The 58,648-nt window shown below is 54.1% G+C and overlaps 6 protein-coding genes across 11 annotated transcripts; 3 read left to right on the top strand and 3 right to left on the bottom strand.

The window, feature by feature from the left end:
- The first annotated feature begins 2,961 nt into the window (after nucleotides 1–2,961).
- Nucleotides 2,962–9,103, top strand: LRFN3 (leucine rich repeat and fibronectin type III domain containing 3). Its single transcript, XM_032841871.1, has 3 exons — nucleotides 2,962–3,647; nucleotides 4,992–6,422; nucleotides 8,475–9,103. Exons 2-3 carry the CDS (start codon nucleotides 5,008–5,010, stop codon nucleotides 8,938–8,940), a joined length of 1,881 nt encoding a protein of 626 aa, XP_032697762.1. The 5' UTR covers nucleotides 2,962–3,647; nucleotides 4,992–5,007; the 3' UTR covers nucleotides 8,941–9,103.
- A 6,747-nt stretch (nucleotides 9,104–15,850) lies between these two features.
- LOC116857591 lies at nucleotides 15,851–17,371 on the bottom strand. The gene is made up of 3 exons (XM_032841834.1): nucleotides 17,339–17,371; nucleotides 16,845–17,186; nucleotides 15,851–16,718 (listed from the first exon to the last, which is right to left on the bottom strand). The coding sequence occupies exons 1-3, from the start codon at nucleotides 17,369–17,371 to the stop codon at nucleotides 16,428–16,430; spliced, it is 666 nt and encodes a 221-aa protein (XP_032697725.1). The 3' UTR covers nucleotides 15,851–16,427.
- LOC116857578 (IgGFc-binding protein-like) lies at nucleotides 17,062–43,668 on the top strand. The gene is made up of 15 exons (XM_032841818.1): nucleotides 17,062–17,388; nucleotides 20,206–21,086; nucleotides 23,243–23,798; nucleotides 24,436–25,031; nucleotides 27,221–27,809; nucleotides 28,364–28,914; nucleotides 29,815–30,334; nucleotides 31,616–31,815; nucleotides 31,952–32,093; nucleotides 32,218–32,909; nucleotides 34,044–34,572; nucleotides 35,068–35,660; nucleotides 39,329–39,724; nucleotides 43,094–43,383; nucleotides 43,513–43,668. The coding sequence occupies exons 1-15, from the start codon at nucleotides 17,370–17,372 to the stop codon at nucleotides 43,556–43,558; spliced, it is 6,600 nt and encodes a 2,199-aa protein (XP_032697709.1). The 5' UTR covers nucleotides 17,062–17,369; the 3' UTR covers nucleotides 43,559–43,668.
- A 320-nt stretch (nucleotides 43,669–43,988) lies between these two features.
- Nucleotides 43,989–44,870, top strand: SDHAF1 (succinate dehydrogenase complex assembly factor 1). The gene has a single exon (XM_032841977.1). It carries the CDS (start codon nucleotides 44,092–44,094, stop codon nucleotides 44,446–44,448), a length of 357 nt encoding a protein of 118 aa, XP_032697868.1. The 5' UTR covers nucleotides 43,989–44,091; the 3' UTR covers nucleotides 44,449–44,870.
- A 4,045-nt stretch (nucleotides 44,871–48,915) lies between these two features.
- Nucleotides 48,916–53,294, bottom strand: SYNE4 (spectrin repeat containing nuclear envelope family member 4). Of its 3 annotated transcripts, none has more exons than XM_032841794.1 (9): nucleotides 52,894–53,294; nucleotides 52,668–52,801; nucleotides 52,328–52,478; nucleotides 51,737–51,880; nucleotides 51,344–51,523; nucleotides 51,008–51,256; nucleotides 50,010–50,123; nucleotides 49,231–49,286; nucleotides 48,916–49,138 (listed from the first exon to the last, which is right to left on the bottom strand). In XM_032841794.1, exons 2-9 carry the CDS (start codon nucleotides 52,790–52,792, stop codon nucleotides 48,961–48,963), a joined length of 1,197 nt encoding a protein of 398 aa, XP_032697685.1. In that variant the 5' UTR covers nucleotides 52,793–52,801; nucleotides 52,894–53,294; the 3' UTR covers nucleotides 48,916–48,960. The 3 variants fall into 3 exon arrangements, with proteins under 3 accessions (XP_032697685.1, XP_032697684.1, XP_032697681.1); XM_032841793.1 differs by having other exon boundaries at nucleotides 51,329–51,523; XM_032841790.1 differs by having other exon boundaries at nucleotides 51,008–51,880.
- A 5-nt stretch (nucleotides 53,295–53,299) lies between these two features.
- Nucleotides 53,300–58,422, bottom strand: ALKBH6 (alkB homolog 6). 4 transcript variants are annotated; one of them, XM_032841797.1, is made up of 7 exons: nucleotides 58,355–58,422; nucleotides 57,510–57,588; nucleotides 57,125–57,193; nucleotides 55,563–55,623; nucleotides 55,069–55,220; nucleotides 54,754–54,870; nucleotides 53,300–53,680 (listed from the first exon to the last, which is right to left on the bottom strand). In XM_032841797.1, exons 2-7 carry the CDS (start codon nucleotides 57,576–57,578, stop codon nucleotides 53,417–53,419), a joined length of 732 nt encoding a protein of 243 aa, XP_032697688.1. In that variant the 5' UTR covers nucleotides 57,579–57,588; nucleotides 58,355–58,422; the 3' UTR covers nucleotides 53,300–53,416. The 4 variants fall into 4 exon arrangements, with proteins under 4 accessions (XP_032697688.1, XP_032697686.1, XP_032697687.1 ...); XM_032841795.1 differs by having other exon boundaries at nucleotides 58,330–58,398; XM_032841796.1 differs by lacking the exon at nucleotides 58,355–58,422 and adding an exon at nucleotides 57,705–58,226.
- Nucleotides 58,423–58,648: the final 226 nt, after the last annotated feature.

Consider the following 58,648-nt stretch of genomic DNA (forward strand, 5'->3'; position numbering starts at 1 on the left):
CTGTAGAGCCCTGACCACTCTGGCCTGCGGTTTGCCATCAAAGCCCTTAATTATTTTCCCCTGTGTGTCTCCTATCACACCTCTCTGGCCACTGTGGTCTGGGCCTCTGTCATTACAGCCCCAATCTGTGCAGCCCAAGTTTCTCCCAGCCTAGCCGTGATCACTCTGGGCTGTCTGGAGGAGTGTCTTTTTCGCTTTTGAAATTTGACTCAGTGAAAGCAAGACCTGACACTGCCTTGGTCACACATCTGGTGCAGTGTCATTTAGCACAAAACCATAGCCAGATACCTACAGCAAATGTCGAACTAGCATCTTTACCTCTGCCCCTCTCTGCTTCCGGGCCCCGCTTTACGTCTCTAAGTATATTGGTTTCTCTGGCACACACTTAGAATGCTAAATCCCCTCAATCCACCAGTTTTCAGCACAGCTGTAGTGGACAGTTCCCTGCAAGCAAGCAGATGGCCCTGGTTTAGCCCAGTCGTTTTCAAAGTGTGTCCAGGGATCCCCAGACCCACAGCATTGGCATCCCTTGGGAACTTGTTAGAAATGCAAATGTTTGGGCCTCACCTAGAAGTACTGGATCAGAAACTCTGGAACTGGGGCCTGGAGATCTATTGTTAAGGTGATCCCAACACAACAAAAGTGTGAGGACAACTGGTTTAGTTCATGCAGGGTATCCCTCTCTGCTTTTCTGCCTCAGATCTCAGATGGCTCTCAGTGCCACTCCCTCCCACCGAAGAGATGACCATCACCCAAAGGCATAAGGACTAGGGTATAAATGCAGGAGCAGGGCGAAGACACTTGGCAGTGGCGGGTGGGGGGGAGGAAGGGGAGGAACCATAATTCTGATGTGTTCTACAAGGTTCCTTAATGTTACCTAGCTGAACTGAGCCCCCGTTGCCCAGAGGGGTAATCTGCTTTTTGTCCAAACTGTCTATTAAATTTCTTCCTCCCCTCCTTCATTCCTTCCCAATCCCTTGCCCATTTCCTGGGGTCACCCCCAAATCAGTCAGTTCCACTGAATTCTAATCCCAATATGCTCTTAGACTGTCTCCAGGTATTTCTGTCTGTCTCCCCACCTCCAACACGTCTGTAGTGTCTCTGAGACTTCTGTATCCTTTTTCTGAGTGTCTGAGTAACTGGTGTCCACTATGCTGGACGGGAGCTCTGATGAACTTTGCTAATGATGGGAAAGGCGGGCCCTAGAGCTGAGTTAATTTTAGCTGCAGTTTTTCGATACACATGAGTTTTTCGATACACATGAGCCAAAAGTCTGTTCTGAAACCTTCAGCAGAGCTAGGGATGCAAGGCAATGTGCATACATGTCCCTATCCCCAACAAGGGGCTTTACTCCTCTACTTGGGGTGGGGGGTGGCATTCCTGAGGGTGGTATGTGACCATTCAGGTTCCCCCAGGGTTAGGGCCATGACCAAAGGCCAAGACTATGTTCCCTTCAGAGCAGGGGTTCCAAAGATCAGGTCCCCCATGTTGTTATCACTAAGAGTGATAAGTAAGAAACTCCTTTTTCAGGGCAGGCTTGCAGACTACCACTCACATCCCTCTTCCTGCGATACCATGTGCCAGAAGACCTGTGGAACCCTCCCCCCAACTTTCAGTACCCTCTCACAATGGTCAGGACAGGCAGGCCCCACTCCTGGTGAGTCATTTGTTAGTATAATTCTAGGAGAGTCCTATAAGGAGCAGTGAACCTGAGTCAGGGAGAGGGGAAGGCAGTGGACACACTTCTCTGGGTCAACCTGTCTAGCCCCCTGCCTCTGTCCCATTTCCTATCTTGTCCATTCTTCATGGGATATCTATCCAGTGCGTCTTGAGGTCTAACTATAATTCCAGAGGGCACAGGGTCTGGAAGCCAAGTTTTCCCCTTGCAGCCAGGGCAAGGAGGCTTGGAGGAAGGAGCAGAGTCTCCTCTCTGGTCTGAAAGATCAGGCTTGTTGCTGGGCAGGGTCCAAGTAAGGAAACCCCGCCTAGGGAAGGACATCCCAGGGAGGTGGTGCAGGAGACAGGCTTGGGGGCCTGAGGCTCTGGGATGGAAGGCCATATTCAAAGCTGTGAATAAGAACTGGAAACACACCCTGTTCAGTCTCTGCACCCCCACCCCCCAGCCCACCCGTGTCTCTGTCTCTTTGACTTTTTCTGTGTCTCTGTCTTTGTCTGTCTCTGTCTTGTCCTTGTCTATTTCTCTCCGGCTCTCCCACTGTCTCTGTGTATTTCCATCCTTGAATACGTGTGTCTATCTCTCCGTCTCTCTGCCTCTCTCATTCTACTCCTGTCTCTGGATCTAAACCTGCCCATCTTTTGTCTCTCTCTCAATCTGTGTGTCTCTTTGTCTCAGTCTCTGGATCTCTCTCTCTGGGTCCCTCCGTATCCAAGGATTTTTTTTTTTTTCCTCGCTCCCAAGCAACGCCAGGGCGACTCCATGCGAGATGGGGCCCGGACGCGCGCCTTTGAGAGATGGGGGCTGCCTACACCTTTAAGCACGGGCACGCGCGGAGCCTGCGCCTTTAAGCTCGGGCGCGCGCGAGGCCCTGGGTTCCCGGCGAGGAGGCCGCGGGAGCGCCTGGACCCGGCCCGCCTGCCCGGCCCCCGCCCGGCCCCCGCCCCGGCCCCGGCGGGGGAGGGGTCTCTGAGCGCGGCCCCTCCCCCCTGCGCCCCAACCTGCGCTGCGGTGTCTCCACCCCGCGTGTCCCCGTCTGTCCGTCCGTCCTCGCCCAGGCCTCGCCCCACCCCGGCCCCAGGGGCTGCCTTGCCACCACCCCCCCCACCGCATTCGCTTCCCTCCCTCCGGGCCAGTCCCCGCCGTGGCCAGGGAAGCAAGCTGGGACGAAGCCGCCCCAAACCCAGGGCCAGCACCCCGACATCAGTGGCCTGCACCCCGAGATTGGATCCAGAGATCTGGAAACCTGAGCCTGAGACCTTGATCTGGGGCTGGGACCCCAAGACCAGACTTGGAACCCCAAGACTTGGAATATGAACCTCCAAATTTGGAAACTGAACCTCAAGATTTCTCATCTAAAGCCCCAAATCTGGAACTGAACTCTGAATGCTGTGCCTGGGACCTTGAAGTCTGGGACCAGATTCCCATATCTATACTCTGGAACCCCCTATTTGGGACCCAAACCCTGAGATTTAGGCCTCAAATTCCAAGATCTGAACCCTGGCATTCCAAGGGGCCTAACTAAGCCTGTGCTAGAGCCTGAAGTCCTTGCTGCAAACCCGAATGCTGAAATTGAGGGCTAGAGACCTCCAAATCTTGATTTGGCACCCCAGTTCTGAACCCGGCACCCCAGTATCGGATCCCAGGACTGGGCTTGAGACTCATACCTAAACTCTCCGTTTGGCTGTTTAGCATCCCAAAACCAGAGCTAGGAGCCACTGGCTCTGACCAACCCGAACTGGAGCCTGGGTCTCTAAAATTGGTCCCTAGAGGCCATATATTTAGAGATCTAGGACCCCAAATATCAAGGTCTAGAGACTCCATGGCCACAGATCAGGGCTGAGACACAACACAGTCCCTCTACAGAGGCCTTGGGAACAGAGAAGGCATGACCAGTTCCCCCCACCAGAGCCCTGACTCCTGACCCCTTGGAGCCTGAGGACTCTGCTCCCTGGGGTGGCTTCCAGCTCAGGTAAGGCTACTGGGGTGGAGGGGGGGAGTTGGGCAGGGCTTGCTGGTGGGGAGGGACTTGGGAGGAACTTTGTGGCTGAGGGTAGAGGGAAGTGAGGACTAAGTCCCCCTGGGCACCCTTGGGGTTTCCCCAAGAAACAGATATCTCATCCCCCCTCCTCCAAGGGTTTGCCCCCATCTCCTGCTGGGCCTCATATATTCTCTGGATATTGATTTGACCAGCACTGGCCCTCTCTGACCTCCTTTTCCCCAGTTTATGGCACCTCCAGGTCTCTGATCTCGCACTCTGTTCTCCAATTTCTTCCCACCATCTGTCTCATCTGACCATCTTCAGATGCCTGTCCTGGCCAGCGCTCCTCTCACTGACCACCCCTGTTCCCCACTCCTCACTGTTCATCTTCAACACTTCCATCCACCGCTGCTGTCTCAGGCCACCTCTGTCTGCTTCTTCACTCACTGACCACCTTTGGCATCTCTGTCCACCATGCCTCTGTCTAATCATCTTTCACCTGCTCTTGTGCTCTTGCCCATCCCTGACTCTGAGCCTTGGCCTGTCTCTGACCATCCTTTGCCATTGCTCTCGCCCTCTTCCCACCGCCTGTCCCAACAGCCACTCTGCGACCCTTACTGACCACCTCTCCTCTCTCTGTCTCTCTAGAGCACTGGAGTTCTTTCATCATCTCTAGTATCTCTGTCTGCCTTTCCTCTCTCTGATGACCTCTCCTCGCACCCACCATCCTACCAGCTATCCTCATCTCCAGCTGTCTCTGCCATGTCTGCCCATTCCTCCTCTATCTGACTGCCTCTCTGGCTCTTGACCATTTCTGACCATCTTTTTGACCATGTCTCTTAGATCTGAGCACCCTGACCGTGTCCCCTCCTTTGTCCACCTCTGCTCTTCTTGGCCATCTCTAACCACCTCCCTTCTCTGGTCATGTTTGACTACTTCTAGTCATTCCCACCACCTTGACCGCCTCTTCTCTCTGGCTGTCTTTGACCATGTCTTTGACCACATTTCAAGCCCTCTGGCTTCCCTTCTATCCACTCTGATCAACCCTCTCATTCTCTGTCTCTGACCATCTCTAATTACCTCCCCTTCCTCTGACTGTCTTTGTTCGTGTCTGCTCCCTCTGACCGTCCATGACATGTCCCTCTGAGTCTTTGACCATCTCCTTTGGCTTTTGATGGGTCTGACCACTCCTGCTCCTCTGCCTAACCCTCTTTGACCCAACTGTTTGGTTTCCAGCCCACTGTGACCTTCTCTAGGGTCTTGAACCACCCCAATGGCCTCTGGCACCCCTCTTCTGGCCTCAGTCTGCCCTAATGCCTCCCTTCTCCCCTGTAGGCCACCCCTGCCCGCAATGGCCGTCCTCCCACTGCTCCTCTGCCTGCTGCCGCTGGCCCCTGCCTCGTCTCCATCGCAGCCAGCCACACCCAGCCCGTGTCCTCGCCGCTGCCGCTGCCAGACGCAGTCCTTGCCCCTCAGTGTGCTGTGCCCGGGGGCAGGCCTTCTGTTCGTGCCCCCCTCGCTGGACCGCCGGGCCGCCGAGCTGCGCCTGGCGGACAACTTCATCGCGGCCGTGCGCCGCCGTGACCTGGCCAACATGACCGGCCTGCTGCATCTGAGCTTGTCGCGGAACACCATCCGCCACGTGGCCGTGGGTGCCTTCTCGGACCTGCGTGCCCTGCGGGCCCTGCACCTGGACGGAAACCGGCTGACCTCGCTGGGCGAGGGTCAGCTGCGTGGCCTGGTCAATTTGCGCCATCTCATCCTCAGCAACAACCAGCTGGCGGCCCTGGCGGCCGGTGCCCTAGATGACTGCGCCGAGACGCTCGAGGACCTTGACCTCTCCTACAACAACCTGGAGCAGCTGCCCTGGGAGGCCTTGGGTCGTCTGGGCAACGTCAACACGTTAGGCCTCGACCACAACCTGCTGGCGTCTGTGCCCGCCGGCGCCTTCTCCCGCCTGCACAAGCTGGCACGGCTAGACATGACCTCCAATCGCCTGACCACCATCCCACCTGACCCGCTCTTCTCCCGCCTGCCGCTGCTCGCCAGGCCCCGCGGCTCCCCCGCCTCCGCCCTGGTGCTGGCCTTTGGTGGAAACCCGCTGCACTGCAACTGTGAGCTGGTGTGGCTGCGGCGCCTGGCCCGGGAGGACGACCTGGAGGCCTGCGCCTCCCCGCCTGCGCTGGGTGGCCGCTACTTCTGGGCTGTGGGTGAGGAGGAATTCGTGTGTGAGCCCCCCGTGGTGACTCACCGCTCGCCACCCTTGGCGGTGCCTGCGGGCCGACCAGCTGCTCTGCGCTGCCGGGCGGTGGGGGACCCCGAGCCCCACGTGCGCTGGGTGTCACCCCAGGGCCGGCTGGTAGGCAACTCGAGCCGTGCCCGTGCCTTTCCTAATGGGACATTGGAGCTACTGGTCACCGAGCCGGGCGACGGGGGTACTTTCACTTGCATTGCGGCTAATGCAGCCGGCGAGGCCACCGCTGCTGTCGAGCTGACCGTGGGTCCCCCACCACCTCCCCAGCTAGCCAACAGCACCAGCTGTGACCCCCCGCGGGACGGGGATCCTGATGCCCTCACCCCGCCCTCTGCCGCCTCTGCCTCTGCCAAGGCAGCTGACCCTGGGCCCCCTACCGACCGCGGGGTCCAGGTGACTGAGCATGGGGCCACAGCCGCTCTTGTCCAGTGGCCAGACCAGCGGCCCATCCCAGGCATCCGCATGTACCAGATCCAGTACAACAGCTCAGCCGACGACATCCTCGTCTACAGGTGCACAGCTTGGCAGTGGGCAGCGTGGGTGGCAGAAGGAGGTGGGGGGGAGGGTTGGAGATACATCTGTTGACACCCCAGGCTGCAGCTGAGAAATGAGGCTGAAATGATTACAAAGGAAATCAGCGAAGTAAAAGAAATCAGGCAGAGAAGGTAAAAGAAATCTGGCATAAAAAGAAACAAGGCAGATAAAAAGATAAAAAGAAACAAGGCAGCAAATGTCAATGGTAACAGATACAAAAAAGAAATCAGGCAGCAAGAGTAAAAAGTAATCAGGCCAGAAGAATAGAAAGTTAATTGTGGAGAGGGGGACAAGGTTGGAGAGGTACAAACAAATAGAATAAAAAGGTAAAGAGGAACTGGGTGTTTCTAGAGGACAGGACTAGATAAAAGCCAAGTTGTAAGAAGAAAAGGAGATCAAATGAGAAAGTACAGAGTTCATGTGGAAAACAAAATGAGGGAGGCGGCAGAACAGAAATCAGGGTTTGGGTCTGTGCAGTATGAACTGCTCCAGATGTTAGAGTTCCAATACGGTGACATCTTCATTTTTTATTTTCTAAATCAAATTCAACCTAGTTCATGCTCCACCTGGTAGGTGAAAGGGCACATTCAATTTGCCCAGCATTGGGGACTCCCTTCTCCATGGGATTGTGGCAAGCAATAGAAGAAACTTGGGGGCTTATGCGTAGCTGGATCAGGACATCTCCTGCCCTGGAGCTGGAGAGCATTTGGAACATCTGCTGTGGCCGGCCCCATGTGGTCAGGAGTGGTTGCTCTAACCCAGTTGCTGGCACTTCTCACCCTTCTACCCTTGCATGGCTGGCTGTGGGTGGTTCCCTCTTCTCACTGCCAGGCTGGGCAAAGGGTGCGGTCCCTGAGGCCTGGCTGCAAAGAGCCAGCCTCCCAGTGCCTGGGGTGTGCATGTTATAAACCCAGCACCTGGGTCCCCTTTCCTTCCCCAGGGGCCCACATCTCAAGAGGTCGTCATCTGATTTCCTTTACAGCCCTGGACATCTAGAGAGCTTATTCTGTTCCCTCTCTTGGATGGCCTTACTGCCTGGAGGGTGGGGGAGTCGGCTCCATGGAGAGCCCACACCTAGAAATCCCACAAATCCTGTCCACCTTGCCTGGCAGGGGGTGAGACAAATGCTCTCTTAGATAGTCACCCTCTCAGAGACAATCACCTGTAACTCCCTCATTAAAGCAGTTTAGGAATAAGACAGATTGTAAAACAAGTTAAATCCCCAACAGGGTGCTCTGCCGCCAAAGGAAGGAAAGTGGAACTGGGTGCTAGGGATGAAAGGAAATGGGAAAGGTAAGGATAAAAACCAGGCAACAGAGATAAAAAGGGAATTGAGAGCCAGAGCTGGAAGAAATAAGGCAACAGGGAGAAAAAGAAAGCTGTGATGGCTGAAGTACGTCAGTTTCATGAGAACAGAGACCGCTCACTGAAAGCAGGGTATACATACAATAATGATAAGAAGGCAGTGGGGCTAGGGGACATTCATTGGCAGGTTAGAAGGCGGGCATCAGCAGTGTGCAGGAATCAGGCGGTTAGATGAGAGAATTCTAGCTGGATGCTGGAGCAACGTGGGGCAGCTTGAAAAGGGAAATCAGGCCCCACATGGAGGCGAGGCTGACCAGGGGAATTTGGGGAAACCTGGAAAGTTGAGCAAGGGTCTAGAGGGAGACAGAGAGCTGGGATTGGAGGGAAAGTTGCACGGTAGGGAAGCTGGGCAGGGAGGCTGCCCTGAACCCACAGAGCAGAGGAGCAGTGGGCAGCGTCCCCAGAGAGAATCTGGGCACTGTGGCTAGAGGGAGATTAAACGGGGATTTGAGCGGCAAGCGCCAGGAACCTAAGAGGACCCGTGGGTTATCAGTCAGGAGGCTGACTGGGTATTAGACTGAAGGGAATTTGAGTCGTGATGGGAAGGAACTTGGGCTAACAGGGGCTGGAGGGAATGGGCCGGATAGGAGGGGTTGCGACACAGTGCAGGGCGGGTGCTGGGCAGCCAGAGCAGAGACCTGACCCCCACCTGCCTGTCCCTCCAGGATGATTCCCGCCGACAGCCGCTCCTTCTTGTTATCGGACCTGGCGTCGGGCCGCACCTACGATCTGTGCGTGCTGGCGGTGTACGAGGACGGCGCCACGGGGTTGACCGCCACGCGGCCTGTGGGCTGCGCCCGCTTCTCCACTGAGCCCGCGCTGCGGCCTTGCGGGTCCCCGCACGCACCCTTCCTGGGCGGCACCATGATCATCGCCCTAGGTGGAGTCATCGTGGCCTCGGTACTGGTCTTCATCTTCGTGCTGCTTATGCGCTACAAGGTGCACGGCGGCCAGCCCCCCGGCAAGGCCAAGGCGCCTGCACCCGTCAGCAGCGTTTGTTCGCAGACCAACGGCGCCCTGGGCCCCACACCGGCCCCGCCCGCCCCTGAACCCACAGCGCCCAGGGCCCACACCGTGGTCCAGCTGGACTGTGAGCCCTGGAGGCCCAGCCACGAACCCACGGGACCCTAGCCTCACGCCCACCTCTACGGCCCTTCTGGCCCCAAGGGTGGGAGGAGCCAGGCACCCTGTGGGACCTGGCCTCAGACTCACCAAATTGCTCACGGTTTTTAAAACTCTGATGGGGAGGGTGTCGGGGGCACCGGGGCACAACAAGAAAGTCCTATTTTTCTAAGCTGGGGCCTAGGCCCTTGCCCTTGTCTCTGTCTGTGGGGGCTGGCGGGGGGAATCATGCAGGGGTCTGGAGTTGGGAATGCCTCCTCTGGGGAGAGACCCCCCCCAACCCCGTTCTGTCTGAGGTTCCTGAATGAGGCTGAGGATGGCCATTCATTCACTTGACAGAATTCCATGAGCGTACCCCCTGGGCGTGCCCTCTCCTGGGTGACACTGCCATGAACCAGGTGGCCCCAAGCCCTGCTCAGACAGTGACAGTTCAGAGTGAGCAGAAATGTGGTGATGAGGGAGACCTAAGAGATTGCGGGAGCCCAGGAAAGGTGCCTGGCTCAACCTAGGGTGTGGTGAGGGAGGCTTCCTGGAGGAAAGACGGGATCTGAGCATGACATCAGAAGGAGATAATTGGGCAAGGAGCAAAGGGAAAGCTGTTCCAGGCAGAGGGCCCAGCACAAGCAAGGACTGAGTAAATGCCAGACACTGGGGAGTACTGTGGTAGAGGTAAGGCAGGAGGGGTGAGCAGGGTACAGGACCTCCAGGCTGAGGAATTCAGACCCTGGCCTGATGGTACTGGGGAGCCATAGAGGATTCTATGCAGGGGAGGGGGGGCAGGGTCAGGAATGGGCTTTAGGACGCTCTTTCTAGCAGTCATGAAGAGGTGGACCAGAGGGCAAGACTGAAGCTGGGGGTGTGGGGGAAGCCAAGGCAGGGACCCAAGTGGGTAAGGACAAGACTGGACAGGGGTAGGGCTAGGGGAAAGGAGTAAGGGGTAAGTGAGAGAGGAAGCTGAATGGACAAGTTATGGAGCTGAAGGACTGTGGGGAGGAAAGTGTACAAGGTGAGGCCCAGGTCTCTGGCCAAGGAAGGGAGCTACCTGATATAGAACCAGGAAGAAGGTACAGATTTGGGGAATATGCTGAGGCCAGTGGGGGACGGGTGAATGTGGGGGGCCCAGAAGACATCCACAGGGTGGCGGCCAGGAGGCCTCAGGGCCCTGGTCTGAGGTTGGAGCTGGGGACCGAAAAGAAGGCTATGTTAGCAGAGATGGGGAATGAGGCCACTGAGGTGATGAGACAGCCTCTGGGACTTTCCATATTTAAGGGACAGGCAAAGAGAAACCTGGCAAAGACTACTAAATAGGAAAAGTAAATGGAGGGACAGAGTGACGCAAACCAGACAAGTCAGACCCAAGTGACTATTGTGTTTAGTTATGTCAGGCCATGGTGACCTCAGTAGAATGGTGTTAGGGGATTGGTAGGGCAGGGGCCAGATTCTGCTGATTTGAGAGTAGGAAGTCAGAAAGTATAGTTAGGGAATGTAGTCCCTGTGGTTCTGTGGACCTAGAGCCTGGATCATCTGGACCTGTCAGCCCTGTGTCTCTGCAAGGCTGGTTCTCACTCTGTCTTGGACTGCCTTAGGCTCCCTCAGACACCAGACCTAGAGGTTTGGAAGACCAAACCCTGGGTCTTGGTAACACTGCACCTCATTGGAGATCCAGGAATGGGATAGGCAATAAGAGGAACAGGCCCTAGTCCTCCTTTGGAGGTGGGTCCAGAGGCAGAGAAAATAGGGGTAGGGGAGATGGACTTAAGTCCTGCAAGTGTTCTCTGGAATGATGCTGGTGTGAGGGGCATGGTGAAGAGGGCCCAAGACTGGACTGGCCATTCTCAAGACCTGGTGCACATGACCTTGTCCTCATGGGATAACATCCTAGATTCTGTAATGGTTTTCTTGGTGGGTGTAGGCTTTGAAAAACAAGCTTCCACCAGCCATGGGAACAATCTGAGTCCCAGGGACCTGGTCTGACTCCCGAGTCCTCCAGAAGCATAATGAGGTCCTTCTCGTTTGTGGCCCTTGGTGGCTGAGGTCAGGTGAAGCCATCAGGGTGAGTGAGGTGTGATGGCCAAGGGGGTTTGGGAGTGGGAAGATTTGAGATCTAGTGCCAACCGCAAAATACCAGTTGCTGCCACGAGGGGGAGCCAGAGGGCACCATGCCTCAACCCTCACTTTTAAATTTGAACAATTTATTGTGTGCCTACTTGTGCAGCATGCTGGGAATTCAAGACTGAGCAAACACAGGCACAGGGCATGCCCTCACATATCTCACCATTTGGTGGGGAAACAAATGTTAAATAATCACACAGGCCAGTGTAAATCATCTGTGGTGACTGTGGCTGGGGGAGGGAGGAGCGGCATGAAGGAGAGATCCACGGGAACCGTCAACCAGGAGACCTGACCCAGGAATTGAGGTTGAGAGAGGCTTCCTAGAAGAAGTGACTACTCAGCTGAGATCTGAAGGATGCTCAGGTTGGAGTTAACTGCACCGGAGGTGGAAAGGGGGTCCGACGCAAATAGTACAGCGTATGCAGAAGTGTAGGGGCTGGGGGGCGGGGAGGGGGTGAGGGAAGGGGACAGGAGATGCAGGACCCTGTAAGTTGCCGGGAAGCATCTGGGTTTTATTAGAAGTGGCATGAGAAGCCATTGGAGGTTTTGAACAGGGAGGAGAGTAGAGCTCCCTGCTCTTCAGGAAGCTCTAGGGTCAGGTCTGTTTGCATGTGCAGGGACAAAGGCGAAGAAAGGAGACCAGGGAAGGGGCTACTGCAGTAGTCCAGGCAGAATGCTGACCCAGATGAGGTTGGGGCCTGAAGTGGATGGACTGCAGAGAGATTTGAGGCTACCTCACCAGAGACCTCTGTTCCGTATGCAAAGGAGGACAGCGCGGACCGCTATCCAATGAGCTGGCTCTCGGGCAAGATTGCAGAGACTGGAAAGAAGAGTTGCGGACCCTGGTATCTGCTATGCAACGATCCATCCCTCAGATGAGGAAGCTGACCTCTCTGTAGCATAAGAATTAACTTTCTCCAGGTTCAGGTACCAAACAGAGAGTGGATGTTGGTTCTGCAAGGCAGAGACCGTGGCTGGTTGGGGGGAATCTCCTTCGAAGAAATGTAGGCCTGGAAGGGGGACACACACCCAGTGGTAGCTAATTATGCATTTGGAAGCAAAGAGAATGGGAGGAGAGAGATGGGGGCATGCTAGTTCCTCTAGCATGGTCCCCCTTGCCTCAATCTGGGTGCCTGGGTCATCCCCCACCCCCATGTAGGAACAATACTCCTATGGACAAATGATCCCATGTATCTAGAATTTAAAGTTGAAACGTAGCTTTCCAACTCTGCCCAGCAGAGTCCACCAATTTCCTGAGCTCAGCGAGGGCTACTCCTCCTCCTATGGTCCAACCCCACTGTGGCTTTGAGAATGCCTTGCGCACTTCTGAGACCAGGTTTCCCGGAACCAAAGTTCCAGGCTCCTGGAGGGTTTTCTCAAAGTAACTGTAGTTCCCATACAAGGACGCTCCCCTACCTGCATGTGCCACATTGAACCTATGTGTCTGCATCCGGCGAAGCTAACACAGGTCCCGAGTGTCCCCGAGTCTGGGATCCCTTCCCTGCCAGGCCTCGGCTAAAGCCGAGCTTTCACAGCTGGTTCCCTGGGCACGTATGTGGGGAAGTCTGATAAAGGGGTCCTCTGAAAAGGGATATTTCTATTCTGGGTTGAACCTGAGCGTGGCCTCTGCCTTTGATTCCTCCCTGATGTCTTCCTGGTGCCCCTTTGTGCTTCACAAAACAAAAGGATGGGTGTCAGTGCTTGGTGCTGCCCTGACCTGTATAGAGAGCAATGCTGGGAACACAGTGGGGACCAAGCCAGCCCCAGACCCCGCCTTCACAGAGCTCCAGGCCTTGGAGGAAATAGGTGCTCACCGAACAATGGCACCCCAAAGTGGAAAGGGCTGGGGTGGCGGAAGCACAGGGAAGACTGATTAGGGCCTGTCTAAGTGCAAGGAAGCCCAGAATGGGCTCCTTACTGCGCCTGGCTTGGGAGGTGACCTGAAGACGGGGCCAGCTTCAGCACTGTGACCTGTAGAGTCCCACCACAGCACCTCACATTTAGAAGGGCCCTGTGCTGGGTTGAATGCCCTGCTGTCACCCTCATGACATTCTTAATAATTTTTGGACAAAGGACTCCACATTGGCACTTTGCACAGGAACCTGCATCCTTGAGGGATATTACAAAAAGAGTCAGGAGAGGAGAGGGTCTTCTAAGGAGAGAGAAAAATGTGTGCAAAACATCAGGAGAGAGGATTGTACTCTTGAAGAGCTAGCCGAAGTTCTGTGTAGCTAGAGCACAGAGTGGAAGCTAGGGGAGCGTAAGGGGCGAGTTCCAGAAGCTGGGAGGTGTCAGCTGCCAGGCTGCCAAGCAGTGGCTCCATTCCAGGGGCCCTAAGGAGCCACTGCAGAGGAACGGGGTCAGGTCTGGACTTCGGAAAGATCCATCTGTCTGTGGTGGGGAGGGGGGCTAGGGCCACATTACAAAGAACAAGGTCTGGTGGGAGGCTGCGCTGCCCCTGGAAAGCGTCAGAGTGTCTGGTCACCGGAATGCAGGCTTATGAAGATCCTTGAATACATGGGTGACAGACCCCCCAAGGCACCAGGAGACTGGCCGGGGATACCCAAAGCCACAGGCTGAATCCAGAGCTTCATATGCACTTGAAGATCTTCATGGTCGGGGGATGTGCTCAAGGGTAGGTTAATGGGTGTCACTGATAGGTACCTGAAAATCTTTATTTGAGAACTCACATGGATAGACTGATGAAAGTGAATGCAAAATTGGCAAGAATTTAGAATATAAAATGTAAGACTTCAAAGGACTTTATTCTGGGTATATTCTGGCTTTAACTCTGTGGAACCTCTGGAGTGCTCTTCCCTCTCCCCAGTCCTCTGGATAAAACAGCAGATCTGAGGAACTTCCTCTTCATCCACAGCCCTAAACGCTGTGGGGGGCCCTCCTCCCCCGGGGCTGGGAACGGACCCCCTTCCTGCTTCTCCACTCACCTCCTTCTGGGGCAGCACCTCTCGCATCCCCCCATGCTTCTGCTTTCCTTCTCTGGCTTCCTGGACTGCCCCCAGGCCTCGCACATCCACAGGTGGCACTCAGGCCCTTAGCTTCTTCCCAAACCTGCCCCTCTTCCCTGGATCCTCTCAGGGCGGCCCTCCACTCAGCCTCCTGGCAGCCCTCCCACCTGTCCATCCTCCGTTCTCTGGTTCCAGCTCCTGCCTCACCCACCTGTGTCCCTGCATCTCCTCCCCCTGGGGTCCTGGCTTCAGTCTCCCACTCTAGATCAGGGAATCTTCGTAAAGCCAAACCCGACCCTCCTCTGCATAGAATCCTCCATGACTCTCCTAGGTTCCTAGGACAAAGTTCCAGTGACTCAGCCCGGCACCTGGCGGGACAGGCTTTGCCCCCTCCCCCACTTGCCTGCAGCTCCATCTCTAGCACCTATGTTCCCCACCTCAGGCTGGAAGAAAATAAGCACTCCCTGAAAAGCCCACCCTTTTACACACCCACGTTGTTCCCTGTGCCCTCGGGGGAACCTTCCTTCACCTCCCCTGCTTGTGCTGAAGAGCAGGGGAAGGCTCTTAAGCAGGTGAGAAATGAAGCCATTCGAAGAATTCCTTCTTGAATTCTCCTTCTACCCTCCCCCCTAACAAAGGCAAGGGTTCTGGTGGGGGGAGAAAGGAACTAGGGGTGCAGGCTCCTACGACCTGCAAGGGAAGGGGCTGCAAACAGCATCCAAGTTCCCTCACCTTTCCTTGTCTGGAGTGCCAGACTCTCCCTGTCCTAGATCCTTCTTGTAGAGCGCAACTCCATTGTTCTCAAGCTCAGGATGTTCCGAAAGGAGGGGAGTCACATGGAAGCCATTGTCTTCTCTTGGGCAGTTCCACCCCATATCCGCAACCCCCCACATGAGCAAGTCCGCTTACACGACCCAGGAGTTCAGATCCCCAGTCCTCTCCTCCCTCAGACACAGAAGTCCAGCGTCTACTCCCCCTCCTTCCTCAGAATCCAGGAGCCCAAGCTCCTGGCCCCTTCCTTCCCGGAACCCCAAAAGTTCAAGCCTGAAGCCTCTCTATCCTTGGCAGGCTCAGGAGTCCTGTCCCAATTTTCTTGGAAACCATGATATTCTTGCCATGCCCCCCTTTGATCTCCTAATTCACCTCCCCCATCTGCCCCTCCCTTCTTCTCTCTGTGTCCCTCCCCCTCTGTCTCTCCATCTGTCTGTCTCCCTGGCCCCTCCCACATAATTAGACCTCATTCCGATCAATGGCACCAGGTCAGACTGGAACGGGTGCTAATGGGGACATCCGGTGTGCAGACCCTGGGATTATAAATACCCCCCGCCCTGTGGCCTCAGCCCAGCTCCTGCAGGTGAGACCTCCAGCCTTGCCTTTTTCCCTGGGCTCCAAGGCCTGAGCCCTTCTCTGGCCTTCCCCTTGTGCCCCCCCATCTGTTCCTGCTCCTGTGGTACAGGGGCGGGAGGCAGACTGGCAGGAGAGACGGCACTAGCCGATATCTGTCCAGCCTCTCCCTGGGCCATGGCTGCCGTCTCCCCTGCCCTGCTGTTCCTTGGTGCCCTGGGCTGCCTGTGGGGTGAGTGATTCACCGGGGATGCAGAAGACTTGGTGAGCTGATCTGGGTCTGCAGCAGGGGACTGGTTGGGCAGATTGGGGTTTGGGGCTGCCTGGCATGGTTCTGTAACAGGGGACTGGCCACCGTGGAGCTTCTTGGGACAGGGCCCTGCCCAGCTGGAAGCAGGGACTGTTTGTGTAGACTCTGTGGCAGGAAATTGGACAAACCAGTGGTGGGAAGGGGGCTGAGTAGGACTTTCTGGAACAGATGGTTCAAATGATGCAACTTTATTTTAAGTTAATATTTACCATTGTTCCCTGGCCTTTACATATATTATCTCATCTAATATTCCCATAGCTCAGGCAACACCCCCATTTTACAGATGAGGAAACTGAGGCCCAAAGGTGGTACCTTGTCCACATTGACACGGCTAGGACATAGCAGTCAGGATTAGAACCTGATGCATTTGACCTCAAAATCTAACAGATTATGCTGACTCCCTCCTTTCCCCTCGGGTTCCCTCAGGCCCAACGGCTGCATTTGTGGAATTCCAGGGCCGTTACTTCATCACGGCTTTCTTGGAGAATGGGGGCGCTGAGAAGCCCGACTTCCGCCTGTACGTGTCGCCACCGCCGAAGGGGCCCCCGACGGCGGTGCAAGTGAGGGCGCACCCGGTGGGGGGACCGCCCTTTCGGCGCGCGCTGAACCTGCTGCCAGGCACTACCGCGTGGGTGCGCCTGCCCAGCGCTGTGGAGCTGCGGGGCTCGCGGCGGGCGGCGGGGGGCGCCGTGCGCTTAGCGGCGTCGCGACCGGTGGGCGTGACAGTGGTGAACGCGCGTGGGCGCACATCCCTAGACACGGCGCTAGCGCTTCCGCGCCGCCTGCTGGGTACTCGCTACGTGGTGGTGACGCCGTCGCTGCAGCCCAGCGATCGGCACAAGGAGTTTGCGGTGGTGGCCGGCGCTTGGCCCACGCGCCTGAGCCTCACGCCTCCGGTGCCCATCCTGCTGGATGGCGTCGAGCATGCTGCCGGCCGGCCCCTCCTCGTGCACCTCGACCCGTTCCAGGCGCTGCAGGTGCAGAGCGCAGGCGACCTCTCGGGCACCCGCGTCGTGGCCACTCGTCCCGTCGCGCTGCTGGCTGGCCACAGTTGCCTGCAAGCGAGAGATAAGGCCTGTGGCCATGTGTCCGAACAACTGCTGCCCCAGGATTACTGGGGCCGCGTCTACGCAGTACCCCCGTTCGCGCCCGCGGCTCCCGGACCCAGAGACCGTGTGTACGTGGTGGCGGACAGCCTGGGCAGCCTGAGCTTCTGGGGGGGCGGCGCCAAAGGGGCGCGGGCTCTGCGCCTCGGAACCGTGCTGCACTTCGCGGTGGACCCAGTGCGCCCCCTGGTGCTGCGCTCCTCCGCCGGCCTGCAGGTGCTCTTCCTGGCGGCCGCTGCGGCCCGCGGGGGCGTCGCCTACGATCCCTTCTTCGCTCTCCTGCCTGCGGTGGACGCATTCAGCCGCAGCTTCGCGCTTACCGCGCAGCCAGGCTTTTCCAACGTGGCGGTGCTGCTGGCGCGCGAGCCCACCCCGGTGCTCCTTGATCAGCAGCCTCTGCCCAACCTGCACTGGCGCCTAATCCCCGGCGGCCCAGAGCAGCACTCTGGTGAAAGCCAAGCGCCCGCTCCGGGTTTCGTCTGGACCGAGGTGGCATTTGGGCCTGAGCCCGGAGTGGTGCACTTCCTGGAAACTCCCGGGCCGCCGGTGGGTGTGCTTAGCTTCGGCACCGCTCCTGGCGCGGGCTTCGGGACCCAGGCCATGGGGCAGCCAAGCGTGGGTGAGCAGCACTGGGGCCCAAGGCGGTGGGAAGTTGAGCAGACACTGGGATTCCAGGAGATCAGGGACGGGGGAAATCGTTAACACTGTCTTCAGTTGCTCACATAGCAGCCCGAGAGGCAGGGTTTCTTGTTTCTTGTTTTTTGTTTTAAAGCAAATCTTCCGCTCAAAATCTTCCCATGCAATTATTATTACACCCAGCAAAAAGCACAGTGTTTTATGAGGCCCCATACAATATGTTCCCATTACCTCTCTGATCTCATCTCTTCTCCTTCTTGCCTTCCCTCACTCCAGCCCAGCCACACCAGCCACCTTACTTTCTTCTCCCTTCTCAGAACCTTCAACACTGACCATCCCCATGATATCTTTATGGATCTCACCCTCATCTCCTTCAAGTCTCTGCTCAAATGCCACCTTCTTACCAAGGCCAAATTGACCACTCCATTTAAAATCCTAATTCCCTATCCCTTACAAAACTGCAGCCCTTCCCTGATTTTTTTCACAGCTCGTCTCACTTTCTTTTTTTTTTTTTTTAATTTTTTTTTATTTTTTAAGATTTTTTTTTTATTTATTGATTTGACAGAGAGAGATCACAAGTAGACAGAGAGGCAGGCAGAGAGAGAGAGAGAGAGAAGCAGGCTTCCTGCTGAGCAGAGAGCCCGATGCGGGACTCGATCCCAGGACCCTGAGATCATGACCCGAGCCGAAGGCAGCGGCTTAACCCACTGAGCCACCCAGGCGCCCCTCGTCTCACTTTCTATATACTTACTTATTCTCTTTCTCTTGTCTCCCATTAGTTCTTTGAGGTCAGTGCTTTAAAAAAGAAAAAAAATTTAAGGAAGTTCCAAGATACACAGTTAATTGTACGATTTTTAGGTAGGGCAGTGTTCAACCCTTAGTAAATATTTGTGGAATGAATAATAATGGTTATAAGTTGTTAAATGTGCACCAAATCATATGCCAGGCACTGGGCTCAAAAAGGAAGTTATTGTTGAAGGTCACATGTTCTTTTTCTTTACTACAGTATAAATTGTAAACAGTGGGGTCAGGGGAAGGGATAAAATAATGGGTGCTTGACCTTCCCTCCAGTCTTTGAGGTTGACTATATAACAGTATTGTAATAATTCCTTTTTTCTGGCGAGGGGAAGGGCTGGAGGTCAAATCTTTTGCCAAGTTCATACAGCTAGAAAGTGGCAGAGTCAGGATTTGAACCCAGGTCTACTTGCTTCCAGAGCACAAGGTTTCAGCCACCTTTCTGTGTTGCTTTATTTTGTACTGCTTCACACAGACTTAGAGCCTAGACTTTTAAGCTAAGTGGTAAATTCTCTTATATATAATGTATGTACATTATACAGTATATTCCTCACAGCCACTCTGGAGGCAGTCCTCTTTATTACCCCCATTTTAAAAAAAAGATTTATTTATTTGAGAGAGAGAGTGTGGGGAGAAGGGCAGAGGAGAGAATCTTCAAGCAGACTCCCTGCCAAGTGGGCCCAATGTGGGGCTAGATCCTAGGACCCATGAGATCATGACCTGAGCTGAAACCAAGAGCCAGATGCTCAACTGACTGAACCACACAGGTGCCCCTGTTTTCCCCATTTTATAGAGGAAGCAGTTGAAGGCTGAAGGCAAGAAATCACCATCCAAAGCTACACACTGAGCAGGTGGCAGCTGCAAACCCAAAACCCGCTCAGGCTGCTGAGAAAGAGGCTTGTCACTTCAGCGCTCTGCCCAGACTACAGAGTAGCTGGACAGTGACCATGGGCCGGAATACAGTTTGGGTGCTCCCACTTAATCGCTTCCAGTCCCCAAAAAAACAGTGGGAGACGAGGGAGGTGACAGAAAAGTGAGGGAGGAGTCAGAAAGGCTGGGGTTTCTTAGAAATGAAAACATGGACTTCAATTCATTTATTAAAATTGGCTCAGAGCTGGATTCTGGAGGCAAAAGGCCTGGATTCAAATCCTGCTACAAGCTGTGTGACCTTAGGCAAGTCACATCACCTCCCCAAACCTCAACTTTCTCCTCTGTGAACTGTGAATAATAATACCAACAACTTCATAAGGTTCTTGGGGCATTTAAAAAAAATGAGTAATAGGAGAGTGTCTGGCATGCAGTAAACATTGGTTATTATTAATTTTCCACAATTTTTTTTTTTTTAGATTTACTTCAGGCTAGGCCTATTCTAGTCACCAGAGATGCAGCAGTGTACAACACAGAAACATTCCTACCACAAGGAGCTGATACTTTGGTTCATATTCTAATCCATACCAGAAGTCCTTATTATGTTTTGCTGGAAAATATGCAAACCCCTACAGAACAAAGTTATTTTTTAAAAGTTCACTTTGTAGGTGTCGAGCGTCATGCCTCAACAGCTATGAAAAAATAACTCCCCTCCCTGGGAAACGGGGTGGCTAGATCCCAACAGAACACACACACACACACATACACACACACACACACATTCTTAAGACTGCTTAACATGGCAAGCTGGAAGTCGACCCACAGATGTGTTTAGACTTACCAGCACAGAGATTTTGTAGTAACTGATCGGTGTTCTTGGATGGAGTCTGTGCCCTCCAGCTCATCACAGCCCTGTTGTATACCCACACTGTACTGACCATTTCTGTATTGTTCTCCGGTCCCACCCTTCTCTTTCTGACGATATAGGCCCGCTTCACTCTACATTGGGAACCCTGCTAGCTTATAGATGTTGAGTCTCCAAGGGCCCTAAAGGCCTAGGGCATGCAGACAGGAAAGGGATGGGACCAAATGCCAGGATCCGGTTCTGTTGCATCATTTCATCTCATCTCATCTCCAGATATTCTGACTGCGGAAGATCCGAACCCTCCCGCAGAATTCTATCCCCTTCTAGAATCTTCCCTGATGATGCCACTCCAGTTCCCAGGATCCTGTAAGGACCATGTATGCTCCAGTGGAACCACATGTTACCTCGTGAGGCACAAACCTGAGTGTGTGCCCGGCTCCCTGGCCACCGAGATCATGTTCAGTCCCAAGCCAGTATCTCTGAAGGACTCCAAAATGGTGTCCATCTCCAGGTCTAAAACCACAGCAGTGCCCAAACCAGGATCAGAGAGCACACCTGAAGCAGAGCCAGGGCTTGTCTCCATGGCCATGAATGAACTTCAGCCTCAATCTTTGGCTTTGGTAAAACCAGAACTTGAACCTCTGGGTCTAAAAGAACCATTTCCTGAAGCCCTGGTTGTGGCTGAACTAGCACCCGCACCTTTCCCCCTGCCCGTGCCCACAGCTGAACCAGAGTCCAAACCCAAGACAGAAACCATCCCAGCAGCCAAACTGGGGCTCAAGGTGGTGGCAGTGACTAAACCAGGCTCAGAGGCTTTCTGGCAAGAACTTGAAACTGTGTCTGAGTCCAAAATGCCATCGGAGGCCAAGTTGGAGACAGTGGACATCTCCAGTAAGGGGCCGGGGGACATCACAGGGGGTACCTGCTGGGTTTCTGGACTGCCATACATCTACACTTTTGACGGCTACTCTTTTCCTGTGCCTGGGGGCTGTACCTACATGCTGAGCCATTGTCCTCAGGCCCTACCCAGTGGCCTCCCTGCCTTCCAGCTGTGGATCGCCACCTCTGGAGAGAGGCAGCCCATGCACTTTGTCACAATGCGAATCTTTGGTGTCACCATCACTGCTGTCAAGCATGAGTTCGGCTTTGTGCAGGTAAGAACCATTATGTATGGAATCCTGGGAAACTGTATCCTTCTCTGTCCCTCATTTTTGTCAGCTCTACGGTGGAGGCAATCATATATAAGTCCATAGTCCCTTATCCAAAATGCTTGGGGCCCAGTGCATTTCTGATTGTGGAATTTCAAGCGGTCATACCACGCAAATGCCGTATATTATTAATAATCCCAACAAGTAGTACATAATTACAAACATTAATATCTCTGCAGTGCAAAGTCTGAATATGCACACTAAGTGGGATAAATGAAGGCATTAAGGACCCATACCACGAATTCAGATCAACTTTGGCTGCCAAATACGTTTTAACATCAAATACACAAAACATCTCAGTCTTCAGGCCACTTTTGCATTTGGGGCTAAAGGATTGTGGATCTCTAGCACCTGTTAACAGTTTCCTGTAAAGTGGAAATGAGTTAAAATACAGAAAGCATGGAACAGAGTCCACCTCCTGGTAAGTGTCATATGAGGAGTGTTTGCTGGGTTTATTGTCCCCTAATACTGACAACTGGAACCTCTACATTCTGGGAGCTTTGGACTTAACCTTGGACCACAGGCAGCCACTGGAAGGTGTGAAATTTCTCCTCAGGTTGGGAGGCATTTCTCTGCAAGGTTGTGGGGACTAGGATATATTTAATCAGGGTTGCTAGAGGGAGTAAACCTATGAGGTTATGGATGTACTAAGCCACTCCTCAGCACCACTGTAGAAAGACAATGCACTCTGGAAACTGATGGTCTGAGTTCAAATCCCTGGTTGACCATCTGTTATCTGTATGACCTCAGGCAAATTATTTAAACTCTCTGGGCCTTAGTTTCTTCATCTAGGAAAATCAAGATGATAAAAAGATTTCACTCATCAGACTGTGGGCTCATGTGTGGAAATGGGCTCCAATGGGCTCATGTATGGGAAGCTCAGAAGTACAAGATGCTAGGACCAGATGCAGGAGCCCATGGTTCTCCACACTCCCCTCCACACACTCTTGGGAACCCACCTGCCACCAGGAAAAAGTGGATCAGGAGTGTGGCATCAGGATGTCTGAGAGTGTAGTTTTAAGTAGGAGGACCTCTCTAAGAAGATGAAACTTGAGCCAAGTCTTAAAAGATGTGAGGAAGAGAGCCATGGGCACTCCAGGCAGAGGGAACAGCAAGTGCCTAAGGCGGGAATCTGACAGGCACATTAGAGGAACTGCAAGAAGCCAGGCTGAAGAGGAGGGATTGTGGGAAGGAGGAGAAGGAGAGACTGTATGGGCTCTTAACAACTTTGTCTTCTATTCTGTGTAAGGTGGAAGCCAAGGGAAGATTGTGTGCGGAGGAGGGTGAAATATCACTTGGGTGTTAGCAGGATCTCTGTGGCTGCCATGAGGGGAAAAGACCATGGGGCTTGTGAAGGACGCGCAGTGAGGAGGTTGCTACCATTGTCCAGGCAGGAGATGGTTGGACCAGGGTGGAGGTGGTGAATAAGAGTAAAAATGGGGTGGTAACCTTCTCAGTGATTGGATGGAAAAAAATAGAAATCATGGATTGGGAGGAGAGTTTTCGAATGATCCAGAAGTTCTTGGCAGAGGCTCTTGATAATTGGGGAAAAGACATTGGGGTCCTAGCTGAAGGCTCTCCTGTGAACTGGAGACTTCTTAGTAGAATCACTTATCTAGATTCCTAGAAGGAAGACTTCTGAATTTTGCATGAGGTCACATCTGGGTATTGGTAACAAGAGTCCTGGTTAGAAAAAATTAAAAATAATTTAAAAAATAAAAAGATTCCTGGTTAGTGGATGGAGTGACCGTCCAACCGAATAATGGCTCTAAATTTTCCGAGGAGAAATTTCAGACATGCCAGTGGCTGCATATGGTCCTAGGAGACGTCCAAGGTCACATGATTTGGAGGTTCCTGATGCCAGTGTTAGGGGACAAGAGGCATTGCAACCCTCCTCCTATGAAGCGTGAGGTGGACTCTGTGCCAAGTGCTTTTCATAACTCCTTCCCACCTTCCCTCCCCCAAAGTCCCCACTCTCTTCGCATTCCCAAATCCAAGCCCCTCAGCCTCCATCCCCCGCTTCCCCTCAAATGCTCAGGAATGCGTGCTTTCTGTCACTGTCCCAGTAACTCCTGACTCCTGCTCTTGGGTCACCCCTGCAGGTGGACCACCAGCGGCTCCGGCTGCCTGCGACGCTGCACGGAGGAAGGCTGCGGTTGCATTTCCGCAGCTCAGAACTATGGGCAGAGGCAGGTCTGAAGCAAGAGCCACCAGCGCTGCGCCTGGTGTACGACTGGCAGCACGCGCTCTCTCTGCAAGTGGCCAAGGGCTACCGGGCGCACGTGGTGGGCCTGTGCGGCAACTTCAACCAGGACCCGGTAGACGATGTGGGCGGTCCCGACCTGCGTGCTTTCTTGCGAACTTGGGCCTTGCAGCCACCGGACGCCCCATGCCACGCCCTCTGGGCTGCTCCCTGCGCCAAGCCAGCGTCCCCAGCCGAGACCCGAGGGCCCTGCGCCATTCTGGCCGATCTGAACGGGCCCTTTAGCCCCTGCCACGACGTGCTGCTGCCTGCGCCCTTCGAGATCAGCTGCAGGGCTTGGATCTGCCCCTTTCCCAACTACCGACCTGCGCTTTGCTTAACTCTCCAGGTCTACGCGCACGCGTGTCAGCGCCTGGGTGTCAGCATCGACTCCTGGAGATTCCAGACTGGCTGCCGTGAGTGAGCCTTAGATGGAAATATGGGTTACTGGGGAAGGGGATTCTGGGACTTAGGGGGTGGCACTCCTTGATGCTGGAGTTGATTCCTGAGGCAAGCCTGCAGGGTCCCTGGGGTGGGACTGCGGAAGCACCAGAGGCTGGGTTCGTTGGGTGAGGGCATGGAGACTCCTCCACCCTAGAGGCGGGATTTCTGGTTTCTGGGAGCTGGAACACCTAGGTCTTGGAGTGTGGGGTTTCTGGGTCCTAGGGCAAAGGCTTCCAGGTCCTGGGGTCCAGAATTAGTTAATTCTAAAAGGCAAGTTTCTTGCATTTGGTGGATGGAAAAGTCCTCTAGGTGACAAGGACTCCAGACTCTGGGGTGAGAGTTTTGTGTCCCAGGGCCAGACTTTTATGTTCTAGAAAGGGGACTTCTGCTTTCTGATGATAGAAACTTATTTACTCTGTGAGATGGAGATTGCTGGAAAGCCTCCATTCTAAGAAGGAGGATCCCAGGATCCTAGTCACGACTCTTGGAAGCTGAGGGCTAGAATGGCTCCATTTCGGGGGTAACTGAATAATTAGTTCTTTGGAACCAGACTGGGAGGTCCTGATGTGAACACTCTCTCCATTCCACCTTCTTCTCCTCTGCCCCCAGCCATTGAGTGCCCCCAAAACAGCCACTATGAGCCGTGTGGCTCCTCCTGCCCCAAGACGTGCATGGGTCCATTGGGAGCGTCGTGCCCACTGCCCTGCGGGGAAACGTGCGCCTGTGACGCCGGCTATGTTCACAGCGGTCCTGCCTGCGTCCTGCGGCGCCGGGGACCTGGTGGCTGTGGCTGCACACACCAGGGACGTCTGCTGGGACCAGGCGAGACTTTATGGGAGGGTGTGGGCTGCATGCGCCGCTGTGTCTGCCCAGCTTCAGGAGGGAGCGTGATCTGCAGCCAGGGTGGTTGCAGGCCAGGTGAGCGCTGCATTCTGTCCCACGGCCTGCGCACCTGTGTGCCCTGGAGCATGGCCACATGCGTGGCAGCCGGCGGAGGTCACTACATCACCTTCGATGGGCGCCATTTTCGCTTCCCTGGCTCTTGTGTGTACCTGCTGAGTGGCCTTAGTTCTCCCGCACCCCAGGAGCTGGCAGACTTCCGTGTGCTCCTGGGCACCGGTCCTGATGGAGTCCCAAGTAGCCTTGAAGTGCTTCTGTCTGGTTACCACCTGAAGCTGGACCCCAAGGAACCCGGTCATGTCCTGGTGAGAAAATCCCAACCCTGCCCACACATGTACCCAGGGAATCCCACTTTATGACCTCTGACCTAGAGTCCTCACCTCAAGACTCCCAACCCTGATCCCTAGATCCCCCTAACCTCACGCTAGGGTCATACCTTGAATTTTTGTCCTATGATACTGGACACTCAACGCAGAACTGCCACCTCCTTCCTCTTGCCCCATGGTCTCTGACCCAGCCGCTTAACTTTAATCCCCCAAAACTAACCTCCAAATCAGAACTCAAGCCTTAACTCTTTAGGACCAAACCCTAAATCCAGAAGCCCCTTACCCAGTCCCCTATAACTTCTGGTGGCAAAGGAAAAATGTTGTAATGTTGTTGGAAAGACTGCAGCGAAGGCACTTACTAGGCATCAATGTAATAACAAAGAATGCACGAGAGTCCTTTTAAGGTAGATACAGTTGACCTTGCCATTTTCCAGATGAGGAAATTGTGGCCCAGAGAGGTGAGGCCATTTGCCCAAGGTCACACAGCTCATAGATAACAGAGCTGGTATTTAAACCTTGGCATTTCGGCTCCAGGGTCTGTTATGCTGTCTCTGCAAATAGTAAACAAACAAACAACACATGACCTCAACTTCTTCCTTTGTGAAACATAATTCAGAGTCTCCAATGACTCTGACACCACTTCAGTGTGGCAAATTTACCCATCAAGGTGGGAAAGACACTGGGTAGAGACGTTGGGAGAGCAGCTGTGGGGCTTTGGGGATGAGGGATGAGTATTCACCGACCAACCGAGGACAGGACCCAGACACCGTCAGTTATTTTTCATCAGCAGTTTGCCTTGGCTCTATTTTAAATTTATCACTGATTGCCATTTTTTTTTTCTTTTGGGGGGAATTTTTTCATTGTAATTTTATTGAATCTATAACTCCAATTGGAGAGACTGTTGAGTTTTCCAGCCCACCAATATGGTATATTTTTCCTTTTGTAAGTCTTATTTTATTTATTTTATTTTATTTTATTTTATTTTATTTTATTTTATTTTATTTAAATTCAGTTAGCCCCAGAAACACTGCCTTCCAGTGAGGGATACAAATCCTTACTTTATCCTTCCAATTTTTTCCAGTGAATGTTATTATTTCTTTCATTTTACAGAGAAGTAAAATTGCCAAAGTGAGACAGCTAACCAAACTAGGAGCAAAGATTTGAACCCAGATAACTTAACCCCAAAATCAAAGGACACTTAACTACCTCACTTCACTGTCCTAACACATGTAGTTATTAAAATCAGACCATATGAAGCTGCCAATACTCAATGTTTTTTCCTACAAATGTGGCAGTTTCATATAGTTCAACCTAAGTGTTTGAGACAAATACTCTTGGCTTTGAGTGTCTGGGACAAAAACTCCTAGCCTTGACTTCATTGTGATCCCCTGATCACAGAGCCCAGTCCTGATTCTGGGCTCTTGAAACTCCAGTCCTGACCCAAGAATCCCATTTATTCATTCAATTAGCACTTATTGAATACCTACAGTGTTCCAGCCACCATTCTAGGTTACATGTGTTTAACTGTATTTCAGACGCAATTTCAGTCCAAGTCCTGGGCATCCCCAGACCCAATCCAGGAATTCCAAATCCCCAGTTCCCAAAGCTTACAAACCCTCACCCCCAATTCTTACACTCTCAGCCCCAGCAGCTGTGGGCAAATATGGTTAGACCAGGAACAGCAGCTTCAACATTTGTATATTTGCATAGCACCCTGGAGCCCCTGCCATTACCTAGAAATCCCAGCATCTCTAGGACACTACAGCCTAACTTGACCAATGAGCCTTACTCATTCATCCATGCATTAGTTCAATAAATATTTATTGGACACAGACTAAGTGCCAGGCACTGCACATGTGTCACTTTCAGATGCTGTTGGTTTCCACTCCCCAAATCTGATCCAGGAATCTGATCTGGTCTGATCCACAGACCCAAACCCCAGAATCCACAGTTCTCATCATCCAAGTATTTGTTGGAAAAAGTATCAGTACAATGGACAGCATCCCAAGCTTTTAGTTTGATTTTGCTTTTTTTGTTTTCGGTCCTAATAGACCCCTAGTCCCTCAACAAGGCCTTCTGGAGGCCCTGCTCGTACCTAGGGACATAGGCATCCTTTGTACTGATACTGGGTCCCTAGAGCCCCAGCTTGACATACCCTCTTCACACAGGTGAATGGAGACTGGCAGAATCTACCATTCCAGGCTCTGAGCAACAGTACCCTCATCTTTCGCCATGGCTGGGACACTGTGATCAGCTGCCCCTTTGGCCTGCGCGTGACCTATGCCCCTGGGATCCGCGTGGTAGTGGATCTTCCAGCAGCATATATGGGCCATGTGGCGGGGCTGTGTGCTGACTACAATGGGGATCCCACGGATGACCTCCAGGTGCCTGGAATTGTGCTGGGCACCAACATGCCTGAGGATGCACTGGCTTGGGCCTTTGGCCATAGCTACTTGGTGGGTTCCCCGACTGAGTGCCTGAATGCTGCTGACAAGAGGCCACTGCCGCCACCATCCTGTGTCACCCTGCCAACCACCAGCACCCCAGCCCACTTTGCCCACATCTGTGACATCCTTTTGGACCCCCTGGGGCCCTTCCAGCTGTGCCATGAGATGCTGGCACCAGGCCCCTATGTCCAAGATTGCATGGTGGATGTATGCCTGGGTATTGGACCCTGCCCCATGCTCAGCCTCTACTGTGAAACTTGCCAGCTGCTGGGCGGCCAAGTCTTCCCCTGGCGGAATTCAAGTCTGTGCAGTGAGTGCCTAGGGCTTCAGTCCAGCCTCTCCATCTTTGCTCATCTGGGGAACCTGGTCCCACTCCTGACTGAGGTCCAGCTTCTGGGCTGTTGCCCATCCCAGGGTGTCAGCTCATCCCTGCACAATGTAACCCTGAGACCCTGGACTTCCCACTGCGCTGACTTCCACCCATCCCTCCACTCCCCACCAGACCCTCAACCTTGGCCCATCCTAAAGTGTCAGGGCTACTCCAACAAAAGTCCAGCACAGCTCTCATCCTTCCCTCTTCTTAGCCCTCCTTATGGACCAGCCCTTTACCCCTTACCTCTCAGGGACTCAGACCTGTTCATGGTCCAGCCACCCAACCTTTATCCATCCAGGCCCTACAGATTGGCTCTGACTCTGATCCATGGTTAACTACCTGGTCTTTTGCTATTTGAAGGTTCCTGCAGCTCTGCCCAAGTAGACCTTTACCCCTCCAGGGCCCCAGATGCCCTATCCTAGCCCCAGAGGTGGAGGGTGAGAATCCCAATAGGCAATGCCTTGAAGCAGTCCTCCAATCCGCCTTCGCAGGCCCGCTGTGCCCCGCACACTCGCACTACACGCTGTGCGCTCCGGATTGCTCAGCCACTTGCGCGGGGCTGAAGACACCGCCTGGCTGCCACGGCCCTGGGTTCTGCCGCGAGGGCTGCCTGTGCGACGCGGGCTTTCTGCTGAGTGGCGCCGTCTGCGTGCCCCAGGCTCAGTGTGGCTGCCTGAGCGCCGGCCGCTACTTGGAACCCGGCGCGCCGCTGCCTCCCCCTCACCCCGCGACCAACCGCTGCTGCCGTTGCCACGCCGGCGGCCAGGTGGTCTGCAAACCTTGCCGCGCAGCCCGGGGCCGCCCAGGCGTCTGCCTCGCCTCAGACGGACTCCGCTTCCGCACCTTCGATGGCACCACCTTCCACCTTCCAGACGCCTGCACCTATTCCATGGTGGGCACGGGCATGGGCCGCCTTCGCGGTGTGTGGCCCTTCGAAGTGGTGCTGGAGAAAGACCCACGGATGCCCGAGCTCCGCCGCGTGCTGCTCCGCGTGCATGGTCACCGCTTCGACCTAGACTGGGAGGACTGGGGAAATATCACGGTGAGTCCCCGCCCCGTGGTCCGCCTCCTTTCAGCTGCCTGGCAGTCTCTGTTCTGACAGGTGGGATCTCCCAGTGTCGCTGACTGATGCCCGCCTCTCTCCAAAAACCTCATTTCCACTCTTCTCCTCCTCCCTTCTCCACTGCCCCCTCTCCTTCTGCCCCTTCCCCTTTCAATCCCTCTCTCAACAGTTGTGTCTGCACATTCCCGTCCCATGATGCTCAGGATCACCCACGCCCACCCTGCCTATTTCCCCTGCGGCCAATCTTCATCTTGGCCTCTTTTCGTCCTCCACCGGAAAGAAGGTGCCCTCTCCTGCTCCACGCGCCCTCTCCTGCTCCAAACTACCATCACCTCTTCCCCAGAAGGCCCACCCAGCCTTCTCTGACCCTTGCTCCCTGCTGGCCCAACCCCCTCTTTGGTGCCCCTGCCTCCCCACTGCCCTTCCTCTTGAGGTCTCCCCATCTTTTTCTCTCCGAAGTGGTCCCTCCCTTCTCTCCTCCTCCTGTCCCCACATCCCCTCCTTCCTCATTCCCAGCTCTACCGTCCTCTGCTGCCTTCCTCCCCAGGGCCGTAGATGCTCTCAGGTACCTCTCCAGCCCCTGAGTAAGGAGTTTCCCTCTCTCTCTGCACTCCAGGTTCACCTCCTCACTCTCCCTACCCCGCACTCAACTCCCCCCCTCCCCCTTCCCACAATGCCCACTCCCAAGCGCCGCCTTGAATGTCCCTACCCCTTGACTCCTCTCCTCCCCGGGTCCCTCTTCTCACTCCAACAGTCCCTTCCACTCTTCCCCTGTTCTGGCACACACTCCCCGCACCACCCCTGCTCACAGTCTTCTCCCCGTTCTCCCCAGACCCGGTCCTACCCCCTCACCCTAGGCTGTCCCACCCCTGCCCGCAGGTGGACGGCGTGCGGCGCTGCCTGCCCTTCGCGCTGACCAACGGCAGGGTGCGCGCCTTCGCGCGGGGCGCCTCCGTGGTGCTCGCGGTGCGTGGGGGCCCGCGCCTGCTTTTCGGGCTCGGTGGCCACCTGAGCGTGGAGCTGCCTGCGGCCTACCGCGGCCTCACGCGCGGCCTCTGCGGCAACTTCAACGGCAATGCGTCTGATGACCTACAGCTGCGGCCCGGACCCTGCGGCGCGCCACATCCCTGCCCGGGTTCGGGCTGTCCACCGGCCGCCGGAAACGCGGGCCCAGACCCAGCGTGGCGTGGCGCTTGCGGCCTCCTGCGCGAGCCCAGCGGCCCCCTGGCACCCTGCCACGCACTCCTGCCGCCGGAGCCCTTCTTCCAGGCCTGCGTGGCCGACATGGGCCGCGCCCGCGGGAACCGCAATGTGCTCTGTGCCTTCCTGCAAGCCTACGTGGCTGCCTGCCAGACGGCTGGTGCGGATATGAAGCCCTGGAGGGCTCCCAGCTTCTGCCGTATGTCCCCCCGCAGAGGGCTTCAGAGCCGGCCCGGGTGGGGTCCGGGGAGGGAGACTGCGGTCTGGGCTTCATTCATAACACAGGTGTTAGTTGAGGACCTACTATGTGTCGGTTCCAGCTGATGATACAGCACCGAATGGGACAAAGCCCTGCACACCCTGTGGCTGGGAAAACAGATTTGATTTTATCCCTTAGCTAACATTTATAGAGCACTCATTCAATATCAGGTGCTGTGTTAAAATTGTTCCCCTGGACCAGCACTACTCAGGGTTTGTTTACAATGCGAATTCTTGCCCTGTCCCAGACTTACCGGATCAGAAACTCTGGAGTGGGACCCAGCAATCTGTTTTAACAAGTCCTGCAGGAGACCTGGACACAAGGCTGTATCTGAGAACCTGTTTTACCTGCTTTAAGTCTGCTCACTCCATCTGTGAACTGCTCCAGGAGTTAGGGACATCTGTCTAACCTTAACCCTAACCCTAACCCTAGTGGAGGCCAGAGGCACAGAGAGTTTTCCAGATCTCACAGCCAGTAGGGGGCAGAACTGGCTGGTCGCTGGGCCCCAGAATCCCCTCTCTAGGGCCCTAGGCTCTCATTTCTCTCACAATAATGTAAAAATAGTTCAAATAATAACATGAAAAGAACAGCTGACCTTACTGTGCCAATTCTCCCAAGAGCCCCATCAGGCAAGTACACTTCATGGATGAGGGAAACCAAGGCATAGATAGATAAGGAATTTGCCCAGAGTCACACACCTAGAAAATGACTTATTAGCTGGCATCTGGATATTTTATTCATTTAACAAACTCTCATCAACTTCCAACTTCTCTGTCCACATGTATTCTCCTTGATCCTCATGGACTCTCGGCCTCACCTTGACTTACTGTGGTGTCAGCGTCTATCTCCTTCTGACCTCCTTCTGTCTCTAGGTTCAAAAGTTCCTGGAGGGAATCTGGGTTGCTCTTGGAATCTGGGGTGCTCTTTACTTACAGATGGATGGTCGCCTCCATCTCTGTCTGTCATGGTCAGACATGGGATTGGGAGGGAAAACCCCATAAAAGACAAAAGAGCAGGGAAGTCCCTTTAGCCGTATCTGGGATACATTCAAGCAGCTAGTGCATTAGTGCATTGTGTAGCATATGCGGACACTGCTCAGTCCCTGCTGGTTGTTATCGTTGTCACCATTAATCTGAGGGGGAGGTCTACGATCTGAGGGTGCTGGGCCAGCAGAAGGCAGGCCCCTGGCTTGCCAGAGTCTGACAAGCCCCCTCTCCACAGCCATGCAGTGCCCCCGCCACAGCCACTACAGTCTGTGTGTGAACCCCTGCCCTGCGGCCTGTCCAGGTGTTCAGGAAGTGGTGCGGCTCCCCACTCCCTGTGCTGAGGGCTGCGAGTGTGAAAATGGATTCTTCCCGGCCGGGCGTGACTGCGTCCCTGTGGACCACTGTCCTTGCTTCCACAATGGCCAGTACTTCCCTGTGAGCATCCTCTTGGGTCCTCCCACTTTGCCTCGGATCTCCGCACACCTCCTTGTGTGGGTTTCATCTCAGAACCTCTGGGTGCACCTTCCTTTCAAGCTACCTCCCTTTTCAGCTTTCCTCCCTTTCTCCACAGCCCGACCAGATTGTCCTCATCAAGAACTGCTCCTCCTCCTGTACCTGCCAGCTAGGGGAGGGTGTGGCCTGTGTCAGCTTCAGCTGCCCTATGCAGGAGGTCTGTGGCATCACAGATGGAGTCCTAAGTTGCCGTTTGCAAGGTGCCTGGGGCTGTGGTCTGAGGGGTCAGAGATTGGGGCATGACCCCTAAGTCCTGGGAAGGACGGGACTGGTGACCCAGACCCCTGGGACTCATAAGTGCCTGATCTTCTCTCTCCCCCACAGACACCTTGGGCCCTGCCCCGAGCTCTGTGGCCCCACCACTGGTTCCCCCACCTTCCCCATCCCAGCTCCCGAGCCCCAGTCCCCAGTGCCCAGAAAGCTCCCACTTTGTTCCATGTGGCTCTGCATGCCCAGCCACATGTGCCAACCCTGTAGCCCCAGAGCACTGCCAATACCCCTGTGCTCCAACCTGCCAGTGCCTCCCTGGCTACTTGCTGCTAGGGGACCGATGCGTGCCCCGTGCCCACTGCCCCTGCTTCCTGCACCAAGGCCAGACTTTCTGGACAGAAAACTGTACTCAGCAATGTCACTGCCCGACCACTGGGACCCTGGTGAGCAAGCTTCCCCAGTGTTGGCCTGACAAGTGCAATGGTCACTGTAAGGCCTCCATAGGTGGCTGGTACCACTGCCTGTTAGTGCCGTCCCCACCCAGTCCCACTGTCATGGAGAAGTCACTGGTCTGTGCTGCCACTGGAGACTTCCACTTCCACACATTTGGAGGAACCCACTATGAATTCCCTGGCTCTTGTGTCTACCGCCTGGCGGGTATCTGTGGCACAGCCCATGCCAACCTTGAGCCCTTCAGTCTGGATTTGACCCCATTGCTGCGGCCACGTGGCTGGACCAAGGCCCTGACCCTCTCAGCCTGTGGCCTGAGGCTGGACATGAGTCCAAAAGATCTCAACCACATCCGGGTGAGTTTTCAAAGGCTCCAGATCAACCTACTATCCTTCACCATCCTTACTACCCACAGATAACCCACCGTGAACCCTCTTCATTGACTCTCATGGGTCCTCAAAGATGTCCTCCAATTTCCTCGTGGTCCATTGACTTGCCTGTTGACCCCTTCCCACAGACCCTCTATTTGAGATTCCTATTACCCTTGAGTCTTCTATTACCTTCCCATTAACCCTCCACTGAGTCCTCAGTTGACTCCCCTTTAACCTAAGACAGCCTTGATCTTCCCATTGACCTTCCTTTTCTCCCCCATCTAATATCCCACAAACCCTTCACTACCCCTCCCGAAATGATCCTCCTACTGTTACATTGACTTGCACATTAACCCCATTTACTATCCTCTTAACCTCACCCCACACCCCATAGGTATGTACTCCTGTCTTTGTGGGTTTTTTTAAAGATTTTATTTATTTTATATGACAGAGCTCACAAGTAGGCAGAAAGCAAGAGGGTGAGCAGAGAGCCCGATGCCGGGCTTAATCCCAGGACCCCCAGATCATGACCAGAGCTGAAGGCAGAGGCTTAACCACTGAGCCACCCAGGTGCCCCCCCCCATTGTACCTGTCTTTGATTCTTAGTCTCACCGTTTGAGTCTTCCTTAGACTGTCCCATTAAAATTCATTGACTCCACCCCCTTTTACCCACTGACTGAGTCTCCCCATTGCCACCCAAAGCCACATAAGCATTCTCTTGATCCTCAGTACCCTTTGTATTTGTCTATCCACTTCCTTCATTATCCCTTTTCTTATCCTCCTGTTGATCCCTTACTGACTCCTCCCTACTGACTTTCTAATTATTCTTTTTACCCTTTGTTGATCTCCCATGGATCCCTCATTAACTTTTAATTAATCATTCCATAATTGACCCTCCCCCCACCACACACATACACACATGGAATCCTTTACTGACCCTCCATTTAGCTTTCACTGATGGTCCACTGAATCTCCCTATGATTCCTAATGACTATCCCTGTTAACCAATGTTTCCCCTTGATCTTTCTCTGATCCTTTATCGACATTCCCAAGAATTTCTACTGACAGCCACTATATCCCTCCCCCGCTGTTCTTGCCACCTGCATGCGCTCCCTGTAGGTGGATGGAATTCTGGAATCACTGCCCTTCTTTCACGGCCACTGCCTCCGTGCCTACTACCAAGGCCACCAGCTCTGCGTAGACACGGACTTCGGCCTCTCCCTGACTTACGATTGGGACAGCCTGGCACGTGTAATGCTGCCGAGGCGCTATGGACCCTACCTGTGTGGGCTGTGTGGCCAACACAGTCCGAGCAGCCCCACCATGGAGGTGCCTGACACCTGGAAGGTGGCAGAAGTGTCTGGTTGTGGCCCATTCTGCGGGCCCCTCTGTCCCGGCCCCTGCCCAGAAGCCAAGCGCACTGGATTCGCTGGAGACGCCTACTGTGGGCTGCTGACGGCAGCCGAGGGTCCCTTCAGGTCATGCTACGCCGTGCTGGACCCGCTCCCGTTCATGGACAACTGCCTGGACGACGTGTGTCGCCACTACGGCGCTCATCACATCGTCTGCCGAGCCCTGACGGCCTACACTGTCGCCTGTCAGGCTCTGGGCGTGCGCCTGCGGCCCTGGAGGACGCCTGACTTCTGTCGTGAGTGCGCAGGGCTTGGCAGAGATAGTGGGTGAATCTCGGAGGAACTGGCCTTTGGGATACCAGGGGAAGAACGCGGAAGGACCAATGGAGAAGTTCAAGTCTGGGTGGGTGGAGCCAGGTGCAGAAGGGTGGGACTTGGAGAGGAGTTAGATCTCCCCTTAGAGGGACAGCAGTTTATTAACGAGCTCTTTCTTCCTGTCTTTTGTGCCTGTCTCATTCTCACTGTCTCTCTGTCTCCCCGGTGCTTCTCTGTGCCTCCCTGTCTCTACCTCGCCTTCCTATTCTCTGTTCCTCGTTCTCTCTCCCCGCCGTGTTGCTCTCCACGACCCCCCCGCCGCCCCGGCCCCCCACCCTCCGTCTCCGTCTTCCCGTCTGTTCCTCCCTCCCGTCTTACCCGTTTCTCCCACCCTCGCTATTTCTTCCCCGCGTCTCTCCATCTCTTTCCCCTCTCTGGGGGCCCACAACCACACCCCACCCCGCGGCCCTCCCCAGCCTTGCGCTGTCCGCCGCACTCGCACTACGAGCTGTGCGGCCCGTGCTGCCCCGCCACGTGCGCTGGCCCAGAGAGCTGCTCCGGTCGCGGCGCCAGCTGCTGTGAGGGCTGCGTGTGCGACGCGGGCTTCGTGCTGAGCGGCGCCGCCTGCGTGCCTGCGGCCAAGTGCGGCTGCCTCCGCGCTGGCCGCTACCGAGCTCTGGGCGCCGCGTGGTACCCCGGGCCCAGCTGCGCACGTCGCTGCCATTGCGGCCCGGGCGGCGCGGTGACGTGCGGGCCGCGGCCGTGCCGGCGCGGGCGAGTGTGCGGCCTGCGCGGAGGCGAGCGCCAGTGCTTGCCGGAAGGACGAGGCAGCTGCGCCCTCGCCGGGCCCGCGCACGTGCTCGCCTTCGATGGCCACGTGCTCACGCTGCCCCCGCCCGCGCCCTTCCCTTCTGGGCCCTGCCGCCACCTGCTGGCCCGCAGCGGAAGCCAGGGGCCCTGTCGCTTCAGCCTGGACGCGGCCCGCGATGGGGCCGGGCTGCTCAGCCTGCACCTCAACATCTCCGGGCACCACCTGCAGCTACACCGCTCCCTTGTCGGCGTCATCACGGTATGTGTCCGCTCGACTGTGCCCACGCCCCGCCCTCTCCCTCCTGGAAGTGCCTCACTTTCCCCCACCATAAGTAAAATGGGCGTGTCCCTCAAGGCTTATGAGATGGTGCAAGTATGTGACAAGGTAGGAGCATTGCCTGGAACGGAGTAATGGCTCAGGAAAGCATAGCTGTCAGATATGCATTGCCACTTCTTACCCAGGACTGGAGAAAATCAGTCCTTAAGGATTATTTCAGTAAACTGAAGAGTCTCTCTGTGGTCCAGGAAAGCCCTGGAGGATTTGATGGGCAGCAAGTCCTGGGAGAGCTCACATCCTCTAGGGAAACACATAAGTAAATAAATAAGTAGTACATCCAATCATGGGTATAAGAACTACAAAGATGAATAAAAGAAGGGAGAGAGAGCGAGTACAAGAACAGAGTAGGGACGCCTGGGTGGTTCAGTTGGTTAAGCGGCTGCCTTCAGCTCAGGTCATGATCCCAGTGTCCTGGGATCGAGTACCCACATCGGGCTCCCTGCTCAGCGGGAAGCCTGCTTCTCCCTCTGCCTCTCTGCCTGCCACTCTGTCTGCCTGTGCTCTGACAAATAAATAAATAAAATCTTAAAAAAAAAAAAAAAAGAACAGAGTAAAGAGGTTTAACATTTAAATAAGGTGATGGGGAAGACCCCTCTGAGAAAGTAACATTTGAGTCAAAATCTGAAAGAAGTAAGGGAGCGGAGGGGGTCCATGTGGACATCTGGGAAGGAGCAAACCAGGCAGAGGGAATGCAAAGTGCAAAGGTCAGGGAAGTGGCATGGGAACAGGTTCAGCCTTCTCAGCCCTGATCCTGACCCCTTTCCTCCACAGGTGGATGGTGAGCATTGCCGGCTGCCCTGGGTATTGGCAGAGGGCAGGGCCTGGGCCACTTTGGAGGGCCGCCATGTAGTGGTATACACGGCCTGTGGGCTACATCTCATGTATGACTGGGACAGCCAGATGCGCCTGACTGTACCTTCCACCTTCCATGGCCAGCTGGTGGGGATCTGTGGGGCCTTTGGTGGCAAAGTTGGCCCCCTTGACCTACCTCTAGACAAAAGGTTCTGGCCCAAGGGCCTGGTCACTAACCCCTGCCCGCTGCCCCAGCCCAATCTTGACTTTAGCATCAGCTGCCCCACTCAACGTGCCCAGATCGTCAATGCTCCTGAACTATGTAGACTTCTACAGGCACCCGATGGTCCCTTTGGCCGCTGCCTGGACCATATCAGCCCCAAGCCTTTCCTCAGGATTTGTCTGCAAGACATATGTCATACTCAAGGCCAGCACCTCGGTCTCTGTGATGCCCTCACAGCCTATACTGCAGCCTGTCAGGAAGCTGGCATCCCTGTGATACTCTGGAGGGGCCCCAAGCTTTGCCGTGAGTGCTCTGGGTGGGTCTGGAATGCATCTGGGGCAGGTTGCAGGCAGCAGGAGGAGCCCCTTCTGATGGGGATCAGAGAAGCCAGGACATAGAATAAGTAGAATGTGGTGGGAAGGGCATCTGAGGGAAAGAGAACTGAAATTGCAAAGGTGTGAAGGTTAGAAAATATCAGTGGGAAGCTAGCAACAGGAAGAGGCAACAGGATTGGAAAGGGAAACTTGAATCCTAAGCATGGGCCTTTGCCATCTGCCTGCAGCCATGGCTTGTCCACCCCGAAGCCACTACAGCATCTGCGCACGGACCTGTGTTGGGGGCTGTGTCGAGCCTACCAGCCCTGCGCACTGTTCTACCCAATGTTACGAGGGCTGCGAGTGTGACCCTGGACTCATTTTTGATGGCACAGATTGTGTGTCTCAGGACCACTGCGGCTGTTTTCACAGTGGACGCTACATCCCTGTAAGAGAGGTCACCAGGCATGGGCGGGTGGATGCAGAGTTTCCCATACCTCATCATAAAATGTTCCTTGGACCACGCTATATCAGTCAGCATTTGCAGTTGTAATTGCTAGAAAATGAGGCCAAATATCTTAAATACAAGGATATATCTACCTTTAATTGTTTAAATTTGAGGCCTTCAGGCATGGCTGGATTCAGGGGCTCAGATGACGTCACTAGGACTCAAGTTTCTTTCTGTCTTCCATCCCTGCCTTTTCTTTCCTCCATATTGGCTTCCATATGAAGTAGGCTCTAGGTCCAAATGCTATAACAGAGGCTCAAAATTGCAGTGGCTTAAACTCAGTAGAAGCTTGTTTCTCTCTCATGTATAGTCCAAGAATAACCAGTTTGGTTCCTCCAAGTCAGAGACTCAGGCTCCTTCTATCATGTGGTTCTGCCTCTTCTGTAGTATTGCGATCATTTGCTCCCAACCACATCTACAGTCATGCAAGTTGGCCAAGGAAAAAGAGGGGAAGGAAGGTCAGGCCTCCTCTCTTTAAGGGCATAACCCAGAAGTAGGACATACCACTTCTGTTCACATCCCATTGGCCAGAACTTCACAGAAGGGCCCCATCTGGCTGCAGAGGAGGCCAGAAGATGTCTTTCTGGTGGAGTCTAGCTATAAATATTAATTCGGGGGAAGAAATGGAGAATGGATATTTGAGGACATGCATAGCCTCATTCTCCAACCACTTCTGAATGTAGGGTATGGTGGTCTCCTCCTGCTCCAAGTTTATGATGTACATTTAGCCATCTCAGTGGAAAGACAGGCTTCTCTTTCAGTAGTTACAGCAGAAGTCCCAGTACTGACTCCTGTTGTCCCAGGGTAGGTCATTTGCCTATTCCTAAGCCGATCACAGAAGTAGAGAGATGGGGTACTCTGATCTGTCTCTGACTGGCCAGGCCTGGGACATGTGCCCAGAGCTGAAGCCAGAGCATAGGTATATCATCTAGGAAACCCCCAAGACTGAAAGTGGGGCTAGTTCCCCAAAGAAAGTGGAAGGCTGTTACCAGAAGACCATGGATGGACCCCCAGCAAGCAAAGCATTCCCTTCAAGGTTTTGCAGCTCTTAAGAGTCAATTCAGAAGAAAGGACCCCCAGGATGGCTGACATAGTTGTCTGGAGATTAGTGGTTACTGGATTGGAAAAAACATGAAGGTTTAAACCCCAGACCACCCTGGAAATGAAGAGATGCCCACACCAAGAGGAACAAGGCATAAGGGCTGATAGATCTGCCGTTGTGTTTCCACTCCACACTGGCACTGACACTAGCCACACATCAGCATTTGCAGGGAGCTCTTAAGGCTTTTCACACACCAATGAAAAGCGGGCGGGTCGTCCTAGATTAAAAGAGACTTAAAAACCACCATGGTCAAATGCAGTACACAAGGCTTGATTAGATCCCAATTCAAAAAATGTCATTAATAGACATTTAGAGAGACAGTTTGAAGAAACTCATCAAACTTTTTTATTTTTGCCCATCTCATAGAGAAAAAATATCTCAATGGATTTTTTAGTTTGTATTTGTCTTACTAGGAGGTTGAGCATCTTTTCAAATGCCTAAGAAACATTTATGTTTCCTTTTCTATTCACTTTCTGAATAGCCTCTGCCCATGTTTTTAGATTGACTTACTGGTCTTTTTTTTTATTTCTAGGAACTCTTTATATGTGAGGGAACTTAGTCCTTCATGATGTATGTTTTATACATATGCTTTATTTTTTTATATTCCCAATGGTTTTTTGAATCCGATTTTGAGTCTGTCTGTCTCTGCAGGTTGGGGAAGCTCTGGTCCTACCTGGCTGCCAGGAACGCTGTATGTGCTTGCGTGGTCAACGCCTCCAGTGCCAGCCCTTTTCCTGCCCACAGGGCACAGGCTGCATCCTGGATAGGGGTGTGCGGTCCTGTGAAACTGGGGAGGGTGCTACATGCCACCTCGAGCCAGGGGGCCACTTCACCACCTTTGATGGCTTTAGTGGGCTCACACCCATGCCTGTTACATCCTGCGCCTATGAGCTAGCCACAGTGGTGGGTTCCAGAACTGAGGATCCTGACTGGTTCCATGTCATTGCTGACTTCCTGCCCTGTCCTGGCTGCACTACTCGAAAACCACGAGTGATCATCGGCTTCAGGGATGGCTGTGCAGCTGTGGGAACCAATCAAGAAATATGGGTAAGGGACTTCCTCAATTCTAGCCAAGACTCTTTTGTAACCTGGCACTGATCCCTGGGGCCTTTTGATCCTTCGGTGGCCTTCCATAGCCTTTTGACATAGAACTGTCCCATCACCCTGATCTCACGTTGACCTCCATTGGCTAACTGTCTTTGTCCTGATCTCCCATGACCCTCTAGAGCCCACATAAACTTCACCTTGGACTTCTCAGGACCCACTGACTCCCCCTTGACCCTCTAGATCCCACATAAACATCACCTTGGAGTTCTCAGGACCCACTGACTCCCCCTTAACTCAAGTCCTGCTGAACTCCTGGCAACCACTGACTGAGAGATCAGAGCTCTAATGGGGGAAGCCCAGGCAGAATGATCAGGGCTGGGATGGGGAAACCACAGGGAAGAGGTGGAAGCTCAGAGGAGGCACCCTCAGTTTAGGAGACCAGTGAAGGAAAGTGACAAATGAGCTGAGACCTGATATTAGGCTGGGGGTGAGAGCAGGGAGAAGTATTACAGAACAAGGCCAGGGAAAAGGAGGGACCATATTTGGGGAGTAGTGGTAAAAATCAACTATTGATTTTAAAATAGCCCACTAAATATCCATGGACTTAGGACCAAGGAGGTCATTAGCGACTTAAGAAATTGTGGCAGAGGGATGTCTGGATGACTCAGGTCATGATCCTGAGGTCCTAGGATCGAGTCCCACATCGGGCTCCCTGCTCTGCAGGGAGCCCGCTCCTCCCTCCACCTCTGCATCTGTCTCTCATGAATAAATAAAATCTTAAAAAAAAAGAAAGAAATCACAGCAGGGGGGTAGCTCCTGGATTGCAGGTTTGAGGAAAAGCAGGAACAGATACCTCTCCTGACAAGTTGCAAACTCCCCTTGTCAAACAGATGAGAATAGAGCTAAGCCAGGAAGAGGCAGAGGGCAAGGGTACCTTAGAACTGATTTACTGCTAGGATTTTGTTATGGGAGAAACTCAGGGATGTTTAAGTGCTGATGGGAAGAAGCCAGACAAGGAGAGGTTGGAAATCCAGCAGAGAGAGATCCCAGGGAGGAGGACAGCTGGCTCTCCTAAGGAACACAGAAGCAAGGGAGCAGTAGAATTGGAAGTGGGCAGGCAAAATGGTTAGTACTTATAAGAGGAAAAGGAACCTGAAACCCCATGCTGAGAAGCAGAACACAGCTGTGTGGTGGAGGCTAGTTGTAAATGGGAAGACGGTCCAGCAAGAGAACAGCTGGGATATCTGCCACAAGCTGGCAGGTAAGCTAAGGTAAGCTAAGCCAGAGCCTTTAGTTAAAGGATCGAGACCCTGATTGTGTGTCTCCTAACCTTCTAATGTAACTATGGACGAGTGAGTGGCTCAACCTCTCGATACCTCAGTTTGCTCAACCACAAAAAAACAGTACTTACCACATAGCGTAGCCGTGAGGATTCCTGCAAAGTACGTGGCATATACTAAGGGTTCGGTAAGTAGAAGCTGTGACTGTTCTTTGGGGCATCTGGCTGGCTCAGTCAGAAGAGCTTGAAACTCTTGATCTTGGGGTCATGAGTTCAAGCCCTACTTTGGGTGTAGAGATTACTTAAAAGTAAATAAACTTAGGGGCACCTGGGTGACTCAGTTGGTTAAGCAGCTGCTTTTGGCTCAGGTCATGATCTCAGGGACCTGGGATCGAGACCCAAGTCAGGCTCCCTGCTTTTCCCTCTCCGTCTACCCCTCCCTCTGCTTGTGGTTGCACTCTCTCTCTCAAATAAATAAAATCTTTAAAAAAAAAAAAGCAAATAAACTTAAAAAAAACTTTTTTTAAAAACTGTGATTGCTCTTGCAACCACTTTTATATTATTAATGGAGAGACGGTACATATTGCTGGATGGTTAAGAACACAGTTTATGAGGGGCGCCTGGGGGGCTCAGTTGGGAAGCCTGCCTCTCCCTCTCCTACTTCCCCTGCTTGTGTTCCCACTCTTGCTCTGTCTCTCAGTCAAATAAATAAATTCTTAAAAAAAAAAAAAAAGAACACAGGTCATGAAATCAGACCCTTTTGGTTCAAAACTGCTCTGCCACTTACCAGCTATGTGAGCCTGGGCAAGCTGTGTTAATTCTCTGGGCCTCAGGTTTATAATCAGTAAAAGGCAAGAGGCATATAGGCATACAGTACTGATCTACCTTATCAGGGTGTTAGTGAGGATTTAAGATCAGTTAAATGCTTTAATATTGGGTGCCTGGGTGGCTCCTTGGGTTGGGTATCTGCGATCAGCTCAGGTCATGATCCCAGGACTCCCCTATCCGGCTCCCCGCTTGGTGGGGGTTGGTCTGCTTCTCCCTCTGACCCTCTCCTGTCTCTCGGGCTTTCTCTCTCTCAAATAAATAAAATCCTTCAAAAAATAAATACTTTAGGGATGCCTGGGTGGCTCCGTCAGTTAAGCCGGTGCCTTCAGCTTAGGTCATGATCCCAGGGTCCTGGGATTGAGTCTCATACATCAGGCTTCTTGCTCAGCGGGGAGCCTGCTTCTCCCTGTTCCCCTCCCTTGGCTCACGTGGGGCTCTCTTCCTCTCTCTCTCTGTCAAATAAATAAAATCTTTAAAAAATGAATAAATAAATACTTCAATATCATTAATTACATAAAATATAAATTAGGTGACAATATGTTTAAATATCAATTGTATCATAATACTGCAATGTACTGTCTTACATTATCTTATTAAATAAACATTAGAGCACTTGAAATAATGCCTGGCACAGAGTATGCGTAAACAGTTACTAGGTTATGAAGACACAGGTGAGAGAGATGCGACAGCTTCCTAAGGCTTTTTGTTCTCTAAAACTCCGTTTTAGGAAAGAGTTTATTATGGAAAATCTCAAGCATCACAGGAGAAGAGAGAGTGGTGTTATAAAACTGTTACAGTTACAAATATTTTGCCGTTCTTGCTTTCCTCTTTTCCTCCCACTCTTTTTGCTTTGTTCGTGCTGGAGGGTTTTTTTTTTTTTTAAGTTAGGTTTTTTTTGTGTTTTTTTTTTAAGATTTTATTTATTTATGGGAGAGAGAGCGAGCACAGGCAGACAGAATGTCAGGCAGAGGCAGAGGGAGAAGCAGGCTCCCTGCAGAGCAAGGAGCCCGATGTGGGACTCGATCCCAGGACGCTGGGATCATGACCTGAGCCGAAGGCAGCTGCTTAACCAACTGAGCCACCCAGGCGTCCCTGTTCGTGCTGGAGGGTTTTTAAAGGAAATCCCAGACCTTATTCCTCTAGCGAAAACCTGGATATGCATTTCTGATAGAGAAACGCGGCGGGATTCACGGTGGTTTCTGAGCCGCACCTTGGAATTCAAACCCTAATCGCCGCCCCTGACCCGCCTCCCCAATCTACAGGTGAACGGACAACCTGCGCGGCTCCCAGCCCAGGTGTGCAGGGGCGTGGTCGCACGCTGGGCGGAGGGCTCCCAGGTTGTCATCGAGAGGTCCCCCACGCTGCGGGTGCTGGTGGGGCCGGAAGGGGCCGTGGCCCTACGGGCCTCCCCCGCGCTCCAAGGACGCCTCCGAGCAGCCTGCGGGGACTACAACGGAATTGCAGCCGACGACCTGATACTCCCCGGAGGACTCCGGGGTGCCAGCCTAACCGACGTGTTCCAGGCGTGCCGGGCTCGGGGCTTCAACAACTGGTGAGGACTTGCCCTTCTCCTGCCCTGGTACTTGACTCACATCGGCAGAGGGCGCGATTAGCGCAACTCCCTGCGCCCTAGGCAGCCTTTGGGCACTGGGAGCCCACACCAGTCTGTGTCATCCCACAGCACGGAGAAGCTTGTTACTCCAGCCGTGACACAACACTTCGCCTGACGCCGTCCCTCTGTGTGTCCCCGTGGCTGGGACCTCCTGACACACACCTGCCCTTGGGATGGGAACCCACGGACCTCCCCGAGATTGTTTTAATAAATAACATGACCAAATCTGCTTGTGCCTATATCTTCTTCCCAGTGCCCCCGCGCCTTGGGGGGGTACAAAGATTCCAACCTCTAGTTTCCCCGTCTCCCAGGACCCCAAGAGTAAGGTCGGGATCCTGTCTCCTCCGGACTCAAAATCTTAGTTGGCGCCCCTGACAACCCCTACGTTCGTGTTCCCAAACCCGCAGTCCTCTCAAGGACACAGATTCCTTGCGGGGCAGGCCTATGAACCAGCAACTCCGCCCCTGAGCAGCAACATTATGGCGTAACTACATCGACAGCCAATGGGAGAGCAAAGCAGGAGGCGGAAGTTTTGGAGTGCGCGGGCCGGAAATTCCCGTTGCCCGGCACAGCCACTTTTCTGAAAGGTACCGCTGCGCGGCTGTTTGTGCGACGTTACCTGCGTGCGCCCTCAGTCCAGCTGCTGCCATGAGCCGCCCCAGCCGGCTGCAGAGGCAAGTTTTGAGCTTGTACCGCGAGCTGCTGCGCGCCGGGCGCGGGAAGCCGGGCGCCGAGGCGCGAGTGCGGGCAGAGTTCCGGCAGCACGCTTGCTTGCCGCGCTCCGACGTGCTGCGTATCGAGTACCTGTACCGCCGCGGGCGGCGCCAGCTGCAGCTATTACGCTCCGGCCACGCCACGGCCATGGGTGCCTTCGTGCGCCTGCGGGGTCCAACCGAGGAGGCCAGCGGCGCGGGGGCCCCAGGGACCCAGCCTGACAATGCTGGTGGTCCGAGGAACCCCCTCAACAGCACGGGGTCACCAGAGAACCCTCTCGATGGGCGGTGACAGGCCGAGGAGCTCACCCGGTAGCACAGGGGAACCGAGGACCCGCCTGACTGCGTGGGGGAACGGGGGAGCCCATCTGACGGAGGGTGAGATGTCTTGAGAAGACCAGCTGGGTGGATTGGGGGTGTCGGAGAGCCCTCCTAGCGACGTGGGGTCCTAGAAACCCCCATGATGGATGCTGACAGATTCCCGACCTTGCCCGATCCATGATAACGGGTCGAACTTCCTCATTAGGTTTGGGGCGGCTTGGTTGCCGGCTGGCTGAACTGTGACAAGCTGAAAGCTACTTACCTGACCGCTTGGGGAGCCAGGACGCCCGTCGTCGGACAGAAAGAAGAGACACCCTTCTCTTGACCCCAGGCTCCCCTCTCTTTTATGTAACTCTGAGAAGAGCATACCTTTTGCTGAGAAGTTTGGGAAGACACCCTCACCTGATGGATGGTGAGAAGCCCCGAATCCCCCTTTGGAAAACTTTCTTCCCATTAATTGCGGCAGACTGGGACCTGGGAGGAAGGGGCTGGGGTATCTTACCCCCATCTGATCAACTAAAGACCCCTCAAGACCTATACTTGGTGATTCTAAAGGGGAACCCTGACTCCTGTGCCCTTCTCTCAGGACTGTTGGAAAAAAAAAAAAAAAAAGAATAAAATCGGGGCTGTGATTACTTTCTTGTTGGTGGTCTCAAAGATTTCACATGTTTGGAGATTTTTGAAAGGGCCCTTACCAAGAAGTGACCCTCTGGGAGGAATAGATGTGGAGAGATGTCTCTTCCTCTCTGGAGCCCTCTAGACTAGCAGATTGGTTGAAAGCAATCTAGTTCTTGCTCCTGGGCAGCTCCTTGAGACCCACCCTGATTTGACCCCAAAGAAACCCCAGTTGACTCCTTCATAGAAGGTAACGAGGTAGGAGAGAAAATGGTGGCGTTGGGGAGGCCTGGCTGGTAACCCCTGAGGCAGTACTAGGGACCTCAAACGTGGCTAAAGAGTCCAGCCTCAGCTACAAGGCCCTGGGGCAGTGGCGGGCGGGGGGGGGGGGGGAGATGGGCAGGGGACATGGACCCATAAACCCCAGGCATACTTCCTCCATATCCCTGTATTAATCTTGCCTAGACATTCTCTGGGGTACTGCACTTTGCAGCACTGAACTCTGTTCACATCCATGTCAGTTACATAAATGGAAAGAGTGGAAAGCAGATGAATTCTTAGCAAATGCAGTTGGGAAGAGGAGGAGACCCTTAGGAAAGAAACCCAGACTTCCGACTAAAGAGAGGATATAGGAGAAACATGACTGCTCTAATCCCCATGGGCGTCACAGGTGCACAAAGAGTTATAAAGTGGAGTTGAAATTTGAGGAGTTATAAGGAGTTTCCCAGGTGCTGGGTTGGGCTTCTAAGTGGGAGGACCGGTGTGGACAAAGTTCTGGAGGGGACAAAGGGCAGAAATGCAGGATTCCAGCTGGGGCTTGGAATCTGTGTGGTTTGCACACATGGCTTCTGCCTCAGCTATCTTGGCTTGCTCATCTCTCTCCAGCCTCAGTTTTTTGTTTTTGTTTTTCCATCTGGGTGTTCTTATTAATCCTGGCCTGATTCCATCTCAGTAAAAGCCCAAGCCTTGAAAGTGGCTAATGGAGTCCTACCTATCCAGCCCCACAGCACTCCCCTCTCCCTCTTGCTTCCTCCTGGCTCCAAGGATTTGAGTCCTAAAAAGCTCCAGGATGGGAGTTTCTGGTAGGGCTGTAGGCAGTGAACCCCACTGGGGCTGGGTGACCTGAGTCAGGAGGGGAGACATTCTACCCAGGTGCTATAGATGAATAGAGTTTCTGTGGTAGAGAGAATGAGGGAAGGGAGTGCCTGATTGGAGGGAGGAGGTTGTAGGTCATTGGTGTTTAAGAGCAGGAACCCTGGTACTGCAATTCCTGGGTTTGGATCCCAATCCCAGCATTCACTGATTTTATGATCCTGGGCCTGTGATTTAACTAACCTGTTTGTTCCTCAGTATCCTTATCTGTGAAATTGGGCATCGTAATAGGGCCTCCCTCACGTGGCTGTTAGGATACAGTGAATTAAACGTGCTGTGGCAGCAGGTGATGTCCCAGCTTCGTGACCTCTTGCCTACTTGGTCCACTTGGGGCTGAAGAAGTGGGTTCCCAGGAGACGCCCAGCTTCCTGCCCTAAGCAGCTGTCCCAAGGGGCCAAGCCGGTGACCATATATGTGCATGAGGTGAGCCAGTGGAGCCTTGGGGACATCTGGGAAAATCACAGTACCTGAGGAGGAGCCACTAGCCACACCAGCAAGTTACACCACTTTTTTTTTTTTTTTAAGATTTTATTTTAAGTAATGTCTACACCCAGCATGAGGCTCAAACTTACAACCCCAAGATCAAGAGTCATATGCTCTACTGAGCCAGCTAGGTGCTCGATGTTATCACCACTCTGGCTCAGCTCCCTCCCTCAGACAGCACTGGACCGTCCTGGGTATGAATGATGTGGGGGAATGACTAGGATTTTCTTGACATCATGAAAGTATTGTGATTCGATTTCAAAACAATCCTGATCCGGAGATGTTCCACGAATTGCTCACGAGTAAAAGGATCTAGGATTGGCTTCAAAGTAATCTAGGGAGAGGGGAGTAGGTGCCTGGGAGAATTAAAGAGGATTAGCTCTGAGTTGATAATGACTGGAGCTCACGATGAGTCCATGAAGACTTGTAATGCTGTCCCTTCTTCTTTGGTAGTTCAAAAAGTTTCTGAATTGAAGCTGGCAAAACAAAACAAACTCTGTTGGTCCCCAGCCTAACTCAGCTCAGAAGTCCTCACTGTGGTCCACAAGGCCTCACCTGATCTGGCCCCATCACCTCTCACCTCATCTCCTTCCATGCTACCCCCTACCACTCATGGTCCAGCCACACTGGCCTTCCCCCTTGCCTGGCACACTTCTACCTCAGGGCCTTTGCACTTTCTCCCTCTACCTGGAACACTCTTCTGCCAGGGCTGCACTGTCCAGTATAACAGAGAGTGACCTGAGATTTGAGTATTTAAAATGTGATTAGGGGCCATCTGGCTAGCTCAGCTAAAAGAGCAGGTGACTCTTTTATCTTGGGTCCTGAGTTCAAGCCCCATGTTGGGTATAGAGATAACTTAAGTAAATAATCTTTAAAAATGTGATTAGGGGAAACAATGTAATTAGGGACTAAGGAATTGTGAAAAATTTTATAAATGTTTTTTGACTGCCTCTATTCCCCCTGAGAGCCTCAGTTTCCTGTTCCATTAAGTGGGGACACACCATTGGGTGGTCGTGAGCATTACAGAGGAAGGTGTGTTTAGTGCACATCCAGGTGCCTGGCACAGGGTTCCTGCCTCTGTTCTTGAGTCTAGTTCTGTTTCTCTTGTCCTGACTGCATAAACTCGGAGGAGGGGATGAGCTTAGATACCTGAGGCTGAGGACCGGACGTCAGGACTGAGCCCTGGCAATTCAGCTTGGTGTCATCAAGACCCCGGGGAAGGGGAATGTTATGGGCCTACACCGGGGAGGGCCCAGCCTGGGAGCCTGCCATGTAGCGTACTTAAGTACCTGTATGAATACCAGACAGGGGCTGTAGCAGGTGTCAGCAGCTGGCCCACGTCACCTGCATCCTTCCCGTACATACAGCTTCCAGGGGCAGACACCTGTGCCTCTTTGCTTGGGGAGCCTTAACAGGCAGGAGAGGTGGGATGTGCTGGGAAGTTCGCATCTCCAGAACAGTCCCTAACCGATGAGACACGGAAGCTGGCACATAAATGCCACAACTTCTTCACCCTTTGGGTGGGACTACTCTGATTGTGTTCCAGACTTTCCAAGGGGCCCCTAGTGGGACGGAGCCCCAGATGCCCAGCAACCAGCCTTTCCTGGCTCACTCCCCTACTCCCCTATCAATCTGCCTAGGGGGGGTCACCCCTCCAATAAACTACTTGTGCTTGAATCTTTGTCTCAGGGGCTAGGGGATCCCCATTAAGATAGGGTGATTCATTCTGTGTTGTACACTCAAAGCAAAGGAATCTGCTGAGTGGGCCGTCCAGACATCAGAGCTGTATCCCAAATTCTGAACTCACACACTCAGTATCCTCGCACATTCTGGTATGGTCTGAATGTCTGTGTCCCCTCAAAATTCATATGCTGAGATCCTAACCTCCAATGTGATAGTATTAGGAGGTGAGGCCTTCAGGAAGGGATTAGGTCATGATGGTGGAGTCCTCATGGAAGGGTCTTTTAGAGCCCTTAGGAAAGAGAGCTCCCTGCCCCTTCTGCCATGTGAGGAGACAGCGAGAAGGTAACCATCTGTAAAGCAAGTAGCAGCCCTCAGCAGATACCCAATCTGCTGGCACCTTGATCTTGGACTTCCCAGCCTCCAGAATGGTGAGAAACAAGCTTCCATTGTTTATAAGCCATCCAGCCTGTGATTTTGTTAACAGCAGACCACGCGGACTAAGACACATCTTTGACAGTAAGTGTTTATTACATGCATCTGGGCTACGTACTCAGATTGGAGGAGGACCATTGACATAGCTGAGCACCAGGTAAGGTGTCCCGGCCAGTCGGGCAGAAGAGCAGCAGGACCCCCCTGATGGTGGCAGGAGCAATGTGGCACCCACCAGGAGAAGGAAGAGGAGGAGGAGGAGGAAGATCAGCAAGTGCCTGGATGCAGGAGGAGGGGCTCTGTGAAGGGAAATGCAGTGTTATGTGCGTGGTGCACTGCCACCGTAAACCCTGTACCCCACACCCCCAGACCCACTTCCCAGGCATCTCACCCAGGGTCTACCTCCAACATCACGCCCTGGAGATTGGGAGATGCTCCCTTCTTGTCCTAAGAGGGGACAGCAGCCAGCAGCAGAATAGATGGAAGTAACACTTAGTCTGGACTCTTACTTACTACTACAGACCTACAGAGCTGAGCTTTTTTTCCCCTCTCCTGGCACCCCCTTAACCCTCAGGACCCAACCTGCATGGGCTTGGAATATCTCCAAGTGGGGTTGATATCTGTGCCTGCCCTCCATCCAATCTTCTTTTCCTGATAATAATGGTGGCTCAATGTACAGGGGATGGAGGGCATCCTGTCTCCCCACCCTCAGGTCTTCGGACTCTGGAGTAGCTGACCCCACACAACTCCCACTTCCATGATTGGGCATGTGAGCCTAATCTGGCCAATGAGAGCACTCCATCGGCTTGGCCACTGTGATTGCTTCCGGGTACAGGTCATGACCCAAGCTGGCCACATGGGAGTCAGCCCTGGGACTTTGCTGCCAGTAGGTCAGTGGCACTCTGCTTCTCCTTGGGTGGGTGAACCAGTGGGACATGAGTGTTTAGCTGCTGGGGCCGCCATAAGCTGAGAAGGCAACCACCTTGGAGAAGAGCCCAAGAGAGGGAAGGACAGAGCCCTAATAGCATCCAGATCTTTTCAGAAGCACGCGGACTTTTCACTTACATGAAAAAATAGCATCCTTTCTCTTGTGTAATTCAATTTGGGTTAGGTTTCTGTCACTTGCCATCAAGATACCCAACAGATAGCCCTGGCTGAGAACCTGCTCACCTGAGACTTCCGGAGCAGGGAACATCTTCGTTGACCTGCCAAATGTTTCCAGTGGCTGAAGCCCGACATGAGCATGTCTTGTGGGGAAACTGAGGTGTGGGGTCCTTGGGAGAACTAGGGACAGACACAAAGTTGTGCAAGGGCCAAGATAGGCTTGTCACAGATGAGATTCTGGGGGATGAAAAAGATCTCGAGAAGCAAGGAAGAGAGGGGCAGAGCCGAAGAAATCAAGAGAAAAGAGACATTATTTATTCATTCATTCAACAAATATTTAATGAGTACCTATTACATGCCAGGCACTGTTCTAGAATCTGTACACAGGCAAAATCCTAGTGTCCATGGAGCTTATTCCAGCAGAGAGAGACCACACATGAAGAAATAAATGTACAATGTCAAGAAGTGGTAACTGCTGTTAGGAAATAAAGAGGTTAAGCACTGATCATGTATGGAAGTCAGGGCAGGCCTCTCTGAAGAGGTGACATTTGGGAGGGGTGCCTAGCTGGCTCTGTTGGTAGAGCACGTGACTCTTGATCTCAGGGTTGTGAGTTCGAGACCCACGTTGGGCATAAAGCTCAGTTAAAAAAAATTTTTTTTTTAATAAAAAAAGGTGACATTTGTGGAGTGACTGGAATGAAATGAGGAGATGAGGGGGGCATGAGTCTGGGGGCTTTTGAGATAGGAGTGAATTTGGGATGTTTGAAGAACCAGGAGACTAACGTGGCTGCAGAGGGGAGAGTGAGGGAGAGCGGAGGAAATGAAGTGCAGATAGAGACCACAAGAGGAAACAGAGGTAAAGAAGACACAGAAACCGAGAGAGGCAGGGGGAGGGAAGGAGGGAGGGAGGACAACATTGAAATAGCAAGAGAGAGACACTGAGAAAGACTGAGGGAGAGACAGAGCCACAAAGACCCCCTTGAAAGGGAAGTACCCTAATAAGAAACACAAAGAGGTGTCCTAAAGGTGCCTGTGGGGGAGGGGTATCCCCCAACTGCTCTCACCTCAAGGCCTTGTCCCCTGTCCTGGGGGCCTCTGTGACCACACAGCTCACAGGGAGCCTCTGGTGTCCAGGCTGTCTTTTGCCACAAGGGCCTGAGGCCTCCAACATCCCCTGCTGGGTCCCACTCCAACTCTGCGGGAGTGGGGTAGCTACTGGGTGCCCAGGGCCCCCAGACCCCACCAGGTCCTGGCCCATCCAAGTCCCCCTCGACTTCCAAGTCCTGATCCAGTGGGCTCGCCTCCTGAAATACCTGGTCAGAAGACAGAGTTATGGGGGGTGTGGACTCGGTACCTGGGGCAGGTGCTGCCAGGGCGGGCCATACCAGGCTAGAGCTGACCAGCTGGGCCTGCAGCCACCACAGTCGCCGAAAGATGCTGCCTCGGTGGGCTCTGAGGGCTCTCAGGACCTGCTCCAGGGATGCCCGGGCCTGAGGTTCACTCCGCTGTGCCAGCCCCTCACTAAACGCCAGGAGGGCATCTATGCGCTCAGCTGCCCCACGCAGGTCTGCCTGGAGGGCCTGGGGACACAAGGTTAGACACCACCCCCCACCCGTATCCCCACACACCCAGAGCACGAGAGATCTGGGACCTGGAGTTACGTCCCTTCTCAACTTTCCTACCCAGGCATCTGGAATGTGGAATAAACCCATTTCCCACCCCAGGTAGTTGGCACCCATTCCTGAGGCCCTGCTCACCCTCCCACATCTTCCCACAGGTGGCCCACTGCCCACCTGCAGCTGGCGCATCCTGCTCTGGGCTGATGCCCAGGGCCCCAGGCCTCGTTCTAGGTCCCGCAGCCGGAGGCCCAGCCCCAATAGGCATAGGGCTAGGCTGTCCTGCTCAGCCTCCAATACCTCCTGGCCAGAGCTGAGGTGCTGGGGAATACAGGAGACTGGGTAAGGGCCAGGGGCTAACCAAGACCTTGCCCCTACTCCCAATGCCACCCCTCTGCTGTCCTCCCATCCAGTGTCCATCTCTGGGTCTGCACCAGAGCAGCTCCCTCCCTGGTGGAACCAGGCCTGAAGACCTCTAAGTTCAAAGCCTTCAGGTTTCCAAGACTCCTAAAATTGTGGACATTTGGGGTCTGGGGGCCTGGACAGGGAGGGGTGATAGTGCTGGATCTCCCCACAAGGAATGGGGCTGCTCCTGGGTCAATGATGAAACAATTCTCTCCCAGTTGGTAAAATCATGAAAATCATTTTCTAGAGCATCCCTACCCCCTCACAGATTGCCCAATGCTTTTCCAGAATCATCTCATCCCCAGATTCTGGGTGGGAGGAAATGGGGGGCTGGCCCAAGGGGCCTGGATCACCTCAGCTTACCTCACAGTGTTTGCCCCCTGCTGCTTCCTCACTGGAAGTGGGTGTTGGCAATCTGAGGGAAACAGCAGCAGGCTCAGTGTCCCCCAACCCACCCTGGAGATGTTGGGGAAGGTCCAAGGAGTCTTGCCCCAGTTTCTGGGCCTGGTCTGGTCTGGGAGGTATGAAGCATTGACAGGCCTCTGGGTGAGTCCCAGTTATCCACCCAACCCTACCCCTGGCCACAGCTCCCTCTGCCACATCCCTAGGTGATCATAGCCACAGTACCTCGTAGCCTCAAAATGCCTCTATTTTTCTGCCCCCACCCTTTAGGGACCCCAGTTGCAAAAGCCCCAGCCCCTACCTGAGTCTCTCCTCAGAAGCGGGGCAGAGGGTGAATCCAGCAATGTCCAGTTCCCTGGGGGCACCAGGGGGGCGGTTGAGGGGCTCTGAGGGGGGTCTAGGACCCAGAGGTGGAGGCAGGGCCATAGCTGGGAGCCTGGGGATAGAGTCAGTGAGGATCCCCAGTGAGAGCCCTTTTCCTGGTCAGGGGTCTCCCCCCACCCCCAGACCTCCTCAGTAGGACTTACCAGGCCTGAGACAGCCAGAGGCCCAGGGGCAGGCTCACCTCCACCTCCTAACCAGCAGAACCTGGACCAGCTGGTAATCTGAGGCCTAGCTCAGGTGACGGCAGCACCGTTTAACTCCTTCCTCCCCAGCCGCCAGTTAGCTGAACCTCCCAGGCTCTCCCCATTCAACGCACTTAAGGGGTTTCCAGATAGAACCCTGACCTCTCCAGAGCCCTGGATTCTGCCCCACTTAGGGACCATATATTTGACCCCAGGGCCCACACCATCCAAGGTCCCCGACACAGTGCCCCTCAAGAACCCACGCATCTGTCCCCCGCCCCAATCCAAAGCCAGAGAGAGATTTTTGTTGGTTTATTTGAAATGGGACCTCTTCCTATAGTTTCCACAAAGTTACTGGGGGTGGGGGGAGGAAAACTCCGGGGGAGGGGAGGGAGCCGCCTCTGCCCCAGGGTTCCAAGGTCACAGGGTGGACGCTGTCAGGCCGAGGCGGAGAGCCCGGGAATGCAAGCCGGACGGGCGCTGGTCACTTGCTCAGTAGGAGGCCGGTGCGCAGCACGCGGGGCACGCGGCGAATGGTCAGCGAGACGCGCGTTCCGCGGACCAGGTTGGTTCCGGGCTGCGCGGATGGGCAGGCAGCGGCGTTGGGCGGCAGGGAGGCGGCGTCCAGCGCGTCTACGCGGGCAGCTGCGATGCCGTGGAGGAGGCGCGTATAGGCGGTGCCACGGAGCACCAGCAGGCTGCGCGGTTCCAGCAGCAGCGAGGTGGCTGGCCGGGGCGGGGACCGGGGCTGCGGGGCGGGCTGAAGGTCAGCGCGTCCCCGGAAGTCAGGGGGCTAGCGAGCTAGCGAGGTTAGCGGACTTGAAAGGTTGGCGGGGGGGGGGGGGGGGGGGGGGGGCGGTCAGTGAGTTCCCAGGGATCAAGGCTGAGGGGCGATCAGTGGGTTCCCAGGGAGAAGCTCTGGAGTGGAAATCCTATGAGACTCGGTTAGTGGGCTCGAGTGAGGGGCAAGGACCAGCAAGCAGTCCCTGGGCCGGGGGCGGGCAGGAAGTTGGCTGCAGCTTGGACCCAGGGATCAGCAGGCCTAGGACTCTGGATGGAACTGGACTAAGGGCTTGGCTGAAGGCAGGACGGTGGGGTTTGGGATGGTGTTACAGTGAGCTGGGGAGGAGCCAAGGTGTGGTCTGGGCCAGTCTGCAGACATCAGGATGTTTGAGGACACCCACGCAGTAGAAGGGGGTGTCAGCCTACCCAGGAGCACCTAGGGGTGCAAAGGAACAGCAGGGCTTGGGGTGCCCAGGGGAGTTTATGTGAACGCTGAGGTATGGGAAATGCATTACTCAGAGAAAGGTCAGGGAAGCTGCTGTCACCCGCAGCCCTCACAGAAGGGGGTCAGTATATCTGGGGGTCCTTGAGCAGCGAGTCATGGGTTGAGGCCCCAGGGGGAATCTGAAGGTGTCTTACGAGGCAGACCTACACTACTGGAGTGGCAGAGAGGTCTGTGTTGGGGTATCTGAGGGTATCAGTGTGTGCTGGAGTACTCGGGAGTCCTGCATAGGGTATATGGACCCCGGGCTACTGGGAGCACTCTGAATGTGTGGGGCTGGGGGAATTGTAGGGCATTGGGGCATCCATTTAGCAGGTAAGGGTACTGGGTTGTCTGGGTACTGGGTATTTCTAGGGCACCCTGCAAATGGATGGGACCGGAGTCTGGGAGGATGAGGATGCATTCCATGAAGGGATGGGGGAAGGCGTCTGGGAGAATATCAGGGGTACCCTGCAGGCAGGAGAGACTGGGGCCTACTGGAGGATGTGGGATGTCAGAATGCCCACGAGTGGCTGGGGCAGTGTCTCAGGGCCCACCTGCTCTGCAAGGTCATCATCCTTTGGCTGCCGCGGCTCGTAGAGGTCCAGCATGGTGTGGGAGCCCAGGCTGATGGTGCTGACGGTCGGGTAGTAGAGTGGCCCGTCCTCGTGGGGCTAGGGAGTGGGCACCAGGGCTGGACAGGGCAGGAGTCCACACCCCCCACCCTCTGGGGCTCAAGGAGGGCGCCCCTGCTTGGGATGGGTGTGCTGAATGCCTGGTTGGGGTATGTGGTTTCTTAATGAGTAGAGGTGGGTCACCATGACACCCTGCCCCATGGAGGTCTGGGGGTCGGGGTGAAGGCGTGTGGTTACCATGATGCCCTCCCCAGGCAGATACTGGTTCACAAGGACGTGGTTGGCTGGGAGACCCCCAAAAAGGCTGAGGTCAGATACTTTGTCCACGTAGCGCTGGAGCCACAGAGGCAGCCGCTCAGGAACCATCCCCCGGGGATGGGGAAGCCCACCTGGGAGAGGGCAATGGGGTCCTGAGGACACCCAACCGAGGAGCCCTGGCACCTGGAGTCCCCATTAGGAATACCCCAGGGGTTGGGAGCACTCTGACCCTGGGGAACCTCTGATGCTAGAGATCACTACCCACTGCTTCCTTCAAACCCCTGGACACTTGGAGATACCCCCAACTCATCAGGAAATCCCTAGTCTATCAGAATCTCCGCTCGCCCCCTCAGAATCCTCCTGGCCCTTGGAACCCCCTGAACCCTCAAGAATCCACCCAGTGTCACCAACCTGAGCCACTTGCCCGAGCCTACATCCCCAAATTACCCATGCCCCCAGGCAGGGACACTTACCCCAGTTCTGTAACTTCCTCCCAGAGAGCTGGGTCCACTTTGGCTTTGGGGCATTGAAGACCTAGGAGGTGGGGAGGGGTCAGTCCTGTTTCAGGACCACTCTGATTCTCCCACCCAGACCAACATAGGGCCCTCTACCTGGGCTGGGGGCGGCGGGGATGGGACATCTCAAAAGTCTGTGGGATTCTTCTCTGAGACAGTGTTCCCAGGATTGTGTTGTTTGCTTTCGATCCTGTGATTACTAGGATCAAGAAAAAGAAACCAGAGCTACACAATCGTGGTCTGAATCTACTCAGAGCTCTGGGCTGGATGGGGCTCTTTTAACCCAGCAAATAGTGTGCATGCCATAATTTCCTGAATCCCAGGCTATCTCAGCACAGCCCGACTTCTGGAACCTCTTCGTTCCTATCCCCTGGGGGAGGAAATGTGCTAGGCTGGGCTATCTCAGTGTGGCAAAGAGAGTACTTTGAAAATTCTCCACTGCCAAGATCCCAAGGGTCTAGAATGGGCAATCTCCAAGATAATGTACTCGATAACCTTGTCATTCCTTTCACAGTTATGGCGCTGGAATGGGCTACCGCAGCATAAGAGTCTGTGTTCTGTGGGGCGCCTGGGTGGCTCAGTCGGTTAAGCATCTGACTCCTGATTTGGGCTCAGATCATGATCTCAGGATCCTGAGTCAGGTTCCACGCTCAGCAGGGAGTCTGCTTGAGATTCTCTCCCTCTCTCCTTCCTGCCCTGCATGTGTGTGCACACATTCACTCTCTCTCAAATAAATAATTTTTTTTTTTAAAGTGTCTGTGTTCTTGTAGCTAACTTATTCCTGGGACTCACACTAGACAAGACTACTTGGGATAGCACAAGGAAGACCTGTGCTCTAACTCAGGCTTTGAGGCTGCAAAAGCTCTGAGCTTTGTAAATTCTTTTTTCCCCAAACCTTAAGAATAGATGCAGAATACTGGGGCATCTCAGCACAGGTGATCTGTGTGCTTGGTGACCTTGTTCCCAAGACTCTGGGTCTACACTGAGCTATCTCAGCAGAGCGAAGAGTTTACTCTGTAACATTCTGATACCTGGGTTATGTCAGCGCAGAAATCTGAAACTGCAAATTCTTAATTCCCCCAACCTCAATGGCCCAAACTGGGCAATCACAGCCTATGTTTATAACCCGCTTTTCTCCATGATAGCAGGATTGGGAGAAATCTCAGCAAAAAGGGCAGGAGGTTTTTAACCTCCTTGTTTCTAGCATAAGGAATCTGTTTCTAGCCATTTCCTCTGTTTTGGAGGCTGGACTGGGCTATCCCAGCACAGGGAGTCTGAGCTGCATAACTACCTTGCTAAGTATCAGTTTGGTTTCCCCTAAGTCTTCTGGGTAAGGTTCTTTCTGACGGGCCCCAGCAGGTCCTGCAAGAGGAATAGGGAAGCGGAGGCATGAGTGCTGGGTGGCACTTTCCTTCCGGCCAGGATCATCACTGTAGCCTTAGGGGCTCTCACACAGAACCTGGAGATTGGGGAGGGACCTGGGAGGAGGGAAAAACAAACCAGAAGGGTGTTGTGATTACCTGTCGAAGCAAATACTCTTCCTCTTCCTTGGAGATGAAGTCAGGGACATAGTAGATTACAGGTGGTGCCTAGGATAGAGAGTCCCCTGAAGGCGGGGCCCTGAGACCCACACAGGAGCCCTAGTATCACTGAGCAGTTCCTTCCCTCTGAAGAGTGGGTCCAGACATTCCCAGACAGGCCAGGGCCTGACATCAAAGGACTAATGCCCATTTTGGGGGGTGGGAAGTGGGGGTGAGGGTAGAGATATATCCTGAGGGTAAGAATCAATTTGGAGGGAGGGAGCAGTCCCAGCCCACAAACCCAGGACTCAGCCTACCTCTCCCCACTCTTATCTTCCACCCGTTAGTCCCCACCTTCACCCTCTGCAATCCCAGTCCTGACAACCTGCTCCACCCTGAATGGTTCCAGGGCTGGGACCCTGGCGTCCTCATCCTCCATCGACACCAACTCCATGCACCCAGTCCTGTGGGGGAGGGGAGGACACTCTGAAGTCACCAAGCCTCCCACCCTCAGGCTATGATCCCATTTTCTGCTTTACCAAAGGCAGGGACTTCCCCTCAGCCCTACTGGGAAACTCACTTGGTTTCTAAAACCCGAATTCTCAGCATCTCAAAAGCCACCCGGACACAGTGAGTGCTCAGAAGGCTGCCCCGCTGCCCCAAACTCCATCCACAACGACCTCTCAAACTACACACATTTTTGCCTTCTTAAACTTCTCACAGAGAACATCCTCTGACCTCACTGGAAGCCATTCTCAAGAGCTCCACGACTTCCAGGGCCGCACCCCCAAAATCCCTTCAAACACTTTGAGACCCCATCCTAACAACTTCAGACTTGAAACCATGAGTCTGGCTCTCTAACAATATTCAAAGTCACCATGCACCCTCCTCCCACCTCAAACCCTTTCAGGTGCCCCACTCAACACCCATGTGCCCCCTCGTCTCCTAAGAAAGGTCCACCCTCAGTCTCCTCGGATCTCCCCATTCTGGACCCCTTCACACTTCTCCTCCCGAGCGCCCCTTCCCTGCAGCAACCTTGGGCCTTTAGTCCGGAGCCTAACTCCTCTCCAACCTTCTTCCCTACCCGAACCCCTTAGACTCCCCACCCCGAGTCTTCCAGAATTCCATACTCTGAGCTTCCCCAGGTCCCCGTTCTCAGCCCTCTCACACCCCCATCTCCGTCCCCAGCCACCCCCAAAACTGACCGTCCACCAGCGTCCCCTCCAATACCCGAATTAAACACACCCATTCCCTTCCCAGCCACTTCCGCCCTACGTTCCTGACGCAGGTTTCCTCAGACCAACGGGAACTCTCAAAGGTCCTAAGGGTCCGCCTCCCACCCAATCGGCGCTCTCACCCAACTTTCCCCGCCCCCCACCCTCAGTGATAGGCTGCACCTCCTGGCCCCTGAGCCACTGGGGATCCTTCGGAGACGGGTCTTCTGGCACCGACCAATCAGGCTCCAGGAGCCTACCAGTTCTCACTGCGGAGTGGCCCCAGATGCGAGGGGTAGCCTCGGAAGGG

Source organism: Lontra canadensis, unplaced genomic scaffold (assembly GCF_010015895.1).
Source record: "Lontra canadensis isolate GAN:19392208 unplaced genomic scaffold, GSC_riverotter_1.0 scaffold125, whole genome shotgun sequence".
Taxonomy (NCBI): Eukaryota; Metazoa; Chordata; class Mammalia; order Carnivora; family Mustelidae; genus Lontra; species Lontra canadensis.

Bases quoted from the DNA above. Each gene is read 5' to 3' on its own strand.
- LRFN3 (XM_032841871.1), top strand. From the start codon at position 5,008: ATGGCCGTCCTCCCACTGCTCCTCTGCCTGCTGCCGCTGGCCCCTGCC. The intron at 6,423-8,474 runs GTGCACAGCTTG...CTGTCCCTCCAG, and splicing joins GACGACATCCTCGTCTACAG to GATGATTCCCGCCGACAGCC.
- LOC116857578 (XM_032841818.1), top strand. The intron at 25,032-27,220 runs GTGAGAAAATCC...CTCTTCACACAG, and splicing joins AGGAACCCGGTCATGTCCTG to GTGAATGGAGACTGGCAGAA. The intron at 34,573-35,067 runs GTGAGTGCGCAG...GGCCCTCCCCAG, and splicing joins GAGGACGCCTGACTTCTGTC to CCTTGCGCTGTCCGCCGCAC.
- LOC116857591 (XM_032841834.1), bottom strand. From the start codon at position 17,371: ATGGCCTGGGTCCCGAAGCCCGCGCCAGGAGCG. The intron at 17,187-17,338 runs GTGCCGAAGCTA...GCCGGGGATTAG, and splicing joins CGAAGCCCGCGCCAGGAGCG to GCGCCAGTGCAGGTTGGGCA. The intron at 16,719-16,844 runs GTACACACGGTC...TCTCGCTTGCAG, and splicing joins CCCAGGCTGTCCGCCACCAC to GCAACTGTGGCCAGCCAGCA.
- SDHAF1 (XM_032841977.1), top strand. From the start codon at position 44,092: ATGAGCCGCCCCAGCCGGCTGCAGAGGCAAGTTTTGAGCTTGTACCGC.
- SYNE4 (XM_032841790.1), bottom strand. From the start codon at position 52,792: ATGGCCCTGCCTCCACCTCTGGGTCCTAGACCCCCCTCAGAGCCCCTC. The intron at 51,881-52,327 runs GTAAGCTGAGGT...TGTATTCCCCAG, and splicing joins CAGGGGGCAAACACTGTGAG to CACCTCAGCTCTGGCCAGGA. The intron at 49,139-49,230 runs GTGAGATGCCTG...TTCCCTTCACAG, and splicing joins ATGTTGGAGGTAGACCCTGG to AGCCCCTCCTCCTGCATCCA.
- ALKBH6 (XM_032841795.1), bottom strand. From the start codon at position 58,373: ATGGGTGTGTTTAATTCGGGTATTGGAGGGGACGCTGGTGGACG. The intron at 55,221-55,562 runs GTAAGTGTCCCT...GCCCTCTCCCAG, and splicing joins GAGGAAGTTACAGAACTGGG to GTGGGCTTCCCCATCCCCGG. The intron at 53,681-54,753 runs GTGGGCCCTGAG...CCCGCCCCGCAG, and splicing joins ATGATGACCTTGCAGAGCAG to CCCCGGTCCCCGCCCCGGCC.